This window comes from Protopterus annectens, chromosome 15.part0, assembly GCF_019279795.1.
Source record: "Protopterus annectens isolate FY-2018-M chromosome 15.part0, PAN1.0, whole genome shotgun sequence".
Classification (NCBI taxonomy): domain Eukaryota; kingdom Metazoa; phylum Chordata; order Ceratodontiformes; family Protopteridae; genus Protopterus; species Protopterus annectens.
The window spans coordinates 91,859,490-91,931,578 of record NC_056749.1 but is presented as its reverse complement, the minus strand read 5'-3'; positions in this window follow the sequence as shown (position 1 = coordinate 91,931,578).

The window sequence follows — 72,089 nt, the reverse complement described above, 5'->3', positions numbered from 1 at the left end:
ACTAATAGGTGCAATGCAACCTTTCAAAAATGCATGTTTTAATTGTTGTTCATACGGGGAATCAGTTGTTTGGTTCTCAGGAACCGGCATACCGCTATGATTATTAAAGCATTCTAATAATCTAGCATAATATCCATCTATTGTCTCATTTTCCTGTTGTATGCATTGATTAATGCAAGTCCAGTCTGCTCTGGGTTTCCATTTCTCAGAGATTCGGTCTGTCAGACCTTTTACTCTGTTGTCTAACTCTGCGTCACTATGTGGGAGTGGTCTAAGCTCTGCATTACGAGGATTCCAGGTGCCACAAATCATGTGCCAATCCGGACCTATAATTTGTCTTACTACTTTTTCTACTTCTTCCCCATTCAAGTGGTAACTTAACCTCATGCCTTGTAAATCTTCTAAAAATTTCATAAAATTAACTTTCAGATGGGGGATTCCCTCAGTAGCCTTCCAGATGTCTTCCGGTGTCCATGGTCTATATACTAAGAGTGTTGGATCCTGCCCTTCCTGTCCTGCCTGAGGATTTGGAACTTCTATAAGTGGGCATATTTCTTCCTCACTCTCATCCTGTAGATTTTTCTCTGTTTGGTATAATTCTGTGTCCCTATGTGTTTTACGTGTTTGGGACCTAGTCTCAATAGGACCTCTAACAAATGGTTGTGGTCTTACTGAAACTTTAGGATAACGCGGAGGCGGACCAGCCTGTCCACTCGCTTCATATCCTGAAAAGGGTAAGGGAGGGGGTAAGGGAGGAGGAGGAGGAGCTGTCGCTATTACCAAGTTATTATCCTCTTTGTCTAAAAATAATGTTTTTGAATTTTTAAGCTTCTGTTCTCTACGATTTGCTTCCTCAATCCACCTGTGTGCTTGAGGAATGCCTAGTTGGCGTTGCTTTTTTGCCTGACCACCTGCATCAGATTTAAGCTGTTTAAGGAGTTTAACTAGTGAAGGTTTATCTAGTTTACCATCAAATTCATATTTGATAACCCATTTCGTATAATACCTAACGTTATCAGAACGCTGTAATTGCATGTGTTTTGCTTCTTCAGTTAGGGGCGGATCTCGCGAGGTTTTAGTGCACTGGTTACCCATGTCAAAGAAAATGTTACATAACCCTTTTTTATCACGTGATATCAAATTCTTAGTTCCTGTTTACAGTTTATCTAGAATAACTGCCTACCTTATTCTGTTACCCTGATCTATGACCAAATATACAGTACTTCCTTTTGTCCCTGATCTGCAAAACAAATCTTGACAACAATATACTGTAACCTAGTCCCTGATCTAAAACAGAAAAAAGGCAAATTCTTCCTACCTGAGCCTCCGGTATTGAAAATCGTTCAGGTTCCGCTTTTCGGCCACAGATCAGAAAGTGGCCAGCCTCTTTACACACGACAATTCAGTCGGAGGTCTTTTCACTCAAGAAGAACCATTTCGGTAACTTCTCCTGTGCAGTATTCGACCACCAATACGCTCTGATCTGCGGCTTACCAAGGGAATTCCGTCTTGCGAAGGACCAAACTGTTAAATAAAATTAATAATTCAATACACAGGAGGTTCAGATTCAAAAGTTTACTAGTGTACACCAGGAGGCAAAAAACCATACAAGTACAGAATTTTGTCTGGCATGAAACAGGAAGCACACAATTTTATATAGGTTTAACATTTAAGCTATGCCTACCTTACTGACGTGATATGTCACAGGGCATCTACATCACTTTAGCTTACAAGCCTCTATTCTTTTAATCTGCTGATGCAGTATGTTTTAAAAAACTTTTCCTCTAGATACAATATGGCCTTGCTATCCAGCTGGTCAGTCATAATGTCTTTTCTGTAAAGTTACTTATTCAAGGTTTCATATCAGTTCGAATACAATGGCAGCTTCAGTCTTTTAATGTATGTCTTTGTTCTCTGTTATACTTTCTCACACAGCTGCGTGTTATCTTACTGATACATATACAAGGCCAGTCATTTAAACAGGAAAGAGCAGAAGATTTCATTATTATACACATTTAATTTCCTGATCCAGCAGATAATCACTTGTGAAAAGCATAAACATTAAAACTGCTAAGCTAGCATTCTGTCAGGGTCAGAGATCAGCTTTTGCTTCAAGCCACACTGCAGTTTCAAAACTACTTCACATTTAGACATGAATTAATTTTACTACTATATGATTAATAGAATAAAATGCATTATATACTACTTTGCTTTTAAGCTAGCATTTCTCATGTATTCAAATACACATTTTTCTAACAGTTTACATGGTACATTCACCAAGATATTGTGATTTGTTTTACCAAAAAGGTAAAAAAAATATGCATAATATCAGCATTCCATGGCAAATATTTAATAATGACTTAGATAAGCACTACCAGCATTTACACTGTTGAAAAGGTCAGTGTCTGCTAAACAACTTTCATGTTTACATGTTTAGTCTAGCTCTTATGGTTAAAGAGTTATGAACTTTTGTTTTCTTATGGTATTACAAATGGATTATCTGAAAATGACCTCAGGCTGCACTGTTGTTCCTATGGTGGAAGTAAACAGGCAGTATTTTCTGAGCTGAGTTAATGTTCATAGGTTCATAGGTGTGTACTAGGCTAACGGCCCTGGAGCCTGTATAAGCCTAGCCCAAGAAGATTCCCTAGCATCATGCCGCCCAAAGTTAGTTCCCAGTTGTGATCCATATCTGTTGTGTGCAACTTCCTCCTGTTAACAACGAGGAGTACACTCACATGTTGTCATTTGTGTGCCCTTTTATAATACAGGTTACACTTTACTTTGGCTGATACATTTCCCAAGCAGGAGCTTTCATGGTTTCTACATTTCACTATTAGTAATGACATCGGTGCCCTTCATGACTAATATAATTTTGTTGACTTGCATAGGAAACCTGCAATCTTTACATCACCATCTCCCATCTGGTATGTGTATATCTTATTTGTTGTGTATATACATTAAGTGGAATGTTAGATGATGCCTTGTATGTGCTTGTTACTGAATTGTGTGTATGTTTCTCTTTTTTACATGATATTGACATTTCAGCCATCACCCCCAGATTAGGAGTAAGAGGAGGACATATCAATTAGGTTTTATTAGTTGCATTAACATTATCTGTTATATTTGCTTGATATGTAAATGACATTACATATCTCTGTTATATGAGATTCCTGAACCACCCACAGCTAAGTCAGCCAAATCCATATCATCATTAGCATTATAGTTATATAGCTGTTCCATATTTCAATACTATGCTGCATCATGTGACTTATTTTACAGTACATCCAGCACCTGCCTCCTCCAGTTGCCCATCCACTAATCCTGAGGTGGAATGTGAAGTGCCTAAATCTGATAGTACATCCAGTAGCACACAGGCTACTCCACAACGTTAACTGTCCATCTGAGAAGGGGACAGACATGCGGGTGAGGGTGTAACTTCAACAGGGAAGATAATGGGGATGGACATTCTGATCATGTAGGAACATCAGATATTGGACATGATGATGACCATGACTCACTGTCCTATGGAGAGTCTGATACTGATGATTACTCCCCCATGAGTGGTTAATACTGTTTGTTAGACTACATCTGGGAATGTAGTTGATGTATATGGATGCTTATCAGAGAATGGTCACTTACTGTTACAGATACATGAATGTTCACAGCGAAATCATGCTCTAACCTGCATGTACTTGTCTGCGCCTCTGATGTGGTACAATAGCTATGTTTGTTACACAATGGTCAGTAGCATAGACATGAAAAGTACATGACAGAATTGGCTGTTCAGCATGACAGTGTGGTATCTGTTACATGCTCTATTGAAAGCTTTGTTGCAGCAGTGCCATAGTACAAACCAGATGCTACTTGCCCTTGCTGTACTGAGCAGATTACCTCAAGTGGGAAGAGGCAGACTTCTTCTCGTTAGACTCACACATGGTCTTGGACATCAATGTCCATGCAGCAACATGAATGCACACCTGCTGTTGGTCAGTCAACTGGGAATCTAGCAGTCATGTTAAGACAGACACATTGTACTGCTGCTGCAACCCACACTGTGTTCCAAACTACTAGTGTCACTGCACCCAGCTCCACATAGCACCACAGGCCAAGTGTTTCCAGTCTTACCAAGGGTAGCCAGAACTGCTGTGTGAGCTGTCCATATGAGTAAGACAGACAGTTGTTATGATGTGTGCCCTGTTGTGTAATTCTAACCCTGTGTCAATGAGGTCCATTGTGCTGACCACTGAGCAATCAGTCTGTAGGTGGTTTTTCAAATGTCTAATGCCACAGGGTTTTCCTGATGAATTATCTAACTTAGGTGAATAGCTTCAAGATGTGATGTGTAGTACATATTTGTCACTAGTGTACGTTAGTGCAGACATTGACAATAGTACTGTTCTGTGTGATAATCACTATGCTTCTATGTATGCATCTCTTGCTAGTTGACATATAGCAGATATTTTCATGATGGACAGCATGTCATCCAGTATCAATTGCTACATTACACATTTCCTTGTCTGCCAGTCCAACATGCACAGGTATGCCTCTGTATGTATACCTGTGTTACTTATGGCATTTTACTTAGGTATTGCTCATACCTTTCCCTCAAGCATGACATGCACTCATGTTGACATGTTTACATTTGTTATCCTTTTACTGATATGTACTTTCTATGTGTACCTTCCCATATCTACTTGCTTACACACACACACACTATGATTGAATATATTCTTACCTCTAACTGAGTCATATTGCAGCAATAATCTGTGCATCAAAGCATTGCTTTATGTGTGACACTCCATATCAGACATAGGATGTGAGGCTTGTTTATGGTATTTTTCTTTTTGGCTAATCCTTGAGGTGTTTGTCATTACTCATGCTGCTGCTGTATGCTGTTTACCATGTTGCATCACACTGTTACACATCACTATCCTGTGTGTGCTGCACCACTGTTAGTGTATGACCCTGCATTTAAGTTATATTTGTGCTTATACATTCCCATAACAATGCATGGGTCTAGATTTCTTGTGGTACTGGCTATTTTAGAGCTACATTCCCATGCTAGTTATCATAATGATGGCACTGCACCTGTGCACATAGCTCTCACCCTTCCATCTCCAAAATGAGGAACACTAGCCCTCATAATGTGGAACACATGGGCAAAATGTGGAACACATACTAATGGCTTACTAACAACTTCAACTAGGAAGGCCATGGGATGGTTAAAATATGCTGGTTTTACTTATAAAGAAGATCTTTTAATGAATTGATATGATTCATTTCTATTTACCATGGATTTCACTTAAAGAAATTCCTAACACTGAATGTGTGACAGAGTCTTTCAATGTGGAACACTGAGGAACTTTGAGGAACATGAACTTTTTAAGACCCCGAATGAGGTATGGTCCTCGTAATGAGGTACACTTGAGAGGTATGCCTGTGCAATTACACCATCAGCTGTGCACACCCCCTACATACCATACATTTGCCAGTGTGATCCTCTTTGGTGATGTATGTTACCGAATGAATTTACAGGGAGATGTTTCTTCTGTATACATCAAGATGTGTTATTTGCTGTGTTTTGTATGCATCTGCTTTGCATGATGTTCAATGTGGACATGATTTCTTTCAATTAGTCATACTCTGTACTGCTGTTGTGGGACAACACTGTGTGAACATCACTGTCTACTCTGTATTCTTCTGTTTGTGTGGTTTATCATGAATCAAAGTTGTGTGTCAGATGCTGCTGTGTTGCCTGCGCTAGGACATATGGCCACATCCTCCATTGCCCACACCTATTTCTTCTCATCCTTATGCCCTCCTGATCATCCTGTGACAGCTCTGACAGCTCCATATCTTACATCTGAGCTTCTTGAGGTAGGTCACCCACACCAGTGGCTGGCAGGAGATGGAATTAGTAACAATGACCTGAGAACACTTCAGCAAGGACTTACAGTACCATTATATCTAGTATTCACTAGATTATATAAATATGGGAGATTCCTCAAGATTGGAGACATGCACTTATTAAACCTGTCTTTAAGGGAGAGGAGAGTAAGAGAAACCCAGAATTATATAGACCCTAAGTCTACTTTCATGTTGTGGAAAAATAATGGAGAAGGTAATATTGGATAAGTTATTGTCAGAACTGGACAGGTTGGGACTTGAAACCATATATCAGCATGCATATATTGAAAATAGATCTATTAGCACCTGTAATATGATGTTCTATAACAGAATAACAGCTATGAACGAAAAATTATAGATTTAACTTTGGCATTTGACAAGGTCATACACAAAACACTGATGAATATATTAGAACAACTAGGTATTGATGTACTCTTGATAAGATGGATAGTTGCATGGCTTGCAAATAGGACATGGTAAATATCATACAGCAACTGGACAGGTCAAATCCTTGGCTACAATCAGGGTGTCCAACTGGGGTCTGTCCTAAGCCCTTATTTGTTTAGAATGTATCTTTCAGATCTATCCTTTTCATCTGAGGTATTCTACAGTCTATATGCAGATGACCTGAAACTGGGTAAACTGATTACATGTGTTACAGGTAAGACATGTCTGCAAAATAACTTGACTAAATTAACCATTTAGACACAGGGAATAATATGCTGATAAATGCATCAAAAACTAAGTATATGAGATTTGTAAGACATAAATTGAAAGGTGAATATTTTATACAGCACACAGTGATTGAAACTGTAGACTCATTTAAGGACCTGGGTATATGTGTAGATCCAGCTATGATTTTTTCATATCAACCAATTGGTTAATGATAGTTATAGAACTATAGGTTGTATACAAAGATTTATAAAGTCTAGGAGATCTAAAATGATGAAATCATTGCTTGTTAGTTACATTAGACCCAAACTTGAGAATGGAATAACAATATGGAAGCCATATAAGAAAACAAGCATGAGTAAACTGGAAAGAGTACAGCAGAAATATACAAAGGGCATCCATGGATGTGAACATTTATTATGAAAGACTAAAATATCTTTACTTGTACAATGTTGCTTATAGATATCTACGTGGAGATCTTATTCAGATGTATAGGGCATTAGAGGCAACTACGTCTGTGAATGTTTGGGGTTATCAAAAAGTACTAGAGAATCATCAGACAACCTATGTAGAAGATTCTATAGGAAAGAGAAGTGTACTAATTGGTTTTTTGACAGAGCAGCTGATGCATGGAATAGACTACCAAAGTACCTAAAAGCAACTACTAGTTTAGATATTTTTAAGAACAGCCTGGACACTTATTATGGGAACAAGTGTTTTGGTAAATTGGCAAGCCAGAAGGGCATAATTTCCCATGCTTGAAATATTTGTATGTATGTATGTTTTGATATTAACATGTTGTGCAGCATGGCGCACATAGTAACAATCCGTTGTGCCTTTTCTGCTATGTTTTGGCGTGAACCCCCTGATCTACCCAGAAATATGAAACTTGCTTTCAGCATACCAAACATATACTCAATGGTATTTTGTGTCAAGGTGTGTGCTCTGTTGTATGCATCCTTGTCATTGGGTTGATGAGGCTATATATTGTATCATTAACTAAGGCTCCAATGGATAACTGCAGTCACCTGTTTTTGGGGGGATAAGAAGGAAAATTTGTTCATCTTGCTTCCTGTAGCAAAGTTTGGCTAGGAGCAGTTGTGGTATTTTACATAATGGAAAGAGGACCTTAGGGCACTTTTCCTCCAAATTGCTGCATTGTGCACACTCCAAGGATACTAGTAATGAGGCCATCTGCAGAGCACACCACCTAGTAATTTATTGATGGCCACCCCTTTCTATTGATCAGCATCATGTACCACTGGGGTTTTGACTGGGATGTGGGTGCAGTCAGTTGCACAAAGGACACAGAGAAAGTTGGTGATGACATAGAACTATTGCATGACAGTTCTGTGCTCCATATATGCTGTTGGGAAGTCAATGAATTCATCCCCCTTGGTGCACATTGCTGACTGGAACTGTGCAAGAATTCGACTGGCAGCTGTCTGGGGAACTCCTAATGCATCTCTCATATGCCATTGAAATGTTCCAGAGGCCAGTATTCCCAGACAAAGGCACACTTTTATTTCTACCAGTACTGGGTTGCCCAACAGACTGCAAGCGTATATGTGGGGTACACACTTGCTTCACACTGCCTGCACCAACAGTCTATCTAATCTGTATCTATCTATAATTTCTTGTTCAGAGATCTGGCTTAACTGTTGTCTGGCTTGGTGCCTTGCTGGCTGCCTTCTGGGATGAAGTCTCAGATCATCCTCTATTGCAGCTTGCAACACCCCACCCTGCTGATGAGCATTAAATGCCAGTTGTATTTTTTAAGTTATATTTGCAGAATACACAGGATTCATTAGGAATTTGTGGAATATAGTAGTATTAAATGAAGCACAAATGGACTCTGCCAAGTGCTTTAAGATATTTGTCAGTGAAGTGCTCCATTGCATTTAAACTGCATTGATTAAGCAGCAAAGAAACTTGGCTTGAATCAAGAGTCTACCACTTGGGGAGGAGGACATATCAAAAATGGGGTGGACATTGTGGTGAGGGAGAGGCTTCAGAAGGCAATCAGGGATGGTATCAGAACTGGTGACAGACTCATGGCAATCAGACTCTAGTGTAATGATAGGGCTGTTCTCGTAATCTCAGGCTATGCCCCACAGCCGGGTTGTAGTAGTGAGGAAAAGAGTGCATTCAGACAGCAGTTGTAGGACCTACTAGATGAAACAGGACAACATGAATTGGTATTGAGAATGGGTGACTTGAATGCACATATCATGACGTGCAGAACAGGATGTGAGGACAGCCTGGGTCCACATGGGTGGGGCAGCAGGAATAAAGAAGGAGAGGCCATTCTAGACTTCTGTCTGGCAAATGGCTTGATGGTAGCTAATACATGGTTCAGAAAGACATACAGTCACAAGAACACATATAAGAGTGGCTGACATCATCATCATCTTCTTTCGCCTGTTCCCGTTAGGGGTCACCACAGCGGATCATCCATTTCCATTTCTTCCTGTCCTCTGCATCTTGCTCTGTCACACCAACCACATACATGTCCTCCCTCACCACATCCATAAACCTTATCTTAGGCCTTCCTCTTTTCCTGTTACCTGGTAGCTTCATCCTTAGCATCTTTTTCCCAATATACTCAGCATCCCTCCTCAGCACATGTCCAAACCAACATAATCTTGCCTCTCTGGCTTTGTCTCCAAACCTTCCAACCCGGGCTGACCCTCTAATATACTTATTCCTGATCCTGTCCACCCTCGTCACACCCAGTGCAAATCTTAACATCTTTAACTCTGCCACATCCAGCTCTAATTCCTGCCTTTTTGTCAGTGCCACTGTCTCCAACCCATAGTACAAAGCTGGTCTCACTACCCTCTTGTAGACCTTTCCTTTCACTCTTACTGGTACTTATCTGTCACAAATCACTCCTGACACTCTTCTCCACCCACTCCATCCTGCCTGTACTCTCTTCTTCACCTCTCTTCCACACTCACCATTACTCTGAACTATTGATCCCAAGTATTTAAACTCATCCACCTTTGCCACCTCTACTCCTTGCATCCTCACCATTTCTCTAGCCTCCCTCTCATTCAGACACACACATATATTCTGCGTTAGTCCTGCTGACCTTCATTCCTCTTCTCTCTAGAGCATATCTCCATCTCTCCAGGTTCTCCTCCACCTGTTCCCTACTCTCACTGCAGATCACAATGTCATCTGCAAACATCATAGTCCATGGGGACTCCTGTCTGATCTCGTCTGTCAACCTATCCATCACCATTGCAAGTAAAAAAGGGCTCAGAGCTGATCCTTGATGTAATTCCACCTCCACTTTAAACGCATGTGTCAATCCCACCGCAGACCTCACCACTGTCACACTACCCTTGTACATATCCTGTACCACTCTTACATACTTCTGTGACACTCCCGATTTCCTCATACAATACCACAACTCCTCTGTAGGCACCCTGTCATATGCTTTCTCTAAGTCTACAAAAACACAATGCAACTCCTTCTGACCTTCTCTGTACTTCTCCATCAACACTCTCAGAGCAAACATCACATCTGTAGTGCTCTTTCCCGGCATGAAACCATACTGCTCATCAGTAATCATCATGTCCCTTCTTAACCTATCTTCCACTATTCTTTCCCATAACTTCATGCTGTGACTGATCAATTTAATCCATCTGTAGTTACTACAGCTCTGCACATCACCCTTATTCTTAAAAATTGGTACCAAAACACTTTTTTCCATTCCTCAGGCATCCTCTCATGTTCCAAGATTTCATTAAACAACCTGGTTAAAAACTCCACTGCCATTTCACCTAAACACCTCCATGCTTCCACAGGTATGTCATCTGGGCCAACAGCCTTTACATTCTTCATCCGGCTAACATGCAATTCAAATAGACTTCCTCCTAGTCAGAAAAGGCACTGGAGTAAAATCAATAATTGCAAAGTCATCCCCAGTGAAAGAGTCATCCCCCAGCATAAAACATGGTTTGCCACAATCAGCAACAAGCAGTGGTCAGAGAAGGCTCTAAGTTCAATAGAGACCAGGCTGAAGAACTAGAAGTTGACTGGACAATTCTAGGAATTACTGAAGACTGTAGTACCTCAAGAACAAGAGAAAATAGGTTGAGATAAAGAAGAATGGCTGCACCTCAAAACATCATATGTGTGGACTATAGAACAGATATGTGTTCAAGCCAGGTATGACATTAAGGTGCATAAGGAAAGCTGGTGATGGAATGAAGAAGTCCAGGAAGTAATCAAAATAAAGAAAGAATGCAGGAAAATGTGGGAGATGAAAAAGACAGACCAGGCTATGAAGGAATACTGTTTGGATAACAAAGAGATACAAAAATAATAAAGCCACAAGGGTACACCCAATAAAATCTTTATTAGAGCTTTCATCTTCAGTCAGAAAACTTCATCAGAAACTGATTTTGAGTGGTGTTGGATTATTCCAGGATCGTTTTGTCTGGATAACAAAGAGACTAAAAAGGAGTAGCGATAGCAAAAACAAGGCATCAGAGGCACTCTAGCAGCTTCTGGAAAGTGACTGAGTAGATGACAAAAATAAAGTATATCAATTTTTGAGCAGAAATAAAAAACAAAAAAAAAAAACGAATAAAGTATATCAGGTTGCAAGGCAAAGACAGAAATATAAAGAAGATAGTCAAACACGCTTCATAAAGGATGCCAGCAACAACCTGCTGACCAATCCACAGGACATCAAAGGGAGGAGGACAGAGTACATCCAGCAGATTCTGAATGAAGAAAACTGCATAGAGACTGAACTGCCCCAGACACAGCCTATGATGAGAGAAGGGGAGGAGCCCAAAATAAAAAAAGTAAAAGCAGCACTAAGGAAAATGAAGTCAGGGAAACAGTAGGCTCAGGTGAGGTAACCACATATATGATAGAGATGTTGAGCAAGGTAGGGGAGAAATTGCTCCTCTGGGTACTCATAACAATATGGAGGGAAAGGTGTATCCCAGATGACTGGAGAATAAGCATACTAGTGCCAGTGTTCAAGAAAAAAGAGGGCATTCACAACTGTGGGCAGTACAGAGGTATCGAAGTCCTGCAACATTGCATGAAAGTTCTGGAGAGGGTGATTGATAAATGGATATACACAGTAGTAGAAAGTAAGATGGGAGATGAGCAGTTTGGATTCAGACTGCAGTTAACCAGATAATAGAGAAACGGCTGGAAATAATTCCTAGACTTGGAGAAAGTATATGACAAGGTCTCAAGAAAGCTGATTTGAGCAGTCCTGTGATGGTTCAAAGCCCCAGAAACATTGGTAGAATTAATGCAAACTATGTACAAGGACCCAATGACTCAAGTACTAAAAGAGTTCAGTCTGATAGAGGAGTTCCCCAGTGGGAATGGGTGGGTGCCAGGGTTCAAGTCTGAGTCCACTGTTGTTTATACTGGTGATGGACTACATTAGCAAACAGGCCAGAAGGGACAGATCAACAAAGTTGCTGTATGCCGACAATGTGGCATTACAGGCAAACTCCAAGAAAGAACTTCAGCAAAGTACTGCGGAATGGAATTCAAAACTGAAGGCACATGGAAAGAAACTGAGTACAGGTAAGGCAGTTGTAATAAATGGGGGAAATCAAAAGAAGCTGAGAATTAAGACAGAAGGTAATATAGTGGAACAGGTCATCATCTCCAAGTATCTGGTAGGGGTGCTTGTGGAGAAGAGAAGTCTGAATGAGGAAATCAAAGCTAGAATCAGAGGGGCTGCAACTAACTGTCACAGAGTGTCAGGTTTAGTGTATGACAGAAGAATGCAAAAGAAGCTGAAAAGCAAGGTGTTACAAACAGTAGTGAGACTGGTACTACTGTATGGTACAGAAACCTGGGCAGTAAAGGAGGAACAGATGAGAAAGCTAGAGGTGATGGAGATGAAGTGCCTGAGATGGGAGGTAGGATGCACACTGTGGGACAGATGAAGAAATTAGGTCATAAGAGCAGAATCTAAAGTAGCTCTAATTGCAGAAAAGGTCAAGGAGAACAGATTATGTTGTTTCAAGCACATGTGCAGAAAAACACAAGGCAATCTGAGGAAGAAGATTTGGGACAGACAGGAAGAAGGAAAGAGGACATGAGGGCATCCAGCCATGGAGTGGATAGATTTTGTGAGAGATGATGTGTGACAGTGAAGCATGAGTATTGAAGAAGGTTGGAAAGAGGTAATGATTAGACAGAGATGGTGACAATTAACCCAAACTTGTAGAAAATGGGAACTAGGAGGTTGACCATGATGAGCACACTTATTGTTTTTTTGGAAACCAGCAGTCATGTACAAAGTCCACAATTATCCTACACTGAACAAATAATTACTTGGTTATGTTTTAGTGTATGTTATAAAGTCTTGTCTGCTATTGATGCCCCGATATCTTCCTTCAGCATGCTGCACTATCTGCAACTTTCTTTTGGAATCTGACATTGTTCCTTTCATTTGTATATAAGCTGATTCTGATCCAAATTGTTTGTAAGTGAAAGAAGACATATTAACTAAGGATTTTTAAAAATAATTTATTAGTTTTTAATTTTATGTAGATCTGTATTGGCCATGTTTTATGTTTTCTGTGGGTAAAGGGTTTTCACTTTTGCATATGGTACAAAATATCAACTCAGTGGTAAAAATAAATTATAAAAGTCTCTTATTATGTAATGAACCTTGTGAAGAATTTCACAATACAAAGTAGAGTTACCCACCCCATCCAAACACTTCCTCTTGTTGAAGTAACTACAGTAATAATATTGCACCTACAATAATGCATAAAACAAGAATGTAAGTAAACTTGTGTAAAGATTACACAAGGGAAAACCTAAAAATAGTATACATATTCACAATTTAGGATTAAAACATCCCAGAGATTCAATAAACTCTGTGTAGGCTTTGTGCAAAGCACTCCTCACACTTACACAAATACAAGCACAGTTTCATGGCCAGCAACAGTGTCGCTGGCCAGTATACTGCACAGAGCAGCACAAGCACAGAAAAAAAGATGCACTCAGGTTTGCCTGTGGGCAAACCTGATCCGAAAGATTGCAGAGACAGCCATAATGACTACCAGGGGTGAAAATACTGCAAAGCAGCAGTAATAACAGAGTAAAGAAAAGTGTACTCAGTGAAATGTACACTAAAAAATTATTTGAAGAAAGAAATAATGGAGGGTGAACGGGAAGGGCAAATACAATAAAATGTACACTTGGCAGGAGAAGTGTGCTGATAAAAATGTGCACAGACGTGAATGATAGGAATGAATAGAGAGTAGGAGGGCATGGTAAATATGTCAATATCCATAAAGTAGGATATATAAATGAATGTACACTTCCGGCACAAGTCAGTAGCATAACATTAAGCACATATGTAGATAACACAGTATGTACTGATGTTTACACCTCCTGAGCAAGTATATTATGACATCAATACACATCATAGTATATATGTGATGGTCACACAAGGTTACATGTCAACGTGGTAAATGTTTGTGATATAAACATCACTGGCATGCTCACTGCAGAGGATATTTAGCAAGGATGGTATATAAACTAGAGGAATGTGCGTACTCTGAAGATCTACAAAATGACTTGCTTGAAGATGACTGACATGTCAGCATAACTCTCAAACAGTCAAGGACACACAGCAGCAGACTCTTAGATAAATGTAGACAGAAACAGGCACAATCATGGGCATTTTTATAACGTGACAACCATTAATCTGCGGCATTTACAGAATATGCGATTACAATTTATTAAACGTGTTCTTCAGGAACATATGTCTACAACTGTAATGATTGTCAGTGTTCTATATGTGGAATTCACCACCCCTTCCCCAAAAAGTATCAATTTTTGGAGGATTTAAGAGGAACATTTTTAAAAATGGAGTTGAAATTGGGCCCAATCATGGCCAGTTGATAGGTTTGCATGATAAATAATCCACAACTGCCACTTGCAAGAGTCACTGTCAAAATCCTAATGGGTATACATCCCAAAACATAATTGTGTATGGCCTACCAGATGTGTGGGAGCTCACTGTGCCAAATGTGATACACTTGACTGATGCATCTTTGGCTGGTGTAGGTATCAGCCACATGGGTAACAACACATACAAACACTACACTTTTATGAGTGGATTCCCTACACACAGCTGGGTATTACATGCATCTGTCACATATAATAGCATCTGCAATTGATCTGTGAATTAATAAGTTATCCATTTTAATGAATGCTACAGAACTATGTCAGACTGATGGCAATGCATCAACTATGCCCATGTGCACAGAAAGTACAGCAGTGCAAAGTCAAGTGTCAATGACTGAGGAAGCTGTCACTGTGATATTGTACACATACCAAACAATACATGTAGCAGCCAGTATAACTACATGCCAAACCTCAACATATGTGCCACACGATAACTGCCTCCCCTGACATTGACATTCAAAATATTACACTACCTTTAAATCCTGACATACATCCATATATGTTCATATAAACTATTAAGTGGTAATTCTGATGTGAAGTACTGGTACATCTGTGATGCAGTGCAGTCACAGTATAGCTGTACCTAGGCTACAGCTGCACTTTATAGGCTCATACGTTCATAGAAGAGTACTAGGCTAATGTCCCAAAAGCCCGTAACAAGCCTAGCCAGATTTAACATGGGTTTAACAATTGTCAATAGCTAGATGAATGAAGTTCACAGAGCTTTGAGCCTATGTTATAGTAAATAATACTGACTGCCTCTGTCTATGAGGGGCATGGTTTCCACCACAGGAGCAAATTTATGATTACACATTCATTGATGTAGGTTACACTTGAAGAGGATCAGAGAATGGCTTTACTTTACATGAACGTGAAGCTTGTTCCAGAGAAGGGGTTGTCTCTAAGAGATGTATTTCTCTCTACAACATGATTTATTTATGTCAAATGCTAGGTTAAGATCCTTGGAATGAGCGACGACCATGCAGTTTGTTTTACAAATGTGTAAAATTTCCATCAGGGATTTATTGGACACAGTCTTGTAGGCCAGACAAAGATCACCCCTTTGTAGTATGTAGGAGACAGAATACAGTGAAAGGGCTTTCAAGGTTTCCACGCAGGTGTTGTTTTTCTGTTGAGAAGACTCTGAGTTCACTCCAGCTGTTGCAAATGTCTGGTGAAGTGTATGTAAAAAGTTGCATTGTACTCAACTACTGGTGTGATAAGGACCAAGTACACTGGAATTATAATGTCCTTTGATCTGGATACCATGCCTTTACTTATGAGTTGTACCATATAGAAAGACTTTCTCACCACTGTGGACACAGGGCAGTTGCAGTTTAGATTAGTATTAACCTGAGTAATGACATCACGTATCACTGGGTATACTATTAGGGTGGTGCCATCTATATTGCAATTATGTGGGGCATTTGCTTTCCAAAAGGGAATACTTATGAGATTTTTTGCATTTAGTTTCTCTCCATGGCTCTGGCAACAATCATTTTGTGTGTTAATTCTTTCTACAGTATTATCAGCATCATTTCTCGATTCCATGATTGACTCTAATTTGCAGTCAGCCACAAACCTGTTCAGACAAAGACTGTCTACATTTGCACTGACTTCTGATAAATAAATACCAAACAGGAAAGGCCCTAGTAGAAAAACCTGTGGTATGCCTCTGTTTACTAGCCTCTTGCTGGAGGTGAATTCACCCACTTTGACAGTATATGTTCTGTTGGGGAGCTATTTGGCTACCCACCTGGTGATGTAGTGGTTTATGCCTAGTTGCAAGAGTTTCTCTATAATACCTGAGTGGGGAGTTATGTCAAATGCCTTCGCCAGATCAATTTAGGTGAGACACACAGTCTTTCTCTCATCCATAGCCTTGGTGACCTTCTTGAAGAAGTCAACCAGGTCTGACAGACATGATCCACCCTTAATGAATCCAAACTGGGTTGGTTCCAGAGTCGGGAGATTACCTATGTCCTTGTATAAGATTCATGATGGTTATTTTCATGACCTTGTTGATGAGGTTATTCAGGCTTATGTGTCTATAATTTTCTGGGTATGTTGATGGTTCCCCCTTCTGCAAAGGGATGACTGTTGCTGTCCACCATTCTGCAGGAACATAGCCTGTTTGGAGGCTGTGGTTAAGTAGGGATCCAAATTGGTCTGCTAGGTCAGGTCTGAAGTTATTTACAAGGCAACCTGGAATGTTGTTAGGACCCAGTGACGCAGTGTTTTCAGCCTTAGAGAAGGCAGAGATTACTTACTGTCTTGATATAATAGACTGAGGAATGGTGTCAGGTATACTTTGGGTGACAACCAGTGGGGACAGGGTGTCGAAGTTTGATCCAAATCCGTCACCTAGCAGGTTGTCTATTTTCTCTGTTTGAGTATGGGTGGTGCCACCCACAACCAGCTCTGCATGTAGCTGGGTATTCCCCTTAAGGTTTCAAACATAGTTACAAAATGCTTTGTGACATCACCTCCAAATACAATATTGGGTATGAATCACATGCAACACAGCAGAACTGTTAGCACAGTAGTACAACTTAATGTAATTACATCATTTGCACATCATATGCCTATATGTTTATCAGTAGAAATGTGTGGGTGAGGGCCGTGGCATTGTATATGGAGATAATACAACTGAAGTGGATGCAGTTCATGTAGAACAGTCACTGACACAAATCCTAACAGTCCAACAATGCTTCTGTGGAACATCTGAATAATCCTTGTGAATAGCAACCCAATTGTGCATACAGTGAATTCTTCAAGGTTGCAAGTGAATTTGAGCACGTCATATGTTTGTGTACAAAACAGCATTACAAGATGTGGATGAAGCCAGGTGTATGTGCCCAGATAATTAGTATGACACATTTACAGATGCTAGGTATGCACATGCACACCTGTGCCTTACTGCAGCTGTCACTGATAGTTAAATGAGATCTGATATAGTCATCTACAAGAACACATGCCTTAGTAAGCCAGCAATATACATACCATCATTCCATTTCAACAGTTCTCAGGAGGCATATTACTACAGCTGTTATGGAAGGAGCATGTAACCAAATGGCAGCAGCGGCCCTCAATACGGTAGCTCAAATAACAGATTGGAATGCACTGTTGTAGGGGTACAGTCTATCCACACATCAACATAGCACATGTGGATGATAGCAACACTGATATGTGCAAAGTTCAGAAGGGTCATAAGACAATTCTAGATCAATGGTCAATAGCACATAAAATCCTAGCCATTATTATACCATTTAAACCAAAATCACTATATCTATGTGATGGAGGATAGTAGGTATATGTGCATATGTGTGTATATGTTTAATTTTATTACAAACTGCCTCTGTCTATATGTGATGTGCACCACCTCATAACATTATTACAAACTGCCTCTGTCCATATGTGATGTGCACCACCGCACAGCGTAATTGACAATCACACATCCAGTGGTATGGAGATGGCTTGCACAGGGTAATGTAGGGGCTCTTCGTCACAATGTGTGCATGCATCTTTAAAAAGATGACATCCTCAGTGCTCCACATAAAGGATGTTATGCATGCAGAGGGAACATGGGATGTTAGATTTATGGAGCTATGTAAAATGTTCTCCTGAGTAGGTGTGAAATGAAAAGAGATTCAAAACATCAAACAATAGCTGTAATATACCATTAACCACACACCAGTTCATGGATTTCATACAATGTAAGACTAGCACCACCACAAATGTCTGACTTTAACAGTGTCAGAGTTCAACTTATACAGGATGACATCATCAATGTATGCTGAGAAGAATATGTTGGGAGGATTGTGTGACATAGATGTGGACTCACATCCCAGTGTAAAATTGTCTCCAGACCGATAGCTGAAGGAACACACACTCAAGCTGACTGATGTGAGGGTTAGAACCCCTACCTATTAACTTGCACAAGCTAGACATCACAGTACTTAAACTATATTGCCATAGCGCAAGTCTAGCTTTAAAAGTGTTGCTTTGGAGTCATATAAAAGTACTTTCAGAATGATACTTGAGTAAGGGCAATAGGATCTATACTCAGGCATTTCTGATTACATACACAAACACACAGAAGTTGACTGCTGTGAGATTCTATCCCTTACCTTACTAGGCACAAAAGCTAGACAACACAGTACTTAATGCTAGTGCCATGACACAAGTTTGACTTTAACAGTGTCTGAATGCACTTTATAGAGGATGATATCATCAGTGTATGGTGAGAAGATGATGTTGGGAAGACTGTATGAAATTGCTGTGGAGTCATGCAACAGTGTAAAAGTGTTTCTGAATGATGCTTAAGTAAGGGCAGAAGAACCTGGAGTCAAGCTGTTCTGACTATGCACGCACACACTCAGATATAGACACACACACACACACACACACACACACACACACACACACACACACACACACACAAAACTCAACTGCAGTGAGAGTCAAACCACTATTTAACTAATTACACAAGCTGAAAAGCACAGTGCTTAACCCTTGCACTAGTGCTGATATCTGATTTTATCAGTGTCACAGTGCTTTTTAAAGAAGATGACATCGCCATTGTGTCTCAGGTAACATATACTGTTATGAGACTCGTTTGCAAAACCAGGACTTGTGATATGATTGTGTGATTGCAGCTAGCAAAAATACACTTAAATACATGCTAATAATCTAGGTGAAAGAAGCTGTCATGAATGCATGTTGCAGAACTGAAATATACATGTGCCTGTTTCTCCGCTTAGTTGACACACTTACATACAACATACACACGTACGTGCACTTTGGAAACACCAGTACTGAAAGGGTAGAGGTACGTGTCTTCATATTCAGATGAAGTGATGTCCACACTAATAGAATTTTCTTACAATATCAATGTGATATGGTCATGGATGACCAATGTCCAGAATCAGTATATACCCATACTAAATATAACAATGTAGTTATGCTCTGTATTTCTGTAGTCTGCTAGATGATGCCCAAGTACTGAATTATCATTTGGAAATGCATTCCTACAGGGCACACAAGAATATCAGAAAGCATGTGTTCAGTTAAGGACACGTAGCTGCCCTTCTCTTGTGTTTATGTATTCCCTTCCATGTAATGGAAGATAGCCCATTAACCAGAGTAAAACACGCTAAACACTACTTCATAAAGTGCATTGCTGAGAAACTGATTTGTGCAGATGATGGCAAAGTGCTAGCGAATGTGTGATTCACATTTCATGAATTTAACTTAGACTTGTGAAGTAGCTTGCAAAATATCTTATGTGAGAAATTGCTGGCAGTCACTAAGCTGTAGTCTATCTTTGACATGTTGGGGACAAAGTTTTATTACATAAAAAACTGTTGCCACTGCATTCTCCAATTACACATCATTAAGCACTGAGCAAATGTGGTTCTCTGCTTAAGGAAAATATTGAAAAATTTAATGCAGTATGCCTTTCTTTATGCAAACAGACCAAGTGATGATGTGAGGCAGTCAACACTGTAGACAGTACTAAGTGTGGAAAACAGACCTGCTACCTACATTTCTCTGTTGCACAGTATGTAAGAGCAGTGAGTTCTTGGTCGGAACACAGGTGAGCCAGGGATCAAATCCAGTTTGTTCTCTTTTTTTTTCTTTTACAAATGACATCAGGGTGGCATTAGCTAAGCAAATGCGATCAGGACTATAAATGTGACTATCAGTGACTACAGTAAAGAAAGTGTCTTCTCTAAATTGTATTAGTAATGCCTACCTCAGTACAGTTGCACAGCTGGTAGCTGTTTTTCAGGCTTCACTGCAAGCCACAAGCTAATTGTATGTAAAGCTTTCTAGAAATGGCAAGGGGTGGTACATTTTTTGAAATGATTATTATGACTCGCCATATATGCTATCTGCTTGTGTAGGGCTGGACAGCCTGAAAAGTGAATGTAGTATGATTCTTCACAGTAAGGACAATTTGCATATCACATTAGATGAAGATTTCATCCATCATCACTTCAACATGACAGAAAGGGAATCCTACAGCAGATTTTGAAACCTTGCACACAACAGGCACACTGATAACCTACATAATTAAGGTAACATGTTTGTATTATCCATCAGCAGAGTCACATCATTATGCATAAACCAGGAGATGACCTACACATCCGTCAGCCTAATAGATACACACACATAAAGAAGGGTGGGAGTGAAGAGATGCATACAGTGAGATGAACATACATATAACAATGTTTGTTGTAATGGAACATTCATGGACATGCTTTTGCTCTGTTCTCATTATTAAGCTGCCATGATGTATAGCAGAGGGACAGCAGGCTTATAAAAAGCAGAACAATGTTAGATAAACATGTGATAGTTGTGGGGATGCATGTCACTTCAAATTATATTTTTTGGCCAGTATTCAGTATATCTCAATGAGAACTCATAACTGTAACAAATGTTAAGATGTGGGTGATTAAACATATCATGGACATATAGCATCAAACTAAGAAATGATGTGATATGTATCTAGAATTGAATCATTGATGTTGTGAGTAAAACAAAATTGCAGTCAAGTAATTTAAGTCAACTTTCCACAGAGAAGATGCATTTTGAAATAATTTGTAGTCTAAAGAACTGTCTGAGTAACTGTTTCAAAGTAGTTCCTTTACAATGCTTTAACTCTGTGTTCCTCTAATGCAGTGAGTTTAAGCAACATTGGGTGGAGATAACTGGATTAGTGCGACCGATGGCAAAAACTCAACAGGTTTTATCATAGGACATATAGATCTATTCATCGGTATTGGTACACGATGCCAAACTCCACACAAATGTAGACGACAAAAAGTGAAGGCTTTTTTATGGGCCATTTCTGGTCATGTGTGGTGTCCAGTTCTATTTTTGACCAGATTAAATGTGTGAAAATTGGTTGACAGTAAAAAAGTGGTGAAATGGGGGGCAAACAGAGGTAAAAACAAAGGGTAAGCAGTAAAGGAATCGGTAAGAAGGCAATTAAGAAAGAACCAAAAATTTTCACTTATTTTACAATGTAATGTGAACATGTAGTGAAAATTTTATGAGTTTGGACTGTCACCACAACACAGATAGGTGACAACACAGTAATATTGTATAGCCAATTTGACCAAATCAAGTGTGTTGAGATGACACGTATATGAAGTGGAGCGGTATGTAAGAGGCAATTTTTTTTTGTGCAACTTCAAAAAGAAGAATGACATTTGGGAAAAGTGTAAAATTTATGTTGCTACACTGAAAGGTAGTCTGTACCATTACTCAATAAAGACAATTGAGCCGGTTCAATCTGATATGAACATTCCTTTACTGCATACGAGGTAACATCCAGTATAACAGTGAAAGATACACATGTAGCAAAACTGTACTTCAGCTTTACAGCATTATGACTGTAAGAATCAATGTCCCTCATATACAAGAAGAAGTCCAAACTTTATAGTCTCTTTCTAGCTTACATCAGCAGTTTAGGGAATATGTTCCCATGAAGCTGGTTTGCTGACAGTTTGTTTCCCATGTTTCAAACATTCCGTTCCTGAAGAATAACTCCTTGGCCTTGCTCTTATCTTGCATGTCCTGTTGATAGAGACACAGCTGCATATAAGAGTTCGTCTTGACCTGCTTGTAAATTTCACAGACTGCATAGTTTATAAAGATAAAATATTTTACTTCTGATTTCTAATAACAATGAATGCCAAGCTATATGCTTTAAACTAAGTGCACTTTTGTGCTACACTGAAAAGCAGAGTATTTATTTTACATTTTTAGACAAATCCACTGAAAGCCATTTTTAACTTGTTCACTGCTGAAAGAAGAATATGTCAAATCTCACAGAACAGACACAGGAAGGTAGCAGGTGCAGACAAACAGGACAAATAGAACACAGGGATGATGATGGACACAAACATTTGGGGAACACCATGATTAGGGACAGGTAGGTGACATCAGAAGCACATGCCCTTCAAGCGTGGGAACAGTGAGCATCTAGTCCTCACCCTCAGAACTGTAATAAATGTCCCCTGCCTTAGGTCCGCTGTGAGACTGCTAGATATGGGAGTCTCTTTTGTCTTCTAATGAGCAACCTCTCCAAGTGGCTGATGCAGGCACCAAGGGCAGATTCTATGATATCATGCACCATCCCTGGCAGGTCCTGCTGGCTGAAGTAATCACTGCCTCTACCAATACTCCTGGAGGGTACCGATGCATTAGCAGCCAGAGCATTGCTAACTGATGTTGATGGCCCAGGTAAGGCAGGGGCTCTTGACGAAGTACTGTCAGGTTGCATCCCAGAGGTGCTGGGTATTGGTACAGCAACTAGTGGAGAGTTGGTAGGGTAAGCTACAGCAGCTGGCTTATGTGCTTCTGTTGAAAAGCATTTTGTTTGTTGGCAGAAGGCATGACATCAGAATGGTGTGCTTCCAGATAACACACACAAAAAAAGAAAGATAATGGGTGGGGTGAGACAAACAAGAAAAGAGATAATTAGAACCATTACATGTCATGTTCATGCTTTATTACAATAAATATAATGTTACTATTATATTAGCTGTACAGCTTTCTCAATCCCAAAAAATGATTGCAAATTGTTGCAAGTAATGCTTGGAAGATGCACATATTCCATATATGCCATTAAAGATAATGGGCAGGATTCACGAAGGCTTGCACGGAGTGTAAGAGACGTGCAACACTCCATGCAAGCCTCGCGATCCAGGAACAGCCCTAAACTCCGTGTAAGAAACCAGCTAAAACGTCTCTTACACGGACTGGGCGTGGACATGCTAAATACCTCACTTGCATCCGAAAGGTATGCAAATGAGGTATATTAGCGATCCACGAAGCAGAAAACAGTCCGTGTAGGAGACGTTTTAGCTGCAGAAATGTACTCAGTTGACAACTGAGTACATTTCTGCAAAATCCACAACGGAGCAATGTCAGCTCCAAAAAAAGGTTGCATATGATTCAGGCAGCATGCCAATGGCCAAATATGTGGCCATTGGCAAGATAACCCGATGCAAAAATATTAAAAATATGATTAAACGATGTTTAAACCCAGCGCAGCCCCGCGCAAACGGGCTGCGCTGTATCAAACCATAAAAAAGAAGGTTATAAACCCACAAATGTGGGTGTCATGCAATACATGGAATGACAATGCAGGGACCAGCAGACCAAAACCAACATGGCCACCGTGTAGTGGTTGCTAAGGGGGGAAGCTGAGTCTAAGACATGTAACTAAGCATTAGTAGGCAATCTCATGTAAATGAGGGTTAGGATACTGAATCTCACAGTCACATACCAAATGAGCACAGTCTGAGTAGTGTAAGAGATACAAAAGGGGAGGAATAGAGTAGGAGATAGGGGACGTCGCAGGGGGGAATGGTAGAAAGAAATGCAGTTCATTGGAGGCCAGTGTAACATGACAGATGACAGGCACAGATCATGGAAAGAGGTGTGCCACTAGATAAGCCATGGAAAGTCAAGAAATGGAAGGTGTACACTGTTACCTACACCAAAGTTTCTTGCTGGCCGTGCATGCGCACGTGTGCGCACAATGAAGCGCGAGTAAGGCAGTGTGCGTGCGTGTAAGGCAGTGTGAGCATGTGGGAGCGTGTTGGGAGATGTTTAACACTGTTTGCGCGGGTGTGCACGCGTGTAAGGCAGTCTGAGGATGTTGGAGGCTGTTGGCAGACGTGTAACGGTGTTTGCGCGGGTGTACGCGCGTTTAAACCCGAATAAGTAGATTTTTAACCGTGTAAGCACGTGTGCGTGCATGTAAGCCACTGTGAGCGTGTTTCAGATAGTATGCAAGTTGCTCCCCCCTGAGGAAACAGAAAGGAAAAAGGAAGCAACAGAATTAATAGGAAGCTAGCAGGGATAACTGCTGAAGCTAGCAGGTGAAAATAATTAGAAGCAGGCAATTACACAGGCAGAATAGTAGCCCAGCCTAGCACTTAAAACCCTGCAAACAGTAGTGCAGGATGTTTCCATTAAGAGACACTGCAAGACAGGAGTAAGCTAATAGAAGTGAAAACTGAAAAAGCTGAACTCAGAGCAGAAATGTTAGGGGCTGCCATAGCTGTCATAATGAGACATAGGCGACTTGCTGAGGGTGGTGACAATGCAGATGGTGCCAGACAACCCACAGTGAGGAGACGGAGAAGAGTGTACAGGCCCAGGGTCACCTACCATGGGTTACATGAGCTGGAGATAGTAGAGCTATAGAGTGGACAGAGAGCTCCTGCAGCAGATTGTTGAGCTGTGCAGGCCACGCCTCACACACAGAACCAAAAGAGGGGAACCCATCCCAGTTGAAACCAAGGTATGTGTTGGCCTAAGAATACTAGCAACAGGTACCTTCCAGAGACCAACTGGTGATATGATGGGGATATCACAGGCATCAGCCTCCAGGGTACTACATCAGTTCCTGGATGCCATGTCAGCACATGTCGGTGATCATGTATATTTCCCCAATGCCCGTGAGGTATTGGCCAGCAATATGCATCTCTTCCAGCAAATAGCGGAATACTCTGAGGTACTGGGTGCTATAGACTGCACGCACATACGCATCAAAGCACCAGCAGGTGAGCGGGGTAGGGCCTACATTAACCGCAAGGGCTTCCCCTCCATCAACTGCCAGGTCGTGTGTGATGCCCAGGGCATAATAATGAATGTGTGTGCTGGCTTCCCTGGGAGTTATCACGATTCCCACATCTGGCATTTGACGCAGCTGTACCAGACATTTGCCAATGGGGACATCCCACACGGACACCTAGTAGGGGATGCAGGTTATGCACTGGAGCCGTGGCTGATGACACCCATCAGAAACGCACACACACCTGAACAGGAACGCCATAATGAGGCACACGCACAAACACGTAATGTGATAGAGCGTGTGTTTGGGCTGCTAAAGTCACGGTTCCGGTGTCTGGACACATCTGGTGGAGCCTTGAAGTACACACCAACTACATGTACCCAAATTGTCATGGTATGCGCTATGCTACATAATATGATCTTGCGAAAACAGCTGCAGCAGGACCAGCATAGGGCTGGGCCAAACAGCCCCACACCATTGCCAAGGCCATCACAGGCAGAGCGTGACTCGGAGGAGGAACAACCTGAGCCTGCCCCAGTAGGCAGAAGGAGGCATGCCCAGTATGCCCTGGCCTTGGCAAAGAGGCAACGCATAGCACATACACTGGCACAGTAGGAACCCTGGGAATGATACCCCTCTCTGACTCACTCATATAGTAACAGGGATGCCTAACATGACACAACCTGCTCTCAAACATGTACAGGGAGTGTAGTATGTGCATCCGACAGAGGCAGCCCTGCAGCACCACCTGAGGCATGATTGCCATGTGTCAAGCAATGTAACATCATCTAGTATATGCAAACATGAAGACCCTGCCTAACATCTCACCCTCACCAAGCATGATGCCACACTATGAAGACAAGAAGATCAAGTACAATAATCAGCTGAAGTAATGCAGTCAGTCAAAGGGGAGCCAATGTGTCACAGGCTGGGAAGATATGCGGAGTTTGACATGATGCACCACCTGCTAGGGGTGGCATGCACCTAGCATGCCATGCCCCATGGATACTGGCAAAGGCTGTCAGTACCCACAACATGCCCTGAATAGGTAAGTCGCAAAACACACACCCAACCTCATAGGTTCGACAAGGGATAGGAACCTAGATGTAATACTACCCCATGACAGATGTACAAACAGCAAGATGTGTGCAGTGTAAATGCACACAGTAAGGAGAATGTAGATACCAGTCCTGTAATAGAGAACTGGGCAAGGCTCACAGCAGCACCCTAGCACTACCAGGTCACACCTCATACTGTGCTGTACAGCCGCAAAACATGGAACAAGCTACAAAAGGAGGGTGACTAGCAAGAAATGGCAAGGATAACCACACCCCATGTTGGTACCACAACAAGAAGCAGCATGGAATAGCCATGGTCAAATACCAATGGCTAAAACTGCCTCGCAGTAGATAGCCTGCTGCAGACCACTGTCCTAATACCAGGAACATCACCTGGCCTATGTCAGAATACATGAATATATCAAGCCCCCCAAACCACATTATATTGCTCGACTGAAAATACCCAGACATACACCGGTAGCATCGTACTAGCACCAACACAGTAGGGGAAAATTACCCAGATTCCATAAACCAAACTGCCCAGGAACAATGTACTACCCCCACAAGAGGGGTAAGCATACTGGATGTGATAATCAGCAACATGTGTACTGGATGGCAAGATGAGAAGTGTACCCCTCACTGGTAAGACAAGACCATAGAGTAAGCACACTGGAAATACACACGACCCCTGTCCCTGGCCAGAATACCACAGTGAAAAACATGTGTAAAGTATAGGTTGCAGCCCTCAAAACCGATGTTGAATCCACAAAGGCCCTGTGCAAGTGCAGAACATGGGACACACCACAGAACATGTTATACAGGCATTCCATGAACACAGCCAGGAATGCTTGGAGTATGCAATCACAAATAACAACAACACACAATGCCATACACGCAGACATCTGGCATGCTGGGCTCCAGCCATTACCAAACCATGCAAGAGAATGAGGAAGATACCACATGATAGAGCAAACATAAAAAGGGAAGTAATCATTGACCAGTAGTATGGCAACAACATATGTCCACACATACAATCCACTAAGTCCAGCCACAACAAGTATAATCTATGAATCCAGAGGCAATGTGACGCCAGTACCAAGTACACAGACAACCACAACACCCCCCAATAAATAAAAACATATATGATAGATGCATCCATGTATCCAAACCAGAGGTTGAGCTCCAACAACTCAGTACTGTCAACACTAGTCAGGAGGAGAAGGTAACCACATACATCATGAACCCAGTCCCACATAGACCTACCACAACTGTAAACCAAACACATAAACACAGACAAATATTCCCGGAGGCCTCAATTACAAACACACCACACCAACAGACGCCTCCAAAGTAGATCACAAGCAACCACAACCTTCAAACATAGCACATGCAACGAATAGTACGCAAAGCTGGTGTGCCAAACAGTCACAGGCCCGAAGGAGAAACAAATGCCTGATACAGTTGTAATAGGTGTCTGTATAGGCAGAAACACAGCTGTCCCACTCACCAGACTGAACAAGGGAAAGTGTAGAGTAAGCTGCTTGTAGGTAGGCACAAAATGCCACGTAACACAAGTACGCAGGTCACCCCAAAGCAAGCAGGAATATGATGCACTCAATGTCCATGCTGGGGTGAATTACCTTAGATGTACCTCCCTGGTCAACAACAAATGAGACATGTATGGTCCCTCCGAGTATGTACCCCAGGGCGGGATGACACTGGCTATGTGCAGCATCCAACCCTCACCAAGAATGATGCCACAGTACAAACACAGAATGCTCATGTTTAACAGCTGGCACAGTTACAGCTGTCAGTCCAAGAGGGTGTAATGTGTGTCCGCTTGAGATGTCAAGCATGACAAGCCATGCTGCTGTTACAGGGGTGGCTTTCAGCTGTTACCTGTGTGTGTCTGGATACTGGATAAGGCCTTTGCCGCCTCCATAGAGCCGTATGTAGGCAAGGCCAAAAAGACTACCCACCACCCTAGAAAACATAAGTGGTAGAAAACATAAGGGTAATGCTGCCCAATGCCAGATGTGTAAACTGCAATATGCATGCCCCTGAGGCACTTCCCATTATGGAGATCATTGATGCCTGTCCAGTGACAGAAGCCTGCTGCAGGCCTAGTGATACCACACCAGCACTACTAGGTCATACCACATACCATGTGTTATGGCCCCAACACCTGCACCAAGACATCAAAGGAGGGGAAGTATCCATATGCAGCACAGACACCCATATAGCCAGGTAACTGACATTGCACAAAGCAGCGGACACCACCCATGTGCACATAACTGTAATCAAAACTGCTGTACAGTCTGTAGCATGTGACAGACCACACTCTCACACACAAGAACCCCACCCAGACATCCAAAGACACTGGACAGTATGGATGTCCCACCAAATACCAGACAAGGTACACAAAGTACCACATAGGTGTCAAACCATTATGTATGCAAGGAGTCATCAGGGACCTAGGGACACAGGTCGACATTAATCTGTCATGTGACAGCCACAATGCCAATGTGGCTATGAAGACTGTTGATACTGGACACCGTATCATGAAAGGATTCACACCAACATCAACAGGGGTCACTGTGCCGCTGTACTGTCCCCTTATCAGACCCATAATCTAGTACAATGACTCATATGGGATGTACCATACGTGACACCTGCAGCGGTTTGGAAGACCTCATAGTTACCCCACCAACAGGATAAAGGGTGCAAAATATATGTCATATGCTGCCTGGCTGTAGATACCCCAGCTGACTGCAGTCACACACTGCCTACACAGAGGCATTGTATGTCTGTTGTACCAGGCCATGTCCAACACAGGAGTAATGGACATGCTACACCACAGGAAATCAAAGCCATTGGAGCTGTGAGAGTCACAGATGTCAACCTCAACACATAATGAAATAAGATGTGCTGGAGGGACAGATACATAACCCATAGGCTCCCCACACCCAGAAACAGGATCCCAATCCATGGTAGGCAGAGCCCCTCACTGACACCCCTCAACAGGAATATTGCCAAGTGGATGGATGACCATACATGTATACTTGGGGTCCCCACTGTGTCACGACCAGACAGAGGCACAGTGAAGAACCTCATAAATGGCCATAATTGAACATAGTAAGGGGTGGCGAAAGACACACACACTCTAGCTAGGCTTACCAATGGCCTAGGGTGTGTAGCCTACTATGAACCCATGAACCTATGAAGATACAACACATACAGGACACTAAGGATAATCACAAGGCTTACCCAACTGATGGTAGTAACCATGTTGGGCATCCACAGATATGCTCCAAATCACACAGATATTACAAACAACATACCAAACACACACACATATTGCTAACATACAACCTGTCAGGTGCAGTGCAAACACCCCCCCCCCCCGAGTGCAAAATACCTATCCCAGCAGATTGCCCCCTGACATTGCAGATGCTGAGGTAACAGCCATCATCTGCAAAGCAGAACACACAGCAGCAAAGGTATGTGACGGTGTCCTGTGCTGAGGCCAACATGGACCCCAAGAGTAATGGAATGCAAAATCACACTACTGGCCAATGTCAGCCTTACCACAGGGTATGTACCCAAAGAGCAGTGTACAACAACAGTGGTCCATCGCAACAAAGGGGTTGCCTGAATGGATACTCCAAACTAACACACCAGGATCCTGACAAGCTTGTTCTGCACAGCTATGGAAAGGATCAGTATGTACCGCAGACAGAAGGCTAATGTGGACCTACTGATACCGGACCCGACACACTGTGGCTGTTGTAACTGCAGAACCGGTCCCTAAACATGTCTGACCCATTTGAAGCAGTCATTAAGGTCAGTGATGAGGGCTATGTGGTCCACACAGTGTAGCTGGACCGTGCACATGCTTCTAGACCATACCGTACGTGTTCAGTATGGATATGTTCACCAGCTTAAATATACACCCCTATGTCAGTAGAGGGTTGCAAAGCAGACCAAGGACAGAACTGACATGGTCAGACATGCTGCATCCATGCCAGACTACAAAGCGGATATGAGTGGCATCCCACAAGGCCTGGTCTTGGCCCCCCCCACCCCCATTCTGTATACATGTCCCATAGGTATAGGCCAACATGGAAGGACTGTGACTGAGCATGTATGCAGAGGAGTACAAACAGCCCACTGTATCCGACCCCCAGCTGACACAAGAAACCCACAAAAGGGCCACCCACAAACAAACAACTGTAGCCATAGCCAAGTCAGCAAGCTAATCGCAGAAATATGTATAGACAACCACTGTGGATATACAGTAAGTGCCCACAAAATACCACACAGGTGTTAACCCATGAGGCACCTAACATGTAATGTGAGACCTGGGTACAAAAGGTGATAAATAACCTGCACTGGACAAACATGTGTCTGTAGTGTTCGCAGAAACATGTACCATATACCCACCCAAACATGAAGGCTGGCAGATGTAGATAAGGGAAACTCACTCTGGCTCTGCAGCCATCCTCCATCAGCATCACAACTGACTACAATAGCCCTTGTGGGATATACCGCAGCAGACACCTCCAACAACTGTAAAGTCCACAACAGTACCCCACCATGGGTAGCAAAGAGCCTGAACAGATGCCATGTGTTGCCTGAGTAAACAAACTGCAGCCCCACACATTGCCATCCTTCCCGGCTACAGGAAAGCTGTGCCTGATGTATGATGCCATGTCCAACCTGGAATGAATGAACATGTTGCACCTTGTACAATCTGAATGGCAGTGAGCTATGCACATGAGAGACCTGAACCCCAGCACTGACATACATAGGACAAGCTGTACAGAATGATCCATAACACAGAAGGCACCCCCACACTGCAGTAAACTCCTGGTACAGGTCAGCCAGAGTGCCACATATCGACACCCCTCAAGAGGCATCCTGATGAGTGTATGGGAGATGGTAGGCTACCCTGGGTATCACTGTTATGTCAGAGGTAGACAGAGGCACAGTATACCAACCATGACATATGTAATGGCAAACTCCAGCTACAATGTGTGTCGAAGGACAAACACACCCTGTGACTACCATCAGCAATGGCCTACAGAACATCGCTAGTGTTTGCCAATGTCCACCCATGTTGTGGAATACACTAGCGATGTTGGACGAGCCTGGTGTAGGTAGTCCATATCTGAACATATTGCAACATGGTCATATGTGCACAGCTGGCCCCTACACAGTCTGTAGTGCTCACTATGAAGATGTCAAGCAGTGATAGGACTAAAGCCCAGGATACTGTCCACTACAGTGAAATACCGAACCAGTACACTATACAGTACTACAGTGTTAGGTCATTATGAAAGTATGTTGAGAACTGTCTGCAAAGTATCCCATGCAATTCCTGCAGGCACAGTATAATCCCTGTTGTGGCAGACACGAAGCAGTTGGCCAGTTAGTACACAACATGACACCCAGCACACAATCATAAACGTGTGATAATGATGAAGGTCACACACACCCAAATATGTGTTGGACTTCAGAGTACAACATATGGAAAGCTCACACTGGGCATGCTCGCACACTTTGATAAATGAGGCATATGTCAGACAACATGCCATGGAAAGGCTGAACTGGGCATGCTCACACACTTAGGCCATATCTCTGTGTAGCAGTTGGCCACACATATCTGGTATTTGTACGTGTCAGTCCAGGAACCAACCACAACACAGCAATTTGCCCAGTGCACACAGTAAATGACCACAGAGACATAAGTGATATAGTGGATTGCCATCATATGCAAACATCTGCCACAGATACACAAGTTGGTCATAGGAACAGGGAATGCTATGGCAATAAAGACCTGCAAACAGTAGAACAGCACAACAAATATTGTGCATCCGACAATTGAACATATGGGTGCAGAGGTCAATACTAGGCTTCTTGCCCCAGGGAATGGCAGCTCAGCCAGAGTGTGCTTGGCATCTGCATCCCCAGGATAGTAGGCTACCGTGCCACTGTAAAGTAGGTCACAGAAGGCGACATGTGAGGCTAGTGAGCTGTGCCTCTGTCAAGCAGGAGCACCGTGGAGGTCTCAGGGATTGAATGTGCTAAGCCACAGCCATGTTGTCGGTGTGTGCTGTGAGAGGGTTGCTGAGGATCTCTGACAGTAGGTGTCCGTCAATAACAGACTGAGGGGAGCCCTACTTGCATTCCCTGGACGATTCCACTGTCAACACTGTGTTGTAATGAGTATGTGTGAATGAAGTGCTGTGCTGGAACCATCCACAGATGTCCTCCCTCTGTGGGCTACAGCTCTGCAATGTAGTAGGTCGCTATGTCTGTTGAACGGCGCATATATGGCCGGTGTACAGCTGACAGGTGTCTTGTTGTGGAGCAGTCATGGGTATATGTGGGACAGCATGACCAATGCAAATTGTACACATGCTCATAGGATGCAAGTGTCAAGGATTATGCTGAGTGGCCAGTATAGTCCTCCAGCATGGGTCCTCTGAAGTCATCCACCCCAGTCTACACAAGTGTAGAGTCTGCTTGTGCTAAACACAGTTTGTGTGCAGTGACAACCTTGCCTGGGGGTGGAGATGAGATATGGATGTCCAGGGAAAGGTGGACATGGGCAGGTATCAACAATGGTGGTCTACCTCTGGTGTGGAACAGTGAGTACCCACGTTGCAGATGGACAGGTGCAATATGTATTAACCCATGTGGCTGTGGTGTGTGGTTCTGCCATAGCACATGGACCCACAAATTGTAGTGGCGGTAGGGTAAAGTGGTAGAGGCCTGAGTAGTTCTCACACACAATATGCCTGTACCTGATGTTAACAACTGGAATGGTGTATGTGAATACCTGCATATCCTGGTACTGTTCCCAGGCAAGCTAAGTGTGTGTCCTGGATGTGGGTGTGGTGTGCTGGACTGGTTGTGTTGTGTGTTACAGGTCCTGTGGTCCCAAAGCATGGTATAGAACATAACCTGCCAGTGCGATGTGCATATCTGACCCTGATGTAGGTGGCTGCAAATGCATATATATGCTATCCCCCACCTGACAGGTAGTACGACATCTACAAACCTCTGTGGAAATGAAGATGTCAGCACCCTAGAAATACTACAGGTGCAGAACAGATGCCCAGTAATTCGGATAGTGCGCTCTGGTAATGCGTCACCCTCAAGTGTCATAATATAGTTAGGTAGGGGTTCGAATCCCGCAAATGCTCAGTGTGTGTGTATGTGTGTGGGTGAGTGAGGTCTGTGTGTGTGAAAGGCTGTGAGAGGGAAATGTCCCTTTTGGCAACTGGGAGAACACACTACAGGATGCACACTCCCCTTTCTAAACACAGATGATGTCAGCACCCTATAAGTACAGCAGGAGAAGGGAAGCCTCCCAGTAATGCGAATAGCGCTCTGCTAATGCATCCGTCGCAAGTGTCATAACATAGTTAGGTAGTGGTTTGAATCCTGCAAATACCAAGTGTGTGTGTTTGGATGGGGGGGGGGAGTAATTGTGTGTGTGTGTGTGTGTGTGTAGATATGTATGAGGGAAATGTTCCTTTTGGCAACTGGGAGAACACACTACAGGATGCACACTCCCCTTTCTAAACACAGATGATGTCAGCACCCTATAAGTAAAGCAGGAGAAGGGAAGCCTCCCAGTAATGCGAATAGCGCGCTCTGCTAATGCATCTGTCGCAAGTGTCATAACATAGTTAGGTAGTGGTTTGAATCCTGCAAATGCCAAGTGTGTGTGTTTGGATGGGGAGGCGGGGTAATTGTGTGTTTGTGCAGATATGTATGAGGGAAATGTTCCTTTTGTCAACTGGGAGAACACACTACAGGATGCACACTCCCCTTTCTAAACACAGATGATGTCAGCACCCTATAAGTACAGCAGGAGAAGGGAAACCTCCCAGTAATGCGAATAGCACGCTCTTCTAATGCGTTTCCCCTGCGTATAGTAATGTAGTTAGGTAGGAGTTTGAAACCTGTAAATGACATGTGTGTGTATTTGCATGTGGGGAGTTTGTGTGTGTGTGCATTTCCGTATGAAAACCATGTTAGTTTTGGCAATCAGGTGATCACACTACCTGATGCACATTACCCTTTCAAAGTACTGATGTTGTCAGCACCCTATAAGTATAGCCAGAGACGAGGAACTATCTAGTAAACCGAACAGTGCGCTTTGCTAATGCGTCCCTCTCACGTGTCACGACTTAGGTAGGTAGCGGAATGAATCCTGCAAATGGCAAGTGTGCATGTGTGTGTGGGGGTAGTAGGGTGTGTGTAAATGCAAGTGTGAGGGAACAGATCCTTTTGGCAAATACTACAATACACCAGATGCTGCATACTCCCCCAGTAAACACAGGGGATGTCACCACACTATCAGCACAGCCAAACAGGGCTAGTTGGCTAGTAATGCCAATAGTGTGCTCTGCTACTGTGTCTATTACCATTGTCAGAGTACAGATAGGCATGTTTTGGTAACCCACAACTGTCACGTGTGGTTGTGTCACACAGTATGACCTTGTGCGGGTGTTTGTACATAACAATGCATGCCATTGCCTAACCCAACATACAATACAACAGCCTTCCCACATATAGTGGTAGAATACCTGGTGAGGGTATGTTGGCAACCAACATCAGGCTCATAGTGGCCTGTGCCACATGCTGAGAGATCCATTCTATGTTCCCTATCATGTAGTCCAGGGAGGTATGTCCCAGGCAGCCACACTGGCATGGTCAATGAGTGAGTCATATCTGTCCATGCCTCTGTCTGACCTGTATGCATGTGTGCTGTGGTGGACCATAGTGCCCCTGAGTCATATCACTGTGACCTTCACCAGATACTGCCTGTTGAGCGGGACCCCAGTGCAGCACACATGACAGGTACCTGACACGTCTGTAGCAGGTGTGTTGTGTAGCCCTACAGGCTGTGGGTGTGTGGCACAGGGGATGTGCGTGCCATGTGTGGCATGTGCTCTGTTCCGACGGAACATATGCCTGTGTGCCAGCTGCAGAGGTGTGTGATGCCCAGGCAGGCTGCTAGTCTGAGTCCCCACGTATGCCCCAGTGTGTTCAGCATGCTGTCAGTGTGTGTCAATGTCTGACTGGTATTGTCGTCACTGTAATATATTGTATTGATTTATTTATTTATCCTACATTTGCTGACTGGGATAGCCCAACTAGATGTCCATTTCCAGGGGAGGCCCGTGGAGACAAGCTACGAAGGTAGCAGATACAGCAGTACAGAATACTAGCATTACATAGTACAAACAGATTATTTACAGAGATTACATAAGTAAGCAAGTCAAACATGTTCCACAGGTTAATGTTAGACCTGAGCACAAGCCAGGATTAAATTGAAATTACACAGTAAAGTGGTTCACAGAAGTTACACATTCGAGTTAGCCAGGCTTGATACATTGACATAGCCAGTTACGTGACAAATGTTGTTTGAGTCTACTGTTAAATGACCTAAGGTGGACATTAGGGCAATATCAGCTGGAAGTGAGTTCCAGGATCTACTTACAGGGTTTGCAAAGAGAGAATCACCAGCTGTGTTATTAAACTTGCTAGTTTGAAGTAGTACATTGTTAGAGGATCAAAGCGGTCTAGGATTGTTATAGGGGGTGATAATAATTTAAGTGCAGGAGTATTGTCTGGATTATAGAGGATTATATAGGCCATAATCAGTTGGTTATACTGTATTAGGCTGGGTATTGCAAGCCAACCAAGCTGATTTAGATTGATGCAATGATGTGTCCTAAAAGGCGGGCCAGTGGCAAACCTGGCAATGTGGTTGTAGCAAATCGAGTGCTTGTTAAGGACAGTCTTGTTCATATGTGAGAGTAGAGGGGATGCATACAGAAGGGCTGAAAGAAGGTGTGAGCGAGCTATGGCACCTTTAGCTGGAGGGGCTAGGAAGGCTTTAATTCTGTAAAGTGACCCTAGCTTTCTATTGATGGCTTTGCTAATCTGGTTAACATGTATGTCACATATGAGATTATTGTCTATGATGACACCTAATAGTTTCGGAGATGGGTCAGGGGATTATTGTGCCATCAGTTGATGTTATGGTAACGGTGAAAGTGGTAGACCTACGTGTTGGTGGAATAACAGCAGTTTAATTTGATTGGGATTTAGGATCAGACGAGGTTCAGAAAGCCAGTTTGCTATTGTATTAAAGGTGGTCTGGGTAGCTGACCATAACTCTACTGGAGATGTGGCTGAGCAGATCAGAGTAGAGTATACAGCATATTGGATACAGCTGACTTTTGGGATGACAGTATAACGGTCGTTAATGACGATGGAGGACAGCAAGGGCCCTAGGATAGAGCCTTGTGGTACTCTGAGGGTGTTAGGTAGACGGTTAGAGGGTTTGTTCTGCCAGAGGCCGGCCTGCTGTTGACCAAGCAGGTAGGATTGACACCATTGGAAGGCTCCAGTATCTAGACAGTCTGTGCAGGGTGTGGAGTACAAGTTGGTGATCAACCATATCGTATGCCTTTGAGTTATCCAAAAAGAGGGCTGTGGATATATAATTAATGTTGCAAGTATGGCTTATGGTGTTAGTAAAGGCTAGGAGGCCTGACGTAGTGCTGTGATGAGGACGTAAGCCATGCTGAGTGTCTGCCATAATGCGAGTTTGGATTAGGTGGTGCATGACTTGTCTATGACGACAGTTTCCATAATCTCTGCAAGTGGAGAGAGTATAGCTATTGGCCTATAATTGGAGACTTCAGTAGAGCTGCCTCCTGTGTGAAGTGGGGTTACATATGACATTCTCCAGATGGTGGGAAAGTTAGATTCTAACATGGTTCCTTTGATTACCTTTGAGACGGGGTAAGCAATAGCATCATCTAGTTTTGATAGGTACTCGGCAGGGAGTTGATCAGCAGACAGTGTAGTGGGTTTCACTGTTACAATCAAGGTACGGAGAAGTGAAGTGGTGACTGGTTGGCAGCTGGACGCAAGTAGTTTTCTAGGGATGCTGCTTTCAGGACCAGGGGAGCTAGGAGGTAGATGGCTAGCTAGGGCCTGCAATGTCTCAGTAAAGGACTGGTCCAAGCTATCAGGAACATCTTCAGGGGTATTATCAATAGTAGCAGCAGGGATTGGGGTTGACGTTTGTCCTGGACGTAGTATATATGACATGCCACCTGACAGGGTATGGCATTACTGGGTTCAGAGACCAGTCCCCAGATTGGCTGTGTGGTGGCATCCCACACATGTGTTGTACGTTCCTGGCCAAGGGTGATGGCTGACTGCATACATGTGGCAGCTGTGAAAATGACACATGACTCACATAAACCACGACTGGACCATAGAGGCGATTCACAGGTTACCTTTGCACATGCCATCCTAGTAGTGTGATTGCCATGGTGAGTACCAACACATAGGGCCAATGGGGAACAACATACTGAAGGTGTGTATGTGTGGGTGGACTGCCACTGTTTCATAGCACTGACATATATGACTGCACACATGGGTAAATGCCAGGTAAGATGTGTGCAATGTGTCACAGGCAACGTACATGCGTACAGGACAGACAGTGATGTTCTGTCATGTGTAAGGTTGACATACATATGGTACGCTATGCAGATGTCACTAGCAGTCTACAGAAGCACTGTAACTCTGCATTGCAGGTGTAAGCAGTGTTCCAGGGGACCCCAAGCAAACATGCATGCAAACAAAGCTACAGTACACAGGGCTGGAAGTACTGCATTATACAACAAAGAAGGGGTAACAATAACAGTAAGTAACAATGCAAATATGTAGGCACTATCAACATGTACCCAGGAATACGCAGCACAGATGCCCATGGTAGAACCGATATTATGTCATACTTATTTGTGATCTGGACTACATTGGTACTGCACACATATCTAGATGCACGAACATACACATGGCATAGTCGTTGTGGGCATCTTGACACCATTACTGTACGTGTCCACCATTGCATATCACTACTTGCATTAGCTTTCCCCCTGTGCTACCCATGTATGCGACTATCTGTTGACAATTATGTGCAGCTGTTATACTTTGGTATGTACTATGGGTGCAGATAACAATTCAGGACATTCATACAGTTACTACAGCAGGCATGCTGGGGTACACACACAGTCATAGCAGCACACTGTACTGTTACCAACATGATACTGCTAATACACGTCTATGTAGTCAACCTGTGCATCAGCAACATGTTTACCTGTTCCCGCAATGATGTTGGAGATTGCAGGAGGTGGCACAGTGTCATCATATGCACAGGGTGTGGATTAGGTATGCCTGAGTCAGCCACTGATACCACCAATTGACATGTGTGTGTATGTGTGTTGGTGAGGGGCAGCAGTACAGGGTGGGGCAGTGTTGGTGCAGTGTGTGCGTGTATGTGGTTGCCCTAAGTGTTAACATTTCGCATGTGTGTATGCACGCACACAGTTCCACCTCATGGCTGCCATATACAGGGGTTTGTGGACAGCCACAGACTGCACCTGGCAGGCCATACAGATCAGTGTCTGTGTGCACGGACATGGTACCTGTGCCTGGCAGGGGTGCTACGGACCGTATCCAGTACAAAGCCGGACTGGGTACTGTCATCAGAAGCGGGGGTGTTGACTGGACACATGTCCCTGTTGGGACTGTCCAGAGCCACGTGCACGTGGTCTCCTGGGGCGTTCTGATGACAGCACAGACCCAGCATTGCTGGGGCTGCTGCTGGCACTATGGGGGAGTGCGCGAGCCTGTTGCCATCCGCGCCGACTGCCAGCTGCTGCCACTGCCGGCATACGGCCACATCGACGCCGCAGATGCCCACCATTGCCCTGGCTCATGGACATCTGGTTGTGGAACTGCTGTAATATGTCCCCACAATGTCTGTCTATGACATCGGTGAAGTTACGGATAGCATCCGCAATGTCACGCATACTGTCTGTCATGGCTGTGCGACATGCTCTGAGATCCCTCAGACCCTGTCTGGTGTACCTTTCCATACGTGACTGAGCCTGCATGACAGTCTGAAACATGGCTGAGGTTGACAGACCTCTTTGGGCACGTCGGCCAGAGGCAGTACGCCCACGGATGCTCCCAAGAGAACCCATGGGCAACTGTCTGTGTGGTACCATCGGAGGACCCTGCCCATGGATGCTGTGTGGGGACGCATGTGCCACAGGTACCACATTACCCTGGTCTATGCCCGCTGTATCCTGTCCATCACCTAGGGACAATGGTGACAAAGGATGTACAGGCAGGATGACTGTGCACAATGATGGGGTTGACAGCTGTGTACTGTCAATTGGCTGACCAATGGCAGACCCTGACACACCTTCCTGTACCATTACACATATATCATCATTACCAGTAGCCGTGGCACAGGATTCAGGTTCCCTGCTGCAGGTCACCAGAGCAGCCCCAGAACCTGTGGGATGAAGACAGGAAACACAGTTTACAGTCTCCAGACATTGTTACCAGTGATGCACTTATACACACATGCACACATGGACACATGCACACAGGCACACATGCACACATGCACACAGGCACACATGCACACGTGGACACATGCACACATGGACACATGCACACATGTTCACATGCACACATGCACACATGGTCACGTGTACACATGCACTCATGCACACATGCACACATGCACACGTGGACACAGGCACACATGCACATATGCACACCTGCACACATGGACACAGGCACACATGCACACGTGGACACAGGCACACATGCACAGATGCACATGTGGACACAGGCACACCTGCACACATGCACACATGGGCACAGACACACCTGCACACATGCACACATGCACACCCTGCAGTATACACACAGAGCACTACTGAGTTACACTACTGTTACTAGCATTATCAGGACTATTATAAGTTATGTTAAACACACTCACCAGCATGGATGGCCTGTCTCTCTGTAACCCTGGAGGGACCTGCAGAAATGATGAGATTAATGTCAGTGGGCACATCTGTGCCATTGATATTGCATATGATACAGTGTACAGAACAGTCAGGTGCTCATATGGCATATTACCTGCACGCTCCATGTCGTGCTACTGTGTGGAACCAGCCTCCATCATAATGCAGGTGTACTGCTGTTGGTGTTCTGGGGCTGGAGCCACAACACTTAGGAGTAGCCCCTCCAGTCTAGTGAGGGGGGATGTGTGGCCACCCCACCTCCTGTGGCGACCTGTTGCCTGTGGATATCTGATGAACGCTGCCGGACACTTCGGATTAAATCACTGCAGTGATGTCGTACCTGCTCATATGTCCTGTTATGCGTGCCAATATCATTTACCCTACCGACAAGGTCTTGCCACAGTGCGGCCCTCTCCTGCTGATTCTGACTGGTGCGGGAAAACAGGGTGTCATACTCCCGCACCAGGCTCTGGCGAATCTCCTCATTTTCTGCCACAGAGTAGGCGGGGTTACGCTGTCGTGCCATCTCCCTGGAAGAGAACACAGACAGGATATCAGCAGACCATGTCAGCAATATATGGCACACATACTATACATGATACTCATGTGTAGTGATATACTACTACTCCCATATGTTGCATGTGTGTGTGTCGTGGTGGATACACAGGTACATGGCCAGATATCAGTGCTCAGCCAACACCTGTGCAACAATACCTGCCACATTCCACACAACGTAGTTGCATGCCCCATCGGTCAGCACACACTGACAGGTGCAATGCACAACCTCACTCTGGGGGTTCATCCCAAGGTACTGTATGTGGGACACCGTCCACTACTGTGATGTGGACAGAAGTTACTCAGCCTGGATATACATATCCCACCACCACCACCAGCACAGTAGACTACTTTGATATGTATGTGGTTAGACAGTTATTCACTTGCTGGGACTAAGATGGTATCCATGCAGCACACTGGGCCAGTGGAAGCCACAAGCCACACTGCTGACCCCTTTGCAAATGCTTACCACGGACATGCCGCGGATTGCATGACACTTGCACACACATGTCTGACCCAGACCCTATGCACAAAGGTTAGGCATCCTGTCCGGTGGACCCCAGACAGAGGCAGATTGTATAACAATAGCAGGAGGCTACTGCAGGACAGAGCACATTCACATTAAGGGTAGGCATCTGTGGTCAGCACTGGTACTATGCTACAGTCCGTCATAACAACAGCCACGGCCTACTCTGGGAGGGAAATGGACACAAACACTATGGATGACCACAAGGCCTTCTTCAGTTATGTTACACATATGGACCACATGCCTCAGATATGCTCTGTGTTAATCCACACCTACTTAACATTCACCAAACACACGCATATTGGCAACATTCCTGCAGACATGTTCGGTGCACGTATCCCCCCTCCTTCTCCCCCACCTTTGAAATATTTATCCCAGCTGGATGTAACCTCCCTATCATCGCACATGTCCTGGTGAGGGCCGCCCTCAGCAGAGGAGAACACACAGCATCACTGTGACCTCGTGGTCCCCGTGGATGTGTGCTACCGCCACTCTGAGAGGACATACCACCGCATGTAACACTGATAGTTTATCTTTGCCGTGCTACAGGATATGTACCTGGACAGTGGCATACAGCAACAGTGGTCCCACAACACTAAGGGGGCACCTCGACTGATCCTGGGAATTACCACATCATATGCATAACGGGCCTGGTCTGCTATGCTATGGAATTTTGCAGTATGGGATGCATATGCAGTGACATCAGGTACCTGCAGACACTTGTTCTCAGCCAGTGTGCCTTTGGGATGGGCTGATCCTGACTTTTGAGCCTGGATGACATTTCAAAGCAGTCACTACAGCCATTGCTGGGCCAACGCACAGACACATGCTGCCAGGATCCTGGCCTATGACTGCTTGACATGTGATGTATGGTCATCCCCTTTTGGTGGAACTACGTACACACAACATATCACATGGACATACCTATGGATACAGACCTATGACACATTTGGAGGGTTCACAGTATGCACACTATTAACCTGCTACTTTGCATTACCTCTGTTTGTCGCAGCTGGTAGCGTTACCACAGCTTCTGCTTGCTGCTGCTACTGTCAGTGCTGACAGCTTCAGGTTACAAAGAGTCGCAGTGTCTGGTTTTTTTTTTTTTTTGCTCTCTCTCTCTCTCTCTCTCTCTCTCTCTCACTTCTCGCTCTCCCTCTGTCTGCTTACAGACAATGCAATGAATGTATTGCATGTGGGGAGTGTTAGCACTGGATGCTTTTGTAGGTATCTGCATAGGTCCATGTGATGGCCTCTGCACCAATTGTAAGCCAGCATTTGCTAATTGCATACAGCCGGTTGTGTACTGATTGCAGTTCTCACTGTGATTTCAGGTCAGTGCTATAAAAGGGTATGTGGGATAGGCGTTGCCTTTTCAGATTGTGAGGGCGGGGACCATGCTGGTATGCTGTGGACAGTGTTCTGTGACTGTAAAGGTTAGTATCTCTCTCATGCTTCAGGCTGTGTTGTATATTCACAATTCTCCATTCCTCTCTCATGTTCCCTGTAGCAAGTGTGTATGCACGTTGACTCCTACAACTATATATAGATATATTTATATATATATATATATATATATATATATATATATATATATGTACATATGCATACATATATCTATGTACTTTAACTGACCTTATTATCTACAGGCTGCCAACTAGCATGGCTGTTTCTTTTCACACACTACTATTATGGAAATCCAGTAGTTTTGACATTTATTTTAAATGACATGCTTTGTGTACTACACATCTATATTCCCTTTACATTCATCCCTACTTTTACATGTAATATTTATTTTAGCACAATGTTTTTGTATAAGAGTCATGGCTTAGTGGTAGGTTGTACAGACTAGTGTTTCCAAGGTCCTGGGTTTGGGACTGACAGTGGGAGTTTATTTTTCTTTTGAACTGAGTACAGGACCTGTCAATCACAGTGACTAAGGCACTTTTAAGCAGTTGTAACCGGGATAGCGCTGGTTTGCGCGGAGCTCACGCATGCGCACTGGCGGTTAGCTACGCGCACACCCGGTTACAACCGCTTAACAGTGCTTACTCTGGCGCACTTTCAGCTATTTTCTTTGAAAGAAAGAAAATGGGGAGACAGGAAAGTGGTGAAAAAGGGGTCACAATGAGGGTAAGACAGTAGGGAAACAAGCTTGGGATGTGCAGGGGGGATGTAGGTAAGGCCCATAGCTGCCCATTTCTTCATCAGCAACAGCTGTGCATATGTATGTAATTTGGTGTGACATTTGAAACCTTCCACCCCTGAAAGAGGTGTCAGGACAACAATAATACTTGTTGTACAGCCAATTGTAATTGATAGGTTCCATGTCCAGCGGACATGTGTGCGGAATGGGCAGCTATGTATGGGGCGTAATTTTTGTGGGTACAGAGTGCCCTTTTTTGTTTTTTTTCAGGTAGGAGTGGTATGTCAGGTGAAGGAAGTCGGTTCAGCTGGGGAGGTAGGTTGGGTAGGTAAACAGACAAGACAAACAAGACGCATACAGGGGCAGTGTATGACACATGTGGGGGGGTTACACAATTGACGGGGACAGAGGTTCGGATATCCAGAGCCCATAAGCCCACAGATGGCAACAGTAGAACTGATATCCCCACCCATAGGCAGTTGCCACTGTTCCTTCACTGCCCAGGACGGGGCTGTGCTGGGGGCTGTGTAGGCGGGGCAACAGGCATGCCCATTAGTTGCGCCACCCGTGCCTCGAGCTGGCGTAGGGGCTCAAGGACAGAGTCCCGAATCTCCCTACGCACCACAGTCTGGACGCTACGGAGGGTGAGTGGTGGATCTCCTCCGGCCACACTTGCAGAGGGGGGGCAAGCCCCATCCCCTGCAGCGCTTCAACCCGCAGGTGGCACAGGGCCACCAGAGGAGGGTCCGGACTCGGCACTAGTGCCAGGTGCACTCGCCAGCTGAGGTGGGAGAGGTGGGTCCGCTGGAACCCGCCTTCCCTGTTGTCCTATGTTTTGCATTATGTCATGACAGTTTGGGTTAGTGACATATAATACCATTCACAATTAGTTGTAACAGCATGCATTAGTATTCCCATTAACCAAACACCCAGATATTCACACCATTGAACAGCGTGCATAACACATGCATAATTTGAACAGAAATACACAGTCCAACAACATGCAGGGTTAATTGATGGCAACGGGCCATCAGGTGTGGATGTATGAACAGGGCAGATGCATCAACGGACATGCAAATATATATGACCCAACAGGACAAACGTCCAGGGGTGTTAATTGTGATTGCACATACCATTTTCACGTGGAATGGGTTATATGTGGTTATAGGGTGGGGTAAAGAAAGTAATATTAACACCTTCAAATAACAATACATATGCTGTACATTTCTAATAGCTACAGTTATATACACACTACTGTTCTAACTACAGTTTCCTATATGATAACTATTTCACCTTGCTGATAGGACTGTTACTGCAACATCAATATACATTTTAGTGTTCTTCATACACATTCATATCTAGCTTTGTTCAGCTACATCATCTTGCTACTTTTGCTTTATATAACTGTAGACAAGTGTGGATGTTTGGTATATCAGACAATCATCCTATCTGCGTATTTCAGACTGAGAGCAACATATCCAGATTTTGGGATACACATTCCACATGCAGCAACACTTTGAACATATTTCGCTGTTTGGTTTTGAATCTCACATGCATTTCATTCTGTCTTGCCTGCAGTATACTTTATTCAGGGGTTATTACTACTGTATTGCTGGATTCATGACACTTTCTCACACTCTCTCACTTGCTTTCATTTTACTATTCAGGATTGTACTTCTAGGCTTTATTGACATGTTTTACCAGTAGTTATTACAATCCTTTCCAGCAGTCTCACTTCTGTCATGTTTCAGTATTTCCACAGGGATATATTTCACACATGTGATTTCATCATCTTCTGCAGCTATACTTTTTAGCCTGCTGCAGGTTGTGTACTATTTTCTTACAGGCAGGGCATTTTTATTTCAGAATATATGTCGGACAGTTTCATGTTTAGGTTACACTTACAGGCTGAAAACTCTTGTAATCAAGCAATACTTGCATACACTTTTACACTGTTACTTGCAGATTTTATTCCTTACTGACTACACTGCACTCTTTTGCTGACTGTCATACTTTTATATTTCTTTACAGTTACTGGTAGTGGATTACTGACCTGCCTAGTGGCGCAACCGCACCAGCCTATCGCCATAGGCTCTGTGGTTCGCAGAACGGACACCTGCTGCTGTAATATAAATGAAGTAATATTGGAATACACATCTCCATAATATCAGCTAGTTTAATTTTTTACATACATAATTAAATGTTACTTACTCAGTAGTGGGGCGTTGGGTGTTTGCCGGGCCTCCTGGATCCAAAGGTTCAGTTGGTCCTGCTTGCGTCTCTTCAGGTCCGCATGGTGGTGACAGACCTGCTCACCAGTCCTTGGAATCCCTGTGGCACTGGTGAGATCATGAGCCAACCGGTCCCACGCCTCAGCCCTGTATGCTCCCCAGAGGACCTGGCCCTGCATGAGTTGGGCCTCATGATTGTGGACTAGGAGCCAGGCCATGTACCTGGACTCCTCAACACCCCACCTCTGTGCTCGAAAGCGACTACCCTCTCCTACTCCTGACATTCTGCCTGCAGGTCTGTTCTACAATCGTTTATGCTGTGTATTCCCGCCTATGGGGCTCATATAGTCCGTTTTTCCCGCACATATCTGTGATTGGCCATTTTGGAATTGTATCAACTTCAGTAAACCTGCATTGTCATTCTGTAGTTTGTATTCATTCCTATATATTAGCTATTATTGCATTGCTAGGTACTGCTGTCATGGCTTAGTGGTTCTGTACCTTGACTATGGTGTATAGTATCCTGGGTTCGAACCTGGCCACTGCTTTTTATTTTTCATGACTGTCTAGACATGCTGAGGGGTGTGTCTGTGTAAAGGCAGTTTTGATACGGCTTGCTCAACGTTGCCCGTCGGTTAGCTTGTTTGCGCGGTGCGCAGCTCCGCGCAAACGGGGTACACTGCTTTAAGTCTCATTTGGCTATCGGCACGCATATTACACTCAGCTCAATTGGGGGCACATAGATATAGCGTGTTAAACCACTGCTCAGCTACGGGCACTCATTTTGCACCAGTTAAACCACTGCTCATCTACGGGCAGATGCACTCACCCTGTTAAACTGTAGCTCATCTATGGGCACATCTGGAATGTTTTATTCTTTTGTTACCTCACATTTCTTCAATATGAATGGGCTATTTCATTACATTTTACATAAGTTGTGGTTTTATGTCTACATTTTCCTGCTTATTTTGCAAAAAAAAAAATTGGTGTTGTGGGGGCTCGAACCATGAATGCCTGCTCTGCAGCCAGCATCTCTACCGCTATGCTATTGCTTCCTGGTTTATTTTGCATATTTAGTTTTTATATGCTTTCCCACTGACTGCTAACTGTAGCTGCGCTACGGGCACGCCCGCGCAAACGAGCGCACTCACGGTTAAACATCTTTACAATTTAAAAAAAAATTATAACTTGTTCATTTATATTTATTTTCTGTTCATAGTCTGTGGAGGCATGTGTTGTGTTCTGTTTATTCACATTTCCGTGGACTCTGTCGTGGGTGTTTCCTTTGGGTACTTTTCCTCTTCTGGGGGCGTGCCTGCTTACAGGGCTTGGCCTAGGGACACGCCCCCTACTGTCTTACATGGACCGTGTTGGCCTTCAGTGTGATTCAGCATGCTCTCATTAATATGCAGAGCATGCTGACATCACTCCGTTTAACTGCAGCCTCCGTGTATGAGTTATAACTCTTACACGGAGGCTTCGTGAATCCTGCCCAATATATATTAACTTACTTAACAACATTACATTAAAGCTAATATTGCTGTAATTATAATTTAAAAATGATATTTGTTGAATGTGAATATATAGGTTAGTTGTGGGAATTGAACCCGCATAATTTGAATACAGTTTTATGCTTGCTTAATACAATTACAAACAGCTACAGAAGAAAGCATTCATGCTTGCTGTCATAGATAAGATCTGCATGCTTAAGTTTCTACTAGTCTATAGAATAACAATAAATTTAATACAATCGTATTCAGTGGTGCTGCATACATACTCTTTGCCTCTCTGAGTCTCTCCAATCTCTTAGCATGTGCCTAGCTGTTTGCTGACATTTCCTGTGCAGCTGTAAAATAAAGAATGAGAGGAAAAAGAGACATGAAAACATTTTGCATACCAGTCTTGCCTATCTACAACATTCCATATCTTTTTAAGTTTCTTTATCTGTATACTTGCACAGATGTGGGATGTCAACAGTTCTAAACTCATCCAGCCACTGATCAAATTGTGCCTGCTTGTGCCATTTCAGGTCACTGTAATGGTGCCTACACTGCTCCCCAGTGTGGTATACCAGTCACACTGGAGACAGCCTTGGCTAGGCTGTTCCTAGCCTTAGCCTTATACTGAGACCTGATAAAGTCCCCCTGCAGCAGCTTACAGCTGTAGCACTTCATAAGGAGTGCAACAAATGTTTATTACTCCACCACACCCCACCTCTTTTCCATGAATTTGGCACCATCCTTCCATCTCTTGCCATGTCTACAAAAGTCCTCCAATAACAGTACAAGTGTTTTCCTCCAATTTGTGATATTGCATTTTATGACCAGTGGGCAAACTTATACAACCATGCCAACTTAATCTGCATGATGGTAAGCAAAGAGAAACATTGCCATAACAAGAGGAAGGGGGTTTATGAAACAGCAATGATGATGTAACATTTGACATTGATTTATGTCATGCATGCTGCTATACCTGGTCACCCTTTGTCCAATGCTCAATACTGAAATGCTAAATTACTTGGCTTTTAAGCTGTGACTTTGGAGGGATAAATGGGATGACTCCACACATGTTTTGTGTAGACTTACACACTGTTAAAAGTAATTTGTACAATCTGAGATTCAAACCTATATAAAAAAAGCAAATGCATCCATTTCCAGACAGCTGATTCCTAAATGTCATAGAAGAAGTGTTTGCCATTCATACTCATAACAGGTAAACTGTTTGAAGAGTATCTGGTGCTATACTTATTTTAAGCCTGTATGCGTGTGACATCACAAGGTCCTGGCTTATCAATGCTCAGGTGTGATGCAGGACTAATGTCTGACAATATACTGAAAATGGATAGATCTGTATTACTTTAGTTATAGATTTGTGATTTGTGGTACCTACCTCACAATGCATTCTGTTTTACAATTATACTTGGGTTATTGTAGGGGTGTAGATGATTATCAGTAAACTATTGTATCCAATAAAGATATGCACTTTTAGTATATAATCATCATTGTCATAATAAACCAGTTAAATAGATAATACATATGATACCTACAAAAGTATGTGTATCCTCAATCAGCCTGCTGTACATGGCTATTGTTTTGTAGTATTACTTTTTTAATCACAGTTTTCTGAAAACTTACAGCGGGACACTCTTACTACAAACTTTAGTGCACTAGATTAGGGGTCCCATCTACTTTGTTGAAAAGGCTGTTAACTGAATGCCCTTTGATCGACGTGTAAATGTCAAACTACCAAAACTTTGAACAGCCAAGTAAGTGAATTTTTTCCCAGGAGAAAAATAAATCGCTTGGCTGTTATCGGGAATTTGGCCTTTCCTCCACTGTAGTGCAATCTCTGAGTTGGTATATTTAGTTAGGGGGTGTGGGGGATACAGCCCTCACATTGGGGGGTACAGGGGGCAAAGCCCCTCACTTCATAGGGTTTGATGATTAGTTTTATTTTTTGTTGGCCAAGCAATTTTTTTCCATGGGAAAAACATTGCTTATTTGGCCGTTTGAAATTTTGGTCTTTCGGTATTTATGTGTCGATTAAAGGGTGTTCAATGAACAGTCCTTTCAACAGCGTATTATAGACCCTGGATTAGAACCCTGGCTCATCTGTGTTATAATCATAAACTCTTTCCAGTTACAGCTGGTGCAAGAGGGAAAACTAGGCAGCAGGTGTATTTTCCAAAATCAGTACTGTCCAGAGTGCTGACAGCCATGCATCACCAGTGAACCTGTTTTTATGAAGGAAGGTAGGCAAAACAAATTAAATTTTTCACTTCTTTCCTTAAGTAGTGAAACCAGTTTGCACATAGGTAGGCAACTCGCAAATGGAAAAGGCAATAGATGACATATATTATTTTTGTAAATATTCATTATGACCCTTTCTTAGTAAAAAATAACTACTAGAGGACTCCAACCCTACTTTACCTATATTGTCTCTTCTTTAACTTAACATAGTTACAACTTGTACCACAGAGACAAGCAGTATGTGTAACTTCTGCAGTCATGTCCATCCATATTGCTGACAGCCTCACAATCCCATTAAGTGTGTTTGTGCTCTAGAAGATAACTGAAATTAGATTTTCAGTTTTAAGCAACTAACAGTATTTGTGCTATGCCACATGCTGCACACATGGAAAAAGAAAAAAAGGATAAAAACAGGAAACAAAGGTCAAAGGATAAACAATTAGACAGCTTTGGGTTTGAACCATCAGACTGTTGCAATTACACAACACAATTGTAGCGTGTTATCTCTCTTTGTCATAGCCATAGCAATAAAATAATGTGAAACAAGCAATTAACATTTCATACCCAGTAATAAACAATTCATACCACTGAACATTCTCAGTTGATTGTAAATGTGTACATAACATATTTAGTAGAATAAGTGAGCACACATTATTTATGAATAAGCTTTCAAAACTGCGGCTCTGCCTTCTCTTTTTTATTCTGGAAGTCATTCCCTTATATCTGCTTACTACCAGACAAGCAATCTCTAGTGCATATTCTCTCATTTATCTTTCATGGTGTGACACACATACATGGCAGTCAACAACAGTTTTCAGCAAAGGCAGGAAATTGTGCTATTATGGTAAGTAAATGTTCATGTGGGGTGCTTGGTTTTGTTTAAAAGCTCATTGCAGTTAGTTCCACACTTTGCAAATGTATCTTCGCTGACATACCCTCTAGTTTTGCTTCAGTCAGAGTAACCATACACAGTTGCAGCTATTAACACCTAACAGTGGTGTAGAGGCTACACTACATTTACCTGTACCTGTGCTACATGAAGTCAAATTTTTGGTATTCAACAATTCTAAAGAGTTCACACCTTATTTGCATCTTCAGAGTGCTCAGAGGTAGAGGGCTGCATCTACACTGAAAGTCAACCGAGTAGCTAGGAAAGTGGGAGGGAGAAGGGATTGTTGTCAATCATGGATATTGGTGCACTTGTGAGAGTGTAGGGTTAAATAAACCTTGTGAAATGTGTTTTCTATACTGGGTATTTCATTTGCATGGGTGATGTCATTTGCTAAATTGCATAAGTATATGTTATAGATATCAGTTATGTCAGACATTGATGGCATTGTTGTACAACTTACACACATTCTCACTTAGCTACATTTTCAAGTATCATTTAGGCAGGTATCTGCCATTCATTCATGCTCTAACACATTTATTTTTCTATTACAGGTTTAACACTTACCTTGATAGTCCTGCAGTTACAACTGTGGTCATTCAGGGCTGACTCTGTCTGATGCTAATTGTACACAGCCATCACATGAGGAAGTAAAGGCTGTGAGCATTGCCTGGCATCAATTTACTGTATGTATGTGCATAGGATGAAAGGTGTAACCCTTAGGTGGTCAGCATGTGTGCTATACATTGCCTGTAGGCCAGGATGAGGGCATATTGTGCACATCTACATCTACCCACCATCTACCTAGCTGCTGTGGATGTGGTGTCCTTGCCAATGATGGTGGAACATTTGCTCCTAGCCCTTGGTGTTCCTGCTGCAGTTGTTTTTGCAAGGCTGTATTGTGTAGGGTAGCACAGACTGTGAAAATTTCAGCACAAGTAATAGGATTGTAATGCAGAGCCTCCCCCCCCCCCCTTTGTATATTGGCACCAAAACTGCAATTGCTACAGCCTAAACACAAGTTCTATGATATTTCTTGTTTGAACATATGTCTCATTATAGCATTCCTCTGTGGGTGTGTGTGTATTTCTGGTGGGTGGCATACCCTGCATCTCCAAGTAAATGGCCTTGTGGCACTTCACCCCTAGAAAACCTCTGGTAGAGCTGTGAGGTGTGCCAGAAATGTGAGTCATAATAACTGCTGGGGTTGCCAGCACACACATTGAGGATGATTCCCTAAGCATTGAACACAATCTGGCAGTTAATGGAGTGGAACCCTTTTCTGTTTAAGTAGACCCTTCCCTGTTCCCAGGTTGGTGCTTTGATCTCAATGTGCATACAGTCTATGGCACCTATGACTTCAGGAAAGTGTACTATGGGGTATAACTCCTCCAAATTTCTAGCTGTGTCCTTGGTGATAGGGGGGAAATATGTATGATCACTGGCATGCTGTAGCATAGCAATCAGGAACTGGTGTAGGATCCTGATTCCTAATGCCTGTGACACCCCCAGCATGTCCTCTGTGGTTTGCTGTAGCTAACATTCTAAGTGCTACACATACCTTGTTCTCCACAGGTATTGGTTCCTCTAGGCTTGGCATTGCTGTCAGGTGAGGATGACAGTTCCTGGAGTGTGTCTCTATCTACCCAATAGCAGTCTACTATTTCCACCTCACAAAGACCATGAAAGGTTAAATGGGGTCTAAATACCCTTCTCCTCTTTGCCGAAGGTCTATAATCATCATCATCAGCATAGAGTTGAGCTTAATGCACAGGCATATGCAGAAGAGCAGTAGCAGCTCCTACCATTCTTTCCATCAAGTGTAGTTTCTGTGGTTATATTCCAGTAGGTTTTGGAATACAAGACAGAAGGCTACAGTAAGTGTACAAGATTAGTAATAAGTAAAAAATCAACAACTGCTACCAAAAAATCAGAACTCCTGTACAAGATAAAAACAAATGTAAGAGTTAAACACAGGAGTATGAATTGGCAGACTAAAATAATCCACATCAACAGAGCTTCATAGCACTCGCAAATCACAAAGCAGGCAGTTTTCACTTCACCATCAAAAACTCAGTCTTCACCTCATGGATTTAAAACGTCAGTGTTTAATTTAGCAAACAGACAAAAATGGCAAGCGCTTTCACCCGATGGGCTTCTTCAAGCCAAAATACTAAACTATTTAAAACACCCAATACATATATACTCTTTGAAATGACATCATATCCTGCAATTAATTAATCAGTTAACAGCGAAGTAGCATATTCAAATGAAATGCTTTCTCACTAATAGCAAAGATAATAAAAATATGCATATATATACACGTCATTCAATCAAAGCCTATTGTATATATATATATGTATAAAGATATGTAAAGGCTATAACATATTAAAACTACAATTTAATACTATATGCTGAAAACATATGAACAAATATATAAATACAGCAACTTAGAAATATGTATAAAAAATATGAAAAATATATAAAAAAAAAAATATATATATATATATATATATATATATATATATATAAAATATATGTAAAAAACAAAAGTGTACAAGATTGCTTTATCACTGGTTGAATAGCTCTGCCATCTTGAATTGATTGATTGCCTTACAGTTCAGCTGCTGATGGAGTAATTAGCATGCCATGATGTTTACCATGCTTGCACAGCTCTACACATTATGTAAGTGAATACATATTGGCAAGCAATCATGATGCGTACATGATTTTAGCAAGTCATGTAAGATGTATTGACTCCGCATTCCTGCCCCAAGTCTTAATTCTCATTGTTAGGAAAATGCCTTTCTGTACTTATGTGTTTGCAAATATGTAAATAATTGCATATATAAATAAATAAATATTGCATGAATACACACCCATTTCATATATATATATCTAGAGAGAGAGAAAGAAATAAAAAAAAAATCAACATTTGTTAACTTGCCACAATAACATATAAACAAAATAGTATGCAATGTAATACACAGGTGCAGCACATAGGTGGGAATCACACATCAACATGAAGCAGTTCAAAAACAGGTTGTAAACAGCTAAGGACTATTGCACAAAACCAGTAACTAACAAGGACTATGGCTGAAAAAGGACTAATAGTGCAGATATGTTACAAACATCTGAAGAAATGCATATATGCAGACACACACGCGCACACACACACACACACACACACACACACACACACACACACACACACACACACACACACACACACACACACACACACACAGCTTTTCATATGTGGAGGTATATATTTACACAACACTGTATATACATTATCTATCTACCTCTATGTATATATCAGTATCTCAATATCAGCCTGTAAATTTATCTCTCTGTATTTCTGTTTCTAAACTATATCCTTATACATACATGTGTGTGTATGTGTGCTTAGTTAGAATGAGCAAACCTTCTAACTAATGTTGACCCCTGTTTTGCCACACACTTTGGGCAAAAGAATAGAAGCTTGAGAGTGGTTTAAGCTCAAACATCCCTGGAACTGGGTAATATGCCCTTTCCCCAGGGATTGTGCAGTCTCAGAGTTAGAATAAATGATTATCATAGGGTGTAAGTGACACAGCCCTCCTTCATACCAAATGTATTTAAATTTGCTTGCTCCAAAGTTAATCCTTAACCATGCACAAAACAGTGTTGACTTTGTGTTGTCAGCATTAGCATGTCAATGTTAGTGCCATCAGATTTTGCTACAGTTGATCTTCTTACGTATATACATACATACATATATATACATATACAAAATGATGGTGTGAATACAAGCATTAAAAGTGTTGCAGTATTTTTTTTTTATAATTATATTGTCACTTTAAATAGATCTATTCCTTTAATAAAGGTAGGAACCTTGCATCATTCATTAGAATACATTCTCACAAGTTTGTTGGTTAAAGAAGCCAGGCAGTGCTGTTTAAAAAGGAGTACTGAAATATGCTAGTTCATAGGTTCATAGGTTCATAGGTAGGTACTAGGCTATCTGCCCAAAGGCATTTATAAGCCTAGCCAGAATGTGTTGGCTTTTGCTGCCCCCTTAGATTAGTTCCCTGTGCCTCTGTCCAGCAGAGCCACTGAAGTGATCCCTGGGGTAAACTTTCTGTTTCCCATCCACTCATCAAGGTTTCTCTTGAAGAGTGTTAGTGAGGAGCTCTGCCTAATGTAGACTGGAATCTTGTTCCAGAGCATGGGAAGTCTCTGGGACAGGAATCTATCCCTCCAGCACATCCTATTTATTGTTGGTGTGAGGTTTAGATCCCTAGACTGTGTAGCTTGAAGGGATATGGTTTTCTTTAGGTGGAGCATGTCCATCAATTCTGGGTTGGACATGGCCTTATATGTCAGGCAGAGATCACCTCTGAGTAGGCAGTATGCAACCAAGTAGAGCGGGAGTTTCTTTAGTCGAGCTGCATAGGTTATCTGTTTGAGGCCAGTGATCCTCTTGGTGAGGTACTTCTGTGGTCTTTGCAGCTGTTGCAGGTGTCTTGTAAGGTACATCCCAAATGGGGCGTTGTACTCTATGATGGGTCTGATGAGTGATGCGTAGAGGGGCCCAATGACCTCTTTCGATATGGATGCAAACCCTTTTGTGATTAGGTGTGCCACATAGAAGGATTTTCTAACCACTTTGGCAATGTGATTATCAAAGGAGAGATTACTATCTACTTGGGTCCCCAGATCCCTTATTTCGTCTTCCGTATTTAGGGGGCTACCACCTATGTGGTAGTTTGTGGGTACTTTTTTCCAAAGGGGATGACTATGCACTTTTTGGCATTTAGCTTGAGGCCATGGTTTTGACACCAGGTATCTGTCTCAGTGAGACCCTTTTGGAGGATGTCTGTGTCAGCTAGAGAGTCTATTATAGTCCCTAGTTTGCAGCTGTCTGCAAACTTGGTCAGCTATAGTCCTCCTGTGCTTGCTGTACCTGTGAGAAGTATATGCCGAACAGGATGTTTCCTAGGACTGAGCCCTGGGGAATGCCACTTGTAACCAATTTAGAGTCAGACATAGCTAACGCAACTCTTACCATGTGGGTTCTGTCCATGAGCCAATTGGCAACCCATCTTGTGATGTAGGGGTTTATGTTCAGGCTTGTCTACAATATCAGAATGGGGAATGGTGTCAAAGGTCTTTGCAAGGCCTAGGTAGGCTGTGTGGACCACCTTTTCCTCATCTATAGCCTTGATAACTGTCTCAAAGAAGTCCGCCAGGTTTAGATGAACTGGGTAAGGTCCAGTGTTTGGAGGACCTCAATGCCTCTGCTAATGAGATCCATGATGATGCACTCCATAGCCTTGCCGACCAAGCTAGTCAGGCTTATAGGGTGATAGTTACCAGGGTCTGTTTTGACTCCACCTTTGTGGAGCGGAATAACAGTTGCTGTGCACCACTCTATGGGCACATAGCCTGTGGAGAGGCTGAGTTTGAACAGTGTGTTTAGGTGAAGGGTTAGTTCATCTTTGAGCTCATGTAGGACGCAGCCTGGGACACCGTCCGGTCCCATTGATGCTGTGTTTTTGGCTTTGGAGAGGGCTGTTTTAACCTGAGTGCCTGTGATTTCAGGGCACTACATTCTTCTAGTATGGTTATGGGCCCTTTGGGGTGAGAGGGGTGAAGTTTGCACTGAACCTGTCTGCCAGGATGTTGGCATCAGTCAGTTCAGTGTATTTTGTGCCATTCTGCAATAACTCCGAGCAGATCTGGGAATCACCACTTAGATTCTTGACATAGCTAAAGAATGCCTTGTGGTTATCTTTGGAGTCCTTGGCAATTTTCTTCGAAGCTAGCCTTGAATGATTTTATGAGGAATTGTGGTTTCTTGCTGATACTGATCAGGGATGTCTTCCCTTTAGAATTTTACTCTTTTCTGTACTAGTTTCCTCCTTCTATTTTATAGCTTGTTTATGGCAGGGTCCACCAGACTGGTTTATTTTCTTGGAGGAGTGAGTCTATGTTTTGCTTGGGATAGCACAATCCATGCATTCTTGTAGGTGCCTGTAGTGTGCATTAGTAAAGGATTTTACAGCTTGGACAGCGTTATCCTTTAGCATGGGCAATTTGAAATTTTCCACCTCGGTCTTAAATAACGTGAAGTTTGCTTTTCAAAAGTTTTTCACGGTGGTTTCTTTGACTGGAGGTGGGGGCAGAATGTGGATATTCAGAGTGATTAGTTTATGGTCAGATCTAACCAGTGAGGGGTTGACCTCCGATGTGGAACACCGCTCGCCCATGTTGGTGATGACCAGGTCCAATATGTTGTCACCTCTGGTGGGGGTGTTGACCAGTTGATCCAGGGTGTCTGAGTTTATAAATTCTAGAAAATGTTGGGCAAGGGAGTTAGTACTTGAGTAGTTCTTCCAATTAATGTTTGGGTAATTGAAATCTCCCGATATCAAAGTGTTTTGTAGGATCTTTATGTTTCACAGTGTTTCCAGAAATGCAGAATGGGGGTCCTGGGACATGGTGGGTGATCTGTAGCAAGCTACAATTTGAATTGCAGTTCTGCCCATTGTTAGTTGCATGTGGATGATCTCTGAAGCATCGTGCTGTGCCACTAACCTGGAGGTGTGGGTATCCTTGATGAATATGGACACGCCCCTGCCTTTTGTAATTTTGTCTAGGTTTTGTGGCCGAAATGTATGGTATGAGTTGTAGCCTGGTAGTGCTGGGGTGCTCTCTGGAGCCTTAAACCAGGTTTCTGTTACTGCACATATATCAATTTTCTCCATACTGAGGAGTGCCTCGAATGTGTGTATTTTGAAGTTTAGACTTCTGGCATTGAGTAGCATTACCCTCAGTTTTTGTTACTTGTGCTATTTACAGTGGTGGATTTGCCTTTTGAGCCTTGCCTAAAAAGGCACTATGGGGTTGCAATAGCCTTGGCCAGTATTCAAAAGCCTAAAGTGACAGGTGCAAGCCATCTCTAGTGAAGCAACGGCTTGTCGAACATGTCATCCCAGGCTGACAGACACTGGATCCGCTTTGAATGACACCAAGTTTAACCAATTGTTGAAATTGATAATGTTTTCTTTATACCGTGGTATCATTCTTGGTGAGGGCAGGATACTACTCAGGGTCAGGTCATACCGGCCTGGGTTATGTGATCAGAGAGCTCTTCCATGTCAATTTTCATGTAGTCCAGGGAGGTACAGCTCAGGTCATTCACACCAACATCGACAATGACAGAGTCGTATTTGTACTTATTCTGGAGTGACCTGAGTGCTTATGTTATGTGGCGGATCCTGGCACCTGACAGGCAGCTAACAGTAACCTTCTCCTTGTTCAGCCTAGTGAGTGGGATGTCAATGTGCCTGTCTATAGAGTTACCTATTACTAGTGTGTTGGGTGTGTTATTTTGCCTTAAGGGCTGTGATTGAGTGGCACATTGGTTTTATGAAGTATGTGTTTCATGGTTTGTGTTGGGGTGCAGGTTGCTTGGATGTCTGCTTTGGAGGTCTCTGTTGCTTTTGCAGATTTTTATTTAGAGCCTCTAAGTATGTTTTCGTGTATTTATGTGTGTTTTTTGCCAGTACTGGTTTAATGGGTCTATGTAAGACTGGTGGTGTGATGCAAGTATTTCCCTTCTCCTCTTGACTGTCTGGTCCAGTCTTGAGTTGAGAGAGCTTAGCCTCCAGTTTGGCTGTATTATTGCATCTCTCGCATGTATGAGTGTTTAGTGGTAGGAGGAGAGGGTTTTCTGTGTACATGAGGCAGTTGTAACATTGCCTCAAAATGCCCAGATTCACCAGTTGGACTGGAAGGATATGGTTTTCTTTAGGTGGAGCATGTCCATCAATTCTGGGTTGGACATGGCCTTATATGTCAGGCAGAGATCACCTCTGAGTAGGCAGTATGCAACCAAGTAGAGCGGGAGTTTCTTTAGTCGAGCTGCATAGGTTATCTGTTTGAGGCCAGTGATCCTCTTGGTGAGGTACTTCTGTGGTCTTTGCAGCTGTTGCAGGTGTCTTGTAAGGTACATCCCAAATGGGGCGTTGTACTCTATGATGGGTCTGATGAGTGATGCGTGGGGGCCCAATGACCTCTTCGATATGGATGCAAACCCTTTGTGATTAGGTGTGCCACATAGAAGGATTTTCTAACCACTTTGGCAATGTGATTATCAAAGGAGAGATTACTATCTACTTGGGTCCCCAGATCCCTTATTTCGTCTTCCTAGTTTAGGGGCTACCACCTATGTGGTAGTGTGGGTACTTTTTCCAAAGGGGATGACTATGCACTTTTGGCATTTAGCTTGAGGCCATGGTTTTGACACCAGGTATCTGTCTCAGTGAGACCCTTTTGGAGGATGTCTGTGTCAGCTAGAGAGTCTATTATAGTCCCTAGTTTGCAGCTGTCTGCAAACTTGGTCAGCTATAGTCCTCCTGTGCTTGCTGTACCTGTGAGAAGTATATGCCGAACAGGATGTTTCCTAGGACTGAGCCCTGGGGAATGCCACTTGTAACCAATTTAGAGTCAGACATAGCTAACGCAACTCTTACCATGTGGGTTCTGTCCATGAGCCAATTGGCAACCCATCTTGTGATGTAGGGGTTTATGTTCAGGCTTGTCTACAATATCAGAATGGGGAATGGTGTCAAAGGTCTTTGCAAGGCCTAGGTAGGCTGTGTGGACCACCTTTTCCTCATCTATAGCCTTGATAACTGTCTCAAAGAAGTCCGCCAGGTTTAGATGAACTGGGTAAGGTCCAGTGTTTGGAGGACCTCAATGCCTCTGCTAATGAGATCCATGATGATGCACTCCATAGCCTTGCCGACCAAGCTAGTCAGGCTTATAGGGTGATAGTTACCAGGGTCTGTTTTGACTCCACCTTTGTGGAGCGGAATAACAGTTGCTGTGCACCACTCTATGGGCACATAGCCTGTGGAGAGGCTGAGTTTGAACAGTGTGTTTAGGTGAAGGGTTAGTTCATCTTTGAGCTCATGTAGGACGCAGCCTGGGACACCGTCCGGTCCCATTGATGCTGTGTTTTTGGCTTTGGAGAGGGCTGTTTTAACCTGAGTGCCTGTGATTTCAGGGGCACTACATTCTTCTAGTATGGTTATGGGCCCTTTTGGGGGTGAGAGGGGGTGAAGTTTGCACTGAACCTGTCTGCCAGGATGTTGGCGACATCAGTCAGTTCAGTGTATTTTGTGCCATTCTGCAATAACTCCGAGCAGATCTGGGAATCACCACTTAGATTCTTGACATAGCTAAAGAATGCCTTGTGGTTATCTTTGGAGTCCTTGGCAATTTTTCTTTCGAAGCTAGCCTTGAATGATTTTATGAGGAATTGTGGTTTCTTGCTGATACTGATCAGGGATGTCTTCCCCTTTTAGAATTTTACTCTTTTCTGTACTAGTTTCCTCCTTCTATTTTATAGCTTGTTTATGGCAGGGGTCCACCAGACTGGTTTATTTTTCTTGGAGGAGTGAGTCTTGGTTTTGCTTGGGATAGCACAATCCATGCATTCTTGTAGGTGCCTGTAGTGTGCATTAGTAAAGGATTTTACAGCTTGGACAGCGTTATCCTTTAGCATGGGCAATTTGAAATTTTCCACCTCGGTCTTAAATAACGTGAAGTTTGCTTTTCAAAAGTTTTTCACGGTGGTTTCTTTGACTGGAGGTGGGGGCAGAATGTGGATATTCAGAGTGATTAGTTTATGGTCAGATCTAACCAGTGAGGGGTTGACCTCCGATGTGGAACACCGCTCGCCCATGTTGGTGATGACCAGGTCCAATATGTTGTCACCTCTGGTGGGGGTGTTGACCAGTTGATCCAGGGTGTCTGAGTTTATAAATTCTAGAAAATGTTGGGCAAGGGAGTTAGTACTTGAGTAGTTCTTCCAATTAATGTTTGGGTAATTGAAATCTCCCGATATCAAAGTGTTTTGTAGGATCTTTATGTTTCACAGTGTTTCCAGAAATGCAGAATGGGGGTCCTGGGACATGGTGGGTGATCTGTAGCAAGCTACAATTTGAATTGCAGTTCTGCCCATTGTTAGTTGCATGTGGATGATCTCTGAAGCATCGTGCTGTGCCACTAACCTGGAGGTGTGGGTATCCTTGATGAATATGGACACGCCCCTGCCTTTTGTAATTTTGTCTAGGTTTTGTGGCCGAAATGTATGGTATGAGTTGTAGCCTGGTAGTGCTGGGGTGCTCTCTGGAGCCTTAAACCAGGTTTCTGTTACTGCACATATATCAATTTTCTCCATACTGAGGAGTGCCTCGAATGTGTGTATTTTGAAGTTTAGACTTCTGGCATTGAGTAGCATTACCCTCAGTTTTTTGTTACTTGTGCTATTTACAGTGGTGGATTTGCCTTTTGAGCCTTGCCTAAAAAAGGCACTATGGGGGTTGCAATAGCCTTGGCCAGTATTCAAAAGCCTAAAAGTGACAGGTGCAAGCCATCTCTAGTGAAGCAACGTGGCTTGTCGAACATGTCATCCCAGGCTGACAGACACTGGATCCGCTTTGAATGACACCAGAAGTTTAACCAATTGTTGAAATTGATAATGTTTTCTTTATACCGTGGTATCATTCTTGGTGAGGGCAGGATACTACTCAGGGTCAGGGTCATACCGGCCTGGGTTATGTGATCAGAGAGCTCTTCCATGTCAATTTTCATGTAGTCCAGGGAGGTACAGCTCAGGTCATTCACACCAACATCGACAATGACAGAGTCGTATTTGTACTTATTCTGGAGTGACCTGAGTGCTTATGTTATGTGGCGGATCCTGGCACCTGACAGGCAGCTAACAGTAACCTTCTCCTTGTTCAGCCTAGTGAGTGGGATGTCAATGTGCCTGTCTATAGAGTTACCTATTACTAGTGTGTTGGGTGTGTTATTTTGCCTTAAGGGCTGTGATTGAGTGGCACATTGGTTTTATGAAGTATGTGTTTCATGGTTTGTGTTGGGGGGGTGCAGGTTGCTTGGATGTCTGCTTTGGAGGTCTCTGTTGCTTTTGCAGATTTTTATTTAGAGCCTCTAAGTATGTTTTCGTGTATTTATGTGTGTTTTTTGCCAGTACTGGTTTAATGGGTCTATGTAAGACTGGTGGTGTGATGCAAGTATTTCCCTTCTCCTCTTGACTGTCTGGTCCAGTCTTGAGTTGAGAGAGCTTAGCCTCCAGTTTGGCTGTATTATTGCATCTCTCGCATGTATGAGTGTTTAGTGGTAGGAGGAGAGGGTTTTCTGTGTACATGAGGCAGTTGTAACATTGCCTCAAAATGCCCAGATTCACCAGTTGGACTGGAGAGTACACCTGAAACTGCCCTATGGATATGCCTGGATAGGGTACAGTGAGCTGTTTTACTGATTGTCTGGTAAGGTCGAATAGAGAGCCTTGTCCTTCTCTACAGTATGGGGGGGGAGGCTAGAGCTAAGGCTTATTAGTACTTGCTACGAGTTTTGAGCAAGTGCCGGGCTGAGAAGTGAATGGTTTGAGTGCTTAAGTTGAAAGTTTGTCTAGTTCCAAGTGAAAAATTGAAGAGTAGACTTTGTGGAGCCAGGAATAGTTATACCCTAGCTAACTGGCGCTGCCCAGCACACAAAACCATGCTAATGTGGGTTTTATAGCAGGGCCATGAAAGAGATAGAAATTAGCCCAAAATGGCCAATGACTACAACTACTAATTTCTGGGCTGAAACCGCTCCTCCAGGGACAGATATGCTGCTCAAAGCACCTCTCTCTCACAGGTGAACAGAGAAACTTCCTTCTATCCAAGTAAAGTATGGGCAAACACAGAAACTTGTAATACAGCCCTGAATTCAGCACTAACCTGAAAACTGGACTATACTAGCTTAGAAAGGTGGAAAAACAAGTAAATTTTTGGAGTTTTTTTTTTGTTTTTTTCAGAAAATAAAGCAGATACAATAAAAAAAATACTTTAAATGCACAGAAATGGCTATCACACTTGAGTGTGTAGCCTACAACAGTTAAACAGGTAATTTAAACACAAAAATAACTTTGTTAAAGTGCAAGCAGTAAACTAAGTACAATATGTAGCTGAAACAAGCTTTTTTAAATCCCAGAAACTCTAAAAAAATCAGCGTTTTAGGCGAAATTAGCTAAAGGCATCAAGAAAATGCAGAAAAATTATACTTAATCACTTCAAAGTGTCTCTTTTGTCTCTCTGCTGCTGTAGAACTCTGCAGGGCACCAGGCAGGAGCTTGCTGAGCTGGTTCAAAAACATTGGCTCTGCTTGGAGGAGGATTATGTGCCCTGAACAGTGGTTCAGGATGAAGCACTGTATAGTAATGAGAGACCTTGAGGAAGACAAAAATAGAACTTGGACATCTTTCCTGCCCAAGGAAATCAAGAAGAAAGAAAGCTGTAGAGAATCTCACGCAGACTTGCTAAGAAAGACTGTGGGCAGGATTCACGAAGGCTTGCACGAAGTGTAAGAGACGTGCAACACTCCATGCAAGCCTCGCGATCCAGGAACAGCCCTAAACTCCGTGTAAGAGACCAGCTAAAATGTCTCTTACACGGACTGGGCGTGGACATGCTAAATACCTCACTTGCATCCGAAAGGTATGCAAATGAGGTATATTGGTGATCCACGAAGCAGAAACCAGTCCGTGTAGGAGACGTTGTAGCTGCAGAAATGTACTCAGTTGACAACTGAGTACATTTCTGCAAAATCCACAACGGAGCGATGTCAGCTCCAAAAAAAGGTTGCATATGAGTCAGGCAGCATGCCAATGGCCAAATATGTGGCCATTGGCAAGATAACCCGATGCAAAAATATTAAAAATATGATTTTTTTCGCAATCGCCGATGTTTAAACCAGCGCAGCCCCAGCAAACGGGCTGCGCTGTATAAAACCATAAAAAAGAAGGTTATAAACCCACAAATGTGAGTTTCATGCAATACATGGAATGACAATGCAGGGACCAGCAGACCAAAACCAACATGGCCACCGTGTAGTGGTTGCTAAGGCGGGAAGCTGAGTCTAAGACATGTAACTAAGCATTAGTAGGCAATCACATGTAAATGAGGGTTAGGATACTGAAACCCACAGTCACATAGCAAATGAGCACGGTCTGAGTAGTGTAAGAGATACAAAAGGGGAGGAATAGAGTAGGAGATAGGTGACATCACTGGGGGGAATGGTAGACAGAAACGCAGTTCATTGGAGGCCAGTGTAACATGACAGATGACAGGCACAGATCATGGAAAGAGGTGTGCCACTAGATAAGTCATGGAAAGACAAGAAATGGAAGGTGTACACTGTTACCTATACCAAAGTTTCTTGCTGGCCGTGCATGCGCCGCGGTGCGCGCAATGAAATGAACCGCGAGCAAGGCAGTGTGCGCGCGTGTAAGGCAGTGTGAGCATGTGGGAGCGTGTTGGGAGATGTTTAACACTGTTTGCGTGGGTGTGCGCGCGTGTAAGGCAGTCTGAGGATGTAGGAGGCTGTTGGCAGATGTGTAACAGTGTTTGCGCGGGTGTACGCACGTTTAAACCTGAATAAGTAGATCCTTAACCGTGTAAGCATGTGTGCGCGCGTGTAAGCCACTGTGAGCGTGTTTCAGATAGTATGCAAGTTGCTCCCCCCTGAGGAAACAGAGAGGAAAAAGGAAGCAACAGAATTAATAGGAAGCTAGCAGGGATAACTGCTGAAGTTAGTAGGTGAAAATAATTAGAAGCAGGCAATTACACAGGCAGAATAGTAGCCCAGCCCAGCACTTAAAACTCTGCAAACAGTAGTGCAGGATGTTTTCATTAAGAGACACTGCAAGACAGGAGTAAGCTAATAGAAGTGAAAACTGAAAAAGCTGAACTCAGAGCAGAAATGCTAGGGGCTGCCATAGCTGTCATAATGAGACATAGGCGACTTGCTGAGGGTGGTGACAATGCAGAAGGTGCCAGACAACCCACAGTGAGGAGGCGGAGAAGAGTGTACAGGCCCAGGGTCACCTACCACGGGTTACATGAGCTGGAGATAGTAGCGCTATAGAGTGGACAGAGAGCTCCTCCAGCATATTCTTGGGTTGTGCAGGCCACGCCACACACAGAACCAACAGAGGGAACCCATCCCAGTGGAAACCAAGGTATGTGTTGGCCTAAGAATACTAGCAACAGGTACCTTCCAGAGACCAACTGGCGATATGATGGGGATATCACAGGCATCAGCCTCCAGGGTACTACACCAGTTCCTGGATGCCATGTCAGCACATGTCGGTGATCATGTATATTTCCCCAATGCCCGTGAGGTATTGGCCAGCAATATGCGTCTCTTCCAGCAAATAGCGGAATACCCTGAGGTACTGGGTGCTATAGACTGCACGCACATACGCATCAAAGCACCAGCAGGAGAGTGGGGTAGGGCCTACATAAACTGCAAGGGCTTCCCCTCCATCAACTGCCAGGTCGTGTGTGATGCCCAGGGTATAATAATGAATGTGTGTGCTGGCTGCCCTGAGAGTTATCACGATTCCCACATCTGGCATTTGACGCAGCTGTACCAGACATTTGCCAATGGGGACATCCCACATGGACACCTAGTGGGGGATGCAGGTTATGCACTGGAGCCATGGCTGATGACACCCATCAGAAACGCACACACACCTGAACAGGAACGCCATAATGAGGCACACGCACAAACACGTAATGTGATAGAGCGTGTGTTTGGGCTGCTCAAGTCACGGTTCCGGTGTCTGGACACATCTGGTGGAGCCTTGCAGTACACACCAACTACATGTACCCAAATTGTCATGGTATGTGCTATGCTACATAATAAGATCTTGCGAAAACAGCTGCAGCAGGACCAGCATAGGGCTGGGCCAAACAGCCCCCCACCATTTCCAAGGCCATCACAGGCAGAGTGTGACTCGGAGGAGGAACAACCTGAGCCTGCCCCAGTAGGCAGAAGGAGGCGTGCCCAGTATGCCCTGGCCTTGGCAAAGAGGCAACGCATAGCACATACACTGGCTCAGTAGGAACCTTGGGAATGATACCCCTCTCTGACTCACTCATATAGTAACAGGGATGCCTAATGTGACACAGCCTGCTCTCAAACATGTACAGGGAAGTGTAATATGCGCATCCGACAGAGGCAGCCCTGCTGCACCACCTGAGGCATGAATGCTATGTGGTAAGTAATGTAACACCAAGTACTATATGCACACCTGAGGACCCTGACTAACATCCTATCCTCACCAAGCATCATGCCACAACATGACAACGAGATGATCAAGTGCAACAATTGACTGAAGTATCGCAGTTAGTCGAAGGGGACCCAATGTGTGCCAGTCTGGGATGACATGCTGAGCATGACATGATGCACCACCTGCTAGGACTGGCGTGCACCTATCAGTGCAGGCTGTATGGATACTGGCAAAGGCTGTTGTCACCCACAGTGCGCCCTGAATAGGTAAGGCTCAAAACACAAACCTATCTCCATAGGTACCAGAAGGGATAAGAATAAGATAAGGGATAAGTTGAAACAGCAAGATGCATGCAGTCTAAACTCACCCAGTATGGAGAATGTTGATAACTGTGCTGTAACAGAAAACTGAGGCAAGGCTCACAACAGCACCCTAACACTACCAGGTTACACCTCATACTGTGCTGTACAGCCTCAGAACTTGGAACAAGCTACAAAAGGAGGGTGACTAGCAAGAATTGTCAAGGATAACCACACCCCCCATGTCGGTACCACAACAAAAAGCAGCATGGACTAGTCATGCTCAAGTAACAGTGGCTAAAACTGCCCCCCAGTTCATAGCCTGCTACAGACTACTGTCCCAACACCAGGAACTGCATCCAGCCTATGCTGGAATACATGAATATATCAAGTCCTCCAACCCACATTATATTGGGTGACTGCAAATACCCAGACATAGACTGGGAGCATTATACTAGCTCCAACAGTGTCGGACAAAGGTTCATAGAATCCACAAACCAAAAGGCCCAGGAACAATGTACCACTCCCACAGAAGGGGTAAGCATACTGGATGTGATAATCAGCAACATGGGTACTGGATGTCAAGATGAGAAGTGCATTGCTCACTGGTAAAACCAGACCATAGAGTAATCACACTGGATATACAAATCCTGACCACAGTCCCTGGCCGGGAAACCACAGTGGAAAACATGTGTTAAGCAATATCTGCACTCCTCCAAACTGATGTGGAATCCATTAAAGGTCCCGTGCAGGTGCAAAATTTGGGCCACACCTCAGAACCTGTAATACAGCCATTCCATGAACACTGCCAGGAATGCTTGGATTATGCAGTCCTAAATTAAAACAAGACACAGTGCCTAAATCTGGCATGGTGGACACCAGCCATAACCAAAACATGCAAGAGAATGAGGAAGCTACTACATGATAGAGCAAACATGAACAATGAAGTAATCACTGATCAGTAGTATGGCAATAAGATCTGTCCACACATGCAATCCACTAAGGCCAGCCACAACAAGTGGAATCTGTGAATCCTGATGCAATGTCACACCTGCCCCAAGTACACAGAAAACCCCCAACACCACCCAAGAAATACAAACATATGTGAGAGATGCAATCATCCATCCAAACTGGAGGCTGAGCTCCCTCAACTCAGTACTCCCAAAACAAGTCAGTAGGAGAATCTAACCACACACACCACAAACACAGTCCCACATAGACCTATCACAACTGCAAACCAAACACATAAACACAGACAAACATTCCCGGAGGCACAAATTACAAACACAGCACACCAACAGAGACCTCTAAAGCAGACACCCAATCAAACAGCCTCCAAACATAGCACATGCAACACATAGCACACAAAGCTGGTGTGCCAAACAGTCACAGGCCAGAAGGAGAAACAACATGCCTGATACAGTTGCAATAGGTGACTCAATAGTCAGACACACTGCTGTCCCACACACCAGACTGAACAAGGGAAAGGGTACAGTAAGCTGCCTGTAGGCTGCCACAATATGCCACATAACAGAAGTATGTAGGTCACTCCAAAGCAAGTAGAAATATGATGCAGTCATAGTCCATGCTGGTGTGAATGACCTGAGATGTACCGCCCTAGACTACATGAAAAGAGACATAGATGAGCTATCTGATTATGTAGTCCAGGCCAGTATGACACTCACCATTCGCAGCATCCTACCCTTACCAAGAGTAATGCCACAGTACAAACATGGAATGATCAGTCATAGCAAGTGGCACACTTACTGGTGTTATTCCAAGGGGATGCAATGTCTGTCCGCTTGGGATGTCATGCTTGACAAGCCAGCTGTCCTTGGGATGGCCTGCACCTGTTACCCCTGGGCATCTGAATATTGGATAAGGCCTTTGCCACCTCCATAGAGCCTTTTGTAGGCAAGGCTGAAAAGACTGACCCACCACCCTAGAAAACATAAGTGGGAAGAAACATAAGGAAATGCTGACCAATGCCAGATGTGTACACCCCAATATGCATGCTCCCGAGGCCATCCCCAGAATGGAGAACATCGATGTCTGTGCAGTGACAGAAACCTGCTGCAAGCCTCCTGACAACACACCAGCACTACCAGGTTATACCACGTATCATGTGTCATGGCCCCAAAACCTGGAACGAAACATAAAAGGAGGGTGAGTATCCATAGTCAGCACAGACACCCATACGTCCAGGTAACTGACAATGCACAAGGCATTGGAGTTCACACATGTGCAACTAACTGTAGGCAAGACTGCTGTACAGTCTGTAGCATGCTACAGACTGCACTCTCACACACAATAACCCCACCCAGCTGTCCTGAAGACACTGGGCAGTATGAATGTCCCACCAAATAACAAACAAGGTACCACTAATTACCACATAGGTGGTAAACCAGTATGTATAGAAAGAGTAACCAGGGACCTAGGGACACAAGTGGACAGTAACCTGTTATGTGACACCCACATTGCCAATTTGGCTAGGAAGACTGTCTACATTTGACACCGTAGCAGGAAAGGAGTCACATCTACGGCAACAGAGGTCATTGTGCCCCCATACTTTTCTCCAATCACACCCATAATCCAGTACAATGCCTCATATGGGATGTACCTTACCTGACACCTGCAGCAGTTAGAAAGACCTCAAAGGTACCTCACCAAGAGGATAAAGGGTCACAAATATATGTCATATGCTGCCTGGCTGTAGACACCCCAGCTGAATCCAGTCACATACTGCCTACACAGAGGCATTGCATGCCTGTTGTAGGAGGCCATGCCCAACACAGGAGTAATGGACATGCTCCACCCCAGAAAACACAAATCCATCGGAGCTGTGAGAGGAGAGATGTCAACATCAACAAATAATGAAATAGGATGTGCTGGTGGGACAGATACATAATCCAGAGGCTCCCCACACCCTGGACCACAATCCCATTCCATGTTAGGCAGAGCCCCTCACTGACACTCTTCAACAGGAATCTTGCCAAGTGGATGGATGATTGTAGAGTTACACTGGGGGTCTTCACTGTGTCATGTCCAGACAGAGGCACAGCCAAGCAAAACATAAATGGCCATAATATGCACATAGCAAGGGGTGTCAAAAGCCACACACACTCTGGCTAGGCTAACAAATGCCCAGGGTGGATAGCCTAGTATGACCCTATGAACCTATGAAGATACAAATTGTACAGGACACTAAGGATAATCCCAAGGCTTTCACAACTGAAGGTAGGAACCATGTTGGGAATTCACAGATATGCCCTGAATCACACAAATATCACAAACACACACACACATATTGCCAACAAACATCCTGACAGGTGCAGTGCAAACCCCCCCCCCCCCGAATGCAGACTATCTATCCCAGAAGACTGCTGGCCCCCTGACATTGCAGATGCTGAGGTAACAGCCAACATCTACAAAGCAAAACACACAGCAGCAATGGTATGAGATGTTGTCCTGGGCTTAGTGCAACATGGACTCCAAGATGAATGGAATGCCAAACCACACTACTGCTCAATGTCAGCCTTACCACAGAATATGTACCCAAAGAGCAGTGTACAACAACAGTGGTCCTTCTCAACAAAGGTGTTGCCTGAATGGATACTGAAAACTACCACCCCAGAATCCTGAAGCTCAGTCTGCACAGCTATGAAAAGGATCAGCATGTACCACAGACATAAAGATATTGGGGACCTACTGACACCGACCCAACCCAGTGTGGCCTTCCCAAGTGCAGATCCTGCCCCTAACCATGTTTGACTCAACTGAAACAGCCATTAAGGTCATTGATGAGGGCAATGTGCTCCACACAGTGTATCTGGACCTTGCAATGGCTTCTATACAATACCCTATGTGTTCATTATAGATAGGCTCACCAGCTTAAATATAAACCCACATGTCAGTAGAGGGGTTGCAAACCAGACCAAGGACAGAACAGACATGGTCAGACATGCTGCAGCCATGTCAGACTACAAACCAGATATAACTGGCATCCCACAAGGCTTTGTCCTGGGATCCCCCTCGTCTGGTATATATGTCCCATAGGTACAGGCAAACATGGAAGGACTGTGTCCGAACATGTCTGCAGAGGACTACAAACTGCTCACCACATATGATCCACCAGCTGACACAAGCATCCCACAAAAGGGCCACATAGAAACAGACAACTGGTGCCATAGCCATGTCAGCAAGCTAAGTGCAGAAACGTGTATAGTCAACCCCCGTGGATATAAAGTAAGTGCCCACCAATCACCACATAGGTGTGAACCCATTATGTAGTTAACATGTAATGAGAGACCTGGGGACACAAGGTGATAGATATCCTGCATTGGACAAACATGTGCTGTAGTGTTTACAGGAACATACCATATACCCACCTAATCACAAAGGCTGTCAGATCTAGATAAGGGGAGGTCATTGTGGCTCTGCAGTCATCCTTCATCAGTGGTACAATTGACTACAATAGCCCCTGTGGGATGTACCTCAGCAGACACCTCCATCAACTGTAAAGTCCCCAACAGTACCTCATCAGGAGTATCAAAGAGCTTGCACAGATGTCATGTGTTGCCTGTGTCGCTGGCATCAATGAACATGCTGCACCTTGTACAATCTGAATGGCAGTGAGCTATGCACATGAGAGACCTGAACCCCAGCACTGACTTACATACGACAAGCTGTACTGTGTGCCCCATAACACAGAAGCCACCCCCAGCACAGGCTACCCATAGAGTCACATATCAATTATCCTCAATAGGAACCCTGATGAGTGGATGGGAGATGGTAGATTTATACTGGGTACCACTGTCATGTCACAGGTAGACAGAGGCACAGTATACTAACCATGACATATGTCATGGCAAACTCCACGTACAATGTGTGTTGAAGGACAAACATACTCTCCAAATAGCATTACACATGGACTAGGGCACATCGCTAGTGTTTGCAAATGTACACCTATGTTGTGAAATACACTACCAATGTTGGACAAGCCTGGTTTAAGTAGTTCATATCTGAACAGAATGCAACATGGTCAGATGTACACAACTGGCCCATAACCAGGCTGTTGTGCCCACTATCGAAATGTAAAGCAGTGATAGCAGTAAAGCCTAGGATACTGCCCACCACAGTCAAAGTACTACCAGTACACTATACAGTACTACAGTGTTAGGTCAGTGTGAAAGGATGTTGACAACTGTATGCAAAGTATCCCATGCAAACACTGCAGGCACAGCATAACCCTGTTGTGTTCACACACAAAGCAGTTGTACCATAACTACACAACATGACACACAACACACAACCATAAACGGGTGATAGTTGTTGAAGTTCACACTCATCCACAAATGTGGTGGGCTGCAGAGTCCAACATATGGAATGCTCACACTGGGCATGCTCACACACATTGACAACATGCCATGGGAAGGCTGAACTGGGCATGCTCACACACTTGGGCCAAATCTCGGTGTAGCAGTTGGACACACATAGCTGGTATTGTTATGTTGTATTCCAGGAACCAACCACATTATAGCAGTCTGCCCAGTGCACACAGCTAAATGACTACAGAGACATACGTGATATAGTGGATCCCTCCCAGATGCAAACTTCTTCCACAGATGCACAAGTTGTTCATACAAACAGGGAATGCTATGGCAAGAAAGATGTGCAAACAGTCTATCAGCAACAAATAATGTGCATTTCACAATTAAACATATGGGTGTAGGGTCAACACTAGGCTGTGTGCCCTAGGGAATGACAGCTTAGCCAGAGTGTGCTTGGTGTCTGCCTTCCCACAGGATGCACAGTCCCCTTTCTATACACAGATGATGTCAGCACCCTATAAGTACAGCAGGAGAAAAGAAACTCCCCAGTAATCCGAATAGCACGCTCTGCTAATGCGTCCGTCTCAAGTGTCATAACATAGTTAGGTAGGGGTTTCAAATCCTGCAAATGCACAGTGTGTGTGTGTGTGTGTGAGTGGGGTTGGTGTGTGTGTAAGTCTGTGGGAGAGAAATGTCCCTTTTGGCAAATAGGAAAACACACTACAGGATGCACATTCCCTTTCTAAACACCAATGATGTCAGCACCCAATAAGTACAGCATGAGAAAAGAAACCTTCCAGTAATGCGAATAGCGCGCTCTGCTAATGCGTCCGTCTCAAGTGTCAGAACATAGTTAGGTAGGGGTTTGAATCCTGTGAATGGTAAGTGTGTGTGATTGTCTGAGGGAGCTATGTGTGTGTGAGGGAAATGTCCCTTTTGGCAAATAGGAAAACACACTACAGGATGCACATTCCCTTTCTAAACACCGATGGTGTCAGCACCCAATAAGTACAGCATGAGAAAAAACCCTCCCAGTAATGCGAATAGCGCGCTCTGCTAATGCGTCCATCTCAAGTGTCA